This window comes from Lolium rigidum, chromosome 6, assembly GCF_022539505.1.
Source record: "Lolium rigidum isolate FL_2022 chromosome 6, APGP_CSIRO_Lrig_0.1, whole genome shotgun sequence".
Taxonomy (NCBI): Eukaryota; Viridiplantae; Streptophyta; class Magnoliopsida; order Poales; family Poaceae; genus Lolium; species Lolium rigidum.
The window spans coordinates 163,813,519-163,885,607 of NC_061513.1; positions in this window are offsets into that span (position 1 = coordinate 163,813,519).

The window sequence follows — 72,089 nt, forward strand, 5'->3', positions numbered from 1 at the left end:
GCACGGTGACCTCGCTGGACACGTCAAGATCGGAGGAATGAAGCGTAGCTTATAGGTTTTTTTGGTTTTGTGTGTGCATCGCGAGGTGACATGGTTGGAGAGGAAAAGAGGAAAACGCAGTTTTTGCCTGACCGGTACAACCGGTACCAGTAGTGGTAGTACCGCTACCCCTACTGGTACCGCCCAACGGTACCACTCTGGAGCTTTGCACTGAGAAAGTCCCACAGAACAAGTTACGGTACCTTTGCGGTACCTTGAGCGGTAGTACCGCTTGAGAGCGGTAGTACCGCCTCGGTACCGCTTAAGTACCGTAACATAAGTTACGGCACTACCGCTGTGGTACCGCTTCGGTACCGCTTGGGATCCAGTATGTCCCAAAGGCCATTGCGGTACCTCGAGCGGTACCGCAAGCGGTAGTACCGCTATGTGTCCACGTGGATAAGTTCTGTGGGGATTTCGAATCCAGAGCGGTAGTACCGCTTACCAAAGCGGTAGTACCGCTTAGGAGAAAACTGCAGATAACGGGTTGGATTTCGGGGGGCCTATTTAAAGGGCCCTTCTTCCCCAGCTCGTTTTTATCTCTTCTCTCTCTCCTCCATTGTTGCTGAGCTTAATCCTTGAAGATCTCCCCAACCATCCAACCAATCTTGCCCAAATTTTGAGGAGTGGTGAGGAGACCCCGATCTATAGTTCTACCAAGAGAGATTTCACCAATTCGTGCTAGTCCTTAGTGGATCTTGGAGTTAGGGTTCCTATGGTGGGATCTTGGAGGAAGTGCACCTATGGAGGCTAGCTTGGTGTTGTGCTAGCCCCATAGGTTGTTGGGAGCCTCCTTGTGTGTGGAGCTCGCCCCAACCTTGTGAAGGAACCACCGCCTCGACCGGTGCCTTAGTGGAGAAGGGGGAGCCCCTTTGTGGAGCTCTCTCGAGGAAGAAGGTGATGCCTTCCTTCGTGGTGTGGCTGCCTAGCCTCTTGTGTGAGGCTAGCACCTCCTCAACACAGACGTAATCCCTTTTGTGGGAGGAACTGCGGGAAACAAACCTCGCCTCGTCTCCGCGCCATCCGGTTGTCCCGCTCCTTACTCTTACTATCATGCTTGTTTCGTTTACTTGTTGCACTTGCCTAGGATCATACTAGGAACATCTCCACCACTAAAGCTATCACCTTTACCTTCCGCACCGCTAAAACTGAAAAAGACTTAAAATTTGTGTAGCGTCCATTCACCCCCCCCCCTCTTGTCCGCTATGATCCATTCAATTGGTATCAGAGCAAGGTTTTCTTGCTCGGGCTTTACCGCCTAAGAAATGGCCGGACAAGAGAAGGTTGTGAATGGGTCCTCTTCCCTTGAACCACCCGCTCCATCATCTACCATCGATAGCACAACGGCTACGTTGGATGACCTCAAGAAATTGGAGTCATCCATCGTTAGCCAAATGAAGGCAATGATGATGGAGTTGGTTGCTCAAAAGCCAACCCCTACCGAAAATCCTAAGGCAAGTGCCGCGGATCCCCCACCAAAAGCTAGTCAATTTCCTCTTGTTGATTTTGTCGCGCAATCGACAAAAGATCCACAAAAGGAAGGGCTTGGGGAGACCGGCACTTCAACAAAGGGGAAGGATGAGACACCGGTTGCGGAATGTTTAGGGGATAATCATGCGGTGCCACCACCAAGTTATTACACCATAAACGTTCCAATACCTATGCCACATATCTTGTCGCATGGTTCACCACCGTTACTTGAATAAAATAGCTTCGAAAATTGGCAATTATTAATGCGTTCACATGTGTGTAGCGCTTCTACCGAGCTTTGGCGCATCATTGAGGAGGGCTATTCACCACGAGACCCAAAGAACTTGACAAGAAGAGAGGTGGTGGATGACCAACTCAACGCCACCGCCATCAACATGATCCACATGGCCATCACGCCCAAGGACCGCGCTCATATCCGCTCACTCAAGACCGCCAAGGAAGCATGGGATAAACTCGACAAGCTCTTCCTCGGAAATGAGAGCATCCAAAGCTCTCGTTTCAATGAAGTGAACAACATGGCCGACAACTTCATCATGAATGAAGGAGAGTCCCCCGAAGAAATGTATCGGCGCCTCATCGCTCTTGCCGTACAAATGCAAGATATTGGAGCAACGTTTGTGGGTGACCATTGGATCAAGTGAAAGTTCTACAACGCTCTCCTCCCTTATGAGGAAGTGAAGTTGACGGCCATCCGCCAAAACGCCTCCTTCCATGCTATGACATCTAATGAAGTCCTTAGCGAAGTCATCGCTTTGGACATCTCCAAGAAGAATGCGGAGGATCTTGTTGCTCGCGCCCATAACACCCGCAAGCCCAACCTCGCATTGAAGATGAAGGTGCATGAAGCTAGTGAAAGCGATGAGGATCCCATTGAGTGGGGTCCGGATGATCTCAAGACCAACTATAATGAGCACATGGCCCTCGCCGCCAAGAGATTTTGGGAGGGAAACAAGTCCCGAAGCACAAGACCAAGAAGACCACGTGATTCTCCAAGAGTCCAAGGGAGGGGAAAAGGGGGAGAACATGCTACAATTGCGGCGACAAACGTCATTTTTTGCGGATTGTATCTATGAGAGAAGAGAAGATAATGGTGGAAGGCTTGTCCGCAAGGAAAAGTTCAAGTCCCTCTCCAAAGGATTCTCCAAGTTCTCCTCCAAGCCCGATGACGACAAGGTCTCCTTCACCAAGAAGCCAAGAGCCTCCGTGAAGAGTACTCCTCGGATGAGGATGAGGAGCATGAGGACAAGAGTTCCAACAAGGAAGGAGAGGGAGTGTCCGCCATTGCCATTACCACTCCCTCCATCTCCCTCTTCGACTCTCCAAATGAGAACCTCGTCACCAACAATGCCCGTTGCCTCATGGCAAAGACTCATGTTGGGGCTCTCTTGGCCCAACTTGGTGCGGCTCAAGACCTCATTGAAGAGAAGGAGAGGTTTGAGAGAGAGGCGGCAAATGAGATTGCCTCTCTCAATCAAGCGCTTGAGGAGGAACAAAACTTGTGCATGTCTCTTGAAGCTAGTGACATCACCCTCGAAGACTCCAACGATGCCATCATCTCCCAACTCACCAAGGACCGAGATCATGCTCTTGTATTGGTGGGTGAACTCAAGAAGAAGATGCTTTGTCTCGAGGAAGCCAACAAGGAGAAAGATGAGGAAGGCCCCAATTCTTGTCATGACGAGCTTGTTGATCAAGTTGCTTCTTTGAAGAGGCACAATGCTTTACTCTTGGAAGTCAATGCTCTTCAAGAAGAAGCCTTGGATGAGTATTACCGCTTGTGCAAGGAGAAGACCTCATGTTGCAATCATGAAGAAGAAATTGCCACTCTTGAGACCACCAAGGCCAAGCTATTGAGTTTGAGTGGCATGCAAGAAGAGTCCTTGATGGAGTGCCTCCGCATGAGCAAAGAGAAGGTTACTTGTTGTGATCATGAGGAAGAAATAGCTTCCTTGAAGAGAAGGGAAGCTAAGCTTATGGAGGTCAACTCCATGCAAGAAGAAGCCTTAAAGGAGTACTTTCCCTTGAGCAAGGACTGTGCGTGTTGCAACCATGAAGGTGACATTGCCAAGATGGAGAGCGACAAGAGTCTACTCATGAAGATGAACTCTCTCCAAGAAGAAGCTTTGATGGAACATTTCTAGGTGAACAAGACAAAGGAGGTCCAAGTGTTTGATATCACTCACCCTCACCAGGAGCATGAAGATGAAGTCAATCGCTTGAAGGCCAAAATTGATAGACTCCAAATCCAAGCCAAGTACTTGGAAGGAGTCATTGAAGCCAAAGATGGAGCCAATAAGGGCTCGTGCAATGAAGGAGGAGTGGCTACCAAGCCAAAGACGAAGAGAAGTAGGAGGACCAAGAAGAAGAAGAACAAGGAGAACATGGAGATCAAACATGAGGAAGGCGACCCTAACTCAAGAAGAGATGGAGTACCCAACTCCACCATGAAGGGTTTCGCCGGCTCTAACAACCCTTCTCATGTTCTTTTCGTTGATTACTATGGACATATTCGTGCTCGCTTTATTGGTCCTCGAGAGGACAATGTTGATTGGACTATTTGGGTTCCCAAACCCCTTGTTACTAACATGATAGGACCCACTGAAAAATGGGTACCTAAATCCAAGACTTGATTCCTTGTAGGACTATGCTTCCGGTGGCGCTAAATGGGTGGTTGATAGTGGAGCCGCAAGTCATATGACCGGAAGCAAGGAAATTGTAGTCGACCTCGAGCCATCTCACTCCACCGTTTCATATGGCGACAACATGTGCTCAAAGGTATTGGCTCTTGGCAAGGTGGTGGTAACACCCGACATTTCACTTGTGAATGTCCTCCTTGTCGAGGCCCTTGGTTACAATCTACTTTCCGTTCATCAAATTGCTCGTATGGGTCTATGTACTTTTTTCGATGAACATATGGTGGTCCTATTGTGGAGCAAGACACTCCGTGTAGCCTTTGCTGGATATGTAGAGAGCGGGTTGTATGTTGTTGATTTCTCCGGAAAGATAACATCTTCCGCTCTTTGCCTATTCGCTAAAGGTTACAAGGGTTGGTTATGGCATCGCCGACTAGCCCATGTCAACATGAGGACTTTGCAAAGTCTCCACAAGGGTGGCCACATTCTCGGACTAAAAGAAGATGTTTCCTTTTGCAAAGATCATGTTTGTAGGGCTTGCGTACAAGGAAAAATGCATGGAGCTCCTCAGAAGGCCAAGACGATCATCTCTACCACAAGATGCTTGGAGCTCCTACATGTTGATCTCTTCGGTCCACCATCTCATGAAAGTCTTGGAGGGAAGAAGTATTACCTCGTCATTGTTGATGACTATTCACGCTATTGTTGGATATTCTTCTTCAAGTACAAGAGTGAGACTCAACAAACCATGATGGAGTTTGCCAATCAAGTTCAACGCAAGTACAACGCCACGATCCTCGCAATAAGGAGCGACAATGGAACGGAGTTCAAGAACTACACCTTGGATGACTTCCTCGGCGAAGAAGGAATCCAACATCAATACTCCTCGCCATACTCCCCAACAAAATGGGGTCGCCGAAAGGAAGAATCGAACCTTGATCGAAGCCACTCAAACAATGATGATGGAGTACAAGTCCAACTATAAATTTTGGGCGGAAGCTATCTCTGCCGCATGCCATGCTACTAATCGCCTCTACTTTCGCAAGGGTCTAGAGAAGACACCAAATGAGATTCTCACCGGCAACAAGCCCAATGTGTCATACTTCAAGGTCTTCGGATACAAATGCTATGTGCTTGTCAAGGACACACGTCTATCCATGTTTGATTCAAGAGATCAAGAAGGAATCTTTGTTGGCTATGCTACGGATTCTCACGCCTATAGAGTCTTCAACAAGTCAAGTTGGCGAGTTGTAGAATCTTGTGATGTGACATTCGATGAAGATGATAGATCTTTGGAGGAGCGAAGTGCTTCTTTTGAGAAAGGAGATGCAATTCCCCCGGATGCCATAGGAAGGATGGGTGTTGGCATTCGTCGACCTCAAGAGCTACCTTCTATGAGTACCGAGGAAGGACCAAGTTCCACCCAAGTGGAGCCATCTACACCACAAGGCCAAGCTCCTTCCGTTGATCATACAAGTGCAAGCCAACCTCTACAACAACCTCAAGTTCAAAATCAACAACAACAACAACAACAACAACAACAACAACAACAATCAAGTGCAAGCCTACCTCAACAAACTCAAGAACAACATCAACCACTACCGCAAGCTCATCTACCTCAACAACCGACATCAAGTGACCAAGGTCAAGCTTCAAGTTCTTCACCAAATGGCTCGGGGACAATCTTTATGGATACTTCCATTCCCAATACCCCCGTGTCATCCGGCTCTCATGATAATGATGATGATGCCCTACTCAACAACAATGAAGGTCAAGGCGAGGATCTAAACCATGATGAAGGCCAAGAGGACTCACAAGAACCTACTCCTATAGCCGATACTCGCTGTGAAGATACTACTACAAGACATTTGCGCCTCAAGTCTCATTCCTTGCGTAATATCATTGGTGATTTAAAGAGCAAAGTGACCACCCGGAGGAAACTAGCAAACTTTTGTGAGCACCACGCCTTTGTCTCTATGGTGGAACCACTCAAGGTTAATGATGCGCTTGAATATCCCGATTGGTTGATAGCAATGCAAGAGGAACTCAACAACTTCAAGAGGAATGATGTGTGGACTCTCATGAAGCGACACGATCATTGCCGCAATGTTATCGGCACCAAATGGGTTTTCAAGAACAAGCAAGATGAACACGGCATCGTCATCCGCAACAAAGCAAGATTGGTGGCACAAGGATATTTTCAAGTTGAAGGCGTGGACTTTGGCGAAACCTTTGCACCCGTTGCAAGGCTTGAGTCCATCCGTTTGAGATGTCAATGATGGGTGAACTCAAGTACTTCCTCAGGTTCGAGATCAAGCAAATGCGACAAGGCACCTTCATCAATCAAGCAAAGTACCTCCAAGACATGCTCAAGCGCTTCGACATGAAGGACTCCAAGGGCATTGAACCCCGATACATCTCAAATGTCAACTCTCCCTTGATGAGACCGGCAAGGTGGTGGATCCCAAGCTCTACCGTTCGATGATAGGTTCGCTTCTTTACCTTTGTGCTTCTCATCCGGACATAATGTTAAGCGTCGGTATGTGTGCACGGTTTAAGCAAGTCCGAAGGAAAGCCACATCATGGCGGTAAAGAGGATCTTTTGATATTTAGTTGATACCCCACACTTCGGACTATGGTACCCAAGGGACACGGACTTCTCTTTGGTTGGCTTCACTGACTCCGATTGGGCGGGCGACAAGGTGGATAGGAAGTCTACATCCGGAGCTTGTCACTTTCTTGGAAGATCCTTGGTGTGTTGGTCCTCAAAGAAGCAAAATTGTGTCTTCGTCTCTACCGCGGAAGCCGAGTATGTTGCCGCGGCGAGTAGTTGTGCTCAAATCTTATGGATGAGGCAAACCTTGCGGGATTATGGACTCGAGTATAGCAAGGTGCCTCTTTTGTGTGACAATGGGAGCGCAATCAAGATCGCCTACAATCCGGTTCTTCATGGCCAGACGAAGCACATTGAGATAAGGAACCACTTCATTCGGGATCACATTGCTCGCGGAGATATTGTTCTATCCTTCATTGGTACCAAGGAGCAATTGGCGGACATCTTCACGAAGCCCTTGGATGAGAAGCGTTTCATTGAGTTGAGGCATGAGCTAAATATCATTAATCTGTCGAACTTCGCTTGACCGTCGTGCGCACATACCACTCTTTAACTATATGTCTAGATGAAAAGCACCCATGAACATAGGGGGAGTGCGGTTTAAACTTATTGAGCTATCCCTCCCCCCATAATGCATAAAGAAATCCAAAACATATGATATTTGTCAAATAAGTGACTAATGAGCTTCATGTTGAGTTGTAGCCGTGAGTCCTAGATACATCTACGCGACCTCACACTACTATACTCTTACACGGTAGCTTCGGCTACCAACCTCCTCTTTGAGGAGTTTTTTGTTCTTCTTGTTTCTTTGTGACTTTCTTTTGTCCTTCTTATTTTGTTGCCTTTTCTTTTTCTCCATGTTTTTGGGGAGTCTCATCCAAGCTTTGTTTTTCATTGTTGGTTTTTGCAAGCTTGGTTGTGTATTTCCTTACCATTCTTGTTGGTATGCTTATCCTACTTTTTGGTGTTCCGATGCCAAAGGGGGAGAAGTTGCCTATTAGGGTGGGTTTTTCCATGGGACTTTCGCTGTTGTGGCTACACCAACCCTGTGGAGGCACTTGTTGTGAGTTTGGGTATTCTCAAGGCAAAGGTATGATAACTTCACCCAAAACTCCTTGCATGATCTTGTGTTGCCTCCATAGTGTGCATATGTTGTATGAACATGTCAAGTATCCTTGTTGCATATGTGCATGGTTTGTAAAATCTAGGGGGAGTTATGCCTCTAGGATGTGTGCATTTGTATTCAAATGCATATTCTAAGTATGCACATGTCTAGGGTGAGCTCCGTCGAGATTTTGCAAATCTAAAATCTCATCATAGTATCTTATGCCATTGCAAATTATTGTGTTGTCATCAAACACCAAAATGGGGAGATTGAAAGAGCAAAGTCTAAACCCCGTGTTTTGTGTGTTTGATGACAACACTTGAATAATCTCACCGTGTGCAAAGAGTGTCTTTGATAGATTTGCAAGTGCACGGTGACCTCGCTGGACACGTCAAGATCGGAGGACTGAAGCGTAGCTTATAGGTTTTCTGGTTTTGTGTGTGTATCGCGAGGTGACATGGTTGGAGAGGAAAAGAGGAAAAAGCAGTTTTTGCCTGACCGGTACTACCGGTACCAGTAGCGGTAGTACCGCTACCCCTACTGGTACCGCCCAACGGTACCGCTCTGGAGCTTTGCACTGAGAAAGTCCCACAGAACAAGTTACGGTACCTTTGCGGTACCTTGAGCGGTAGTACCGCCTCGGTACCGCTTAAGTACCGTAACATAAGTTACGGCACTACCGCTGTGGTACCGCTTGGGATCCAGTATCTCCCAGAGGCCATTGCGGTACCTCGAGCGGTACCGCAAGCGGTAGTACCGCTATGTGTCCACGTGCATAAGTTCTGTGGGGATTTAGAATCCGGAGCGGTAGTACCGCTTACCAAAGCGGTAGTACCGCTTAGGCAAAAACTGCAGATAACGGTTGGATTTCGGGGGGCCTATTTAAAGGGCCCTTCTTCCCCAGCTCGTTTTTATCTCTTCTCTCTCTCCTCCATTGTTGCTGAGCTTAATCCTTGAGGATCTCCCCAACCATCCAACCAATCTTGCCCAAATTTTGAGGAGTGGTGGAGGAGACCCCGATCTATAGTTCTACCAAGAGAGATTTCACCAATTCGTGCTAGTTCTTAGTGGATCTTGGAGTTAGGGTTCCTATGGTGGGATCTTGGAGGAAGTGCACCTATAGAGGCTAGCTTGGTGTTGTGCTAGCCCCATAGGTTGTTGGGAGCCTCCTTGTGTGTGGAGCTTGCCCCAACCTTGTGAAGGAACCACTGCCTCGATCGGTGCCTTAGTGGAGAAGGGGGAGCCCCTTTGTGGAGCTCTCTCGAGGAAGAAGGTGAGGCTAGCACCTCCTCAACGCAGATGTACTCCCTTTTGTGGGAGGAACTGCGGGAAACAAACCTCGCCTCGTCTTCGCGCCATCCGGTTGTACCGCTCCTTACTCTTACTATCATGCTTGTTTCCTTTACTTGTTGCACTTGCCTAGGATCATACTAGGAACATCTCCACCACTAAAGCTATCACCTTAACCTTCCGCACCGCTAAAACTGAAAAAGACTTAAAATTTGTGTACCGTCCATTCACCCCCCTCTTGTCCGCTACAATCCATTCAACTATCTACAAGAATATAAGCGTGCGTAGACATCAAGCTCTTTTCTGGCGCCGTTGCCGGGAGGTAAGGTAAAAGGTACTCACATCCTCTGGCTCTTAAGTTATCTTCCAGTACTGTTGCTGGTGTGGAGTGCTCGAAGTTATTTTCTTTATATTTTTCAATTATATATTTTTGTTTCTTGTTTTTATTTTCACTAGTTAGGCTTAATGGAAAACAACAACAAAATTAGAGAGCTTTATAGTATTTATCTTGAGTTAGGACATGAGGTGTTTGAAGAGAAAATTAAAAAACCTATGGAACTTTATTTGCATGCTAAGAGCAATGTTATTAGTATGAAATTCTTTGAACACCATTATTGCTAATGCTATCGAAAAGTCTAAGCTTGGGGAAGCTAGTTTTTATGAAATAGATCTTTTTAGTTCCCCGGCTTTAAAGGAGAAAATTTGCTATGATGATACTGTACCTCCAATATATGATGATTACAATGATGAATATGATATTTTCAGTCCACCTACTATTGAGGAGAAAATTAATTATGATTACAATATGCCTCCTATATTTGATGATTATGGTGATGAGAGTAATAATGATAGCTATTTTGTTGAATTCGCTCCCACTACAATTAATAAGAATGACTATGCTTATGTGGGGAGTAATAATTATTTTATGCATGTGGCTCATGATAAGAATGTTTTATGTGATATTTATATTGTTACTTTTATTCATGATGCTACTGAAAGTTATTATGAGAGAGGGAAACATGGTTTTATGTATCTCAACAATATTAAGTTTCACCTCTTTATGTTGAAAGTGAAGCTGCGCTTGTTTTGCTTTCCTATGCTTGTTGCTTTGTGCTTCCATGACTTGTTTCTTTACGAGATTATTTTTCATAGGAAGTGGGTTAGACTTAAATTTGTTTTATATTTACTTGTTGATGCTCTCTTTTACTTCAATGCATATTTCTTATGTGAGCATCGTCTCAAACTACTGCGGCTAGCTGAAAGGCGTTAAATAAAAACACTCTTGGGAGATAACCCATGTTTTATTTCTATAATTTTTCTTTTGTTGAGTCTTGTAAGTTGTTACCTCTGTAATAACCTCTCCTTATCCTTTTTATTTCGTTTTTTTTGTGCCAAGGATAGCCTCTAATAGCAAGAAGGTAAGATTTGGGGAAGTTGTTGTCCCGAAACAAATTATGTCCTACCACCAAAAAAATTATTATTCTCAGCCAGAACGCCAGATTAATCTGAACATTTTTGAGCACTTGCCCGAGTTATTATCTAAATTTCATTAGTTTTGCACTTTTCTATTTGAGAAATAGAGGATTTTCGAAAAAATCGATCTTTACCTGCTGTTCTGTTTTGACAGATTTCTATCACTATTTGCATTTGCCTCTTAATCGTTTTCTTTTTTAGTTCTTTTGAGACAAAGAGCTTTTAAACGAAGTTGCTACAATATCTAATGTTTTAATGGATGTTTGACTTATGTTAGATTTGAACCAAAGTGGATTTGTTATTTTGATTGCACTAATGCTTCTAATGAAAATTGTGTGAAGTTTTGTATGAAGGAAGTTTTCAAGTGTAGGGAGAGAAGAATGATGTGATGAGATGAAGGATGGACAAAAGCTCAATCTTGGAGATTCCCATGTCACCCCAAGAAATATCCAAGAGGTACAAGCGTCAAAGATGGGATGCCCAAGGCATTCCCTTCTTCACCAACAAAAATATCAGGTCATCTTTCAAGACCCTATATTTTTATTGCTTCATATGCTATGTGTTGTTCTTGGAACGTCTTTATTTTTGTTTTTAGTTTTATTTTATTTTGTTTGATGTAGTATATGGTTGGATTCCATAATACTTGTTTTGGAGAATGACACACTCCATTTTCATTGCGTAGAACACTCTTGTTTTCACTCTTATTGTTCTGCGAGTGTTCTCTTTTGCTAGTATTGCGTTTAGCTCTTGTTTTCCACTCGTATTTTTTCCAGAGCTTGTTAGTATTCTTTAGTTATTTATGATTAGCAATCTAGTCTTTATAGATTATTATCTATGAGAGTTGTTTCAAATAAATTGATTGGTGTTGGAGACGAGCAAAATATTTCATGCTTATGGTGGTGCAAAAGGAAGCTTCTTTAGATTGTGGCTTAGACTTTAGCATGTCATGTTAGATGTTATTTTAATTATATGCTTAGTAGTTATTGTTGTAGAATGACTTGTCTCAAATAGGTGAGAGTGCTTAATGTGCCATTGAAAGAATCATGTGTCGTTTCCATCATACAAAAGCATAATATTGTGGTATTCTCCTTTGATGCTTTAATTGGGTTGACTTGGCACTTGCTTACACCATGTTATGACTACAAACCAGTCACCTCAAGCCTCAATGATCATTTAGTTTTTTACTTGTAATATCACTTTATGCTTTGATTAATAATGTTTTGTCGCTATGCATGATTATGACCATTATTGCTCTCTTAGTTGGTCGCTCCCAGTATTTTGCTAGCCTTCACCTGAACTGAGTATGAGCTCTACTCGTGCATCCAACTCCCCAAAACCAAAGTTTGCCAATTGTGTCCACCATACCTTCCTATATGTGGTATTTCACCGCCACACTAAAGTAAATTTCTTCTGTGCGACCTTTAAAACCTTCAAAAATTATTACATGTTTTGTGTTCCTGTTTTAGCTCATGAGAAAGTATTGAATGCTTTATTGTATTTTCATGACTTCACACCTTGACTAGCATGAATAATATGCTAGTCCTTAATATTTCAAAAAGATCAAGGCAACTGGGTGCCCAACCCACAAAAAATATAAAATAAACAAATAAAGCTTCGCACACTATGTACTGGAGAGATCCTAAATAATGGTGTGAAAATGGAGAACTATATGGGAGCCGCTCTTAAAGTCACTATACGAACGGATGATAAACCATTTGATACCAGTCGTTGACATAGACATACATACCTCTCAAAATACATTTTCAACACCTCTGTTTTATTCAAAATAAAAAAGCTATAGCACATGAGTAATCCCTGCGTCCCTCTGCGCAGAGCCTTTCTTTTACTTATATGTTGAGTCTTCATCTTCTAACTTTATGCACCAATTAAGAGAGCATAGTTGTCATTCTGAGTATAGTGTGCATAGTCCCAAAATTTATTATTGATTGATTCATAATTATGTTATTGCTTGTTCTCAAACTATTTATATCTAGTCACCCTTTTGAACTTTAAAGGTGTCCTATGCATTTATGTTTTGCTATTCCATGAAGGACAAGCTGAATACCACTTTGCAATGTTTTCTCTATGCTAAAAAACAAACAGTTGCTTTCAGTGCACTATTATTCATGATCTTTTGTTTGAGTTACTTCTCATGTTGTAACATTGTAGCTAAGTTCTATTGTTAGAATTATATCTATCATACCTATGGTTAGAGTACTTTGATTTCAGCTCACAATGATTTTACAATATATGATCAAGATTGTGTAGGCCGCATGTCATCTCAAAATTTATTTTTGTTATCACTTACCTACTCGAGGACGAGCAGGAGTTAAGCTTGGGGATATTGATACGTTGCAAACGTATCTATAAGTTTTGATGCTCCATGCTTGTTTTACACCAATTTCTATATGTTTTGTTTACACTTCGTGGATTTTTATGCATTTTCTAGAACTAACCTATTAACAAGATGCCATAGTGCCAGTTCCTGTTTTCTCCTATTTTTGTATTTCAGAAAAGTTGTTCTAGAAATATTCTCGGAATTGGACAAAACAAAATCGAAGTTCCTATTTTGCTGTCACGAAGATGGAGTCCAAAGGAAAGACGGAGAAGAGCCGGGAGGCGGCCACACCATGCCTAGGCGCGCCCCTGGCCGCATAGGGGTGGTGTGGGTCACTCGGGCGCCCACCGACATCGCCCTTTCGCCTATAAATTCACATCCTCGGGAAAAACCTAAACACCCAAGCCTCCATCCATGAAAAGTTCCGTAGCCGCCGCCATCGTCGACCCTAGTTCAGGAGGGTTCTGAAGCTCTTCCTGGCACCCTACCGGAGAGGGAGATATCACCGGAGGCCTCTTCATCACCATGCCTGCCTCCGAAGTGATGTGTGACTAGTTCAACTTTGGACTACGAGTCCATAGCAGTATCTACATGGTTGTCTTCTCCTCCATATGCTTCATGTTTAGATCTTGTGAGCTTCCTATCATGATCAAGATCATCTTTATGTAATGCTACTTGTTGTGTTTGTTGGGATCCGATGAATATTGAATTCTATAATTGAGTTGATTATAGACCTGTTTATATGTTATTTGTGATCTTGCATGCTCTTCGTTGCTAGTAGATGCTTTGGCCAAGTATGTGCTTGTGACTCCAAGAGGGAGTATTTATGCTCGATAGTGAGTTCATGCCTCTGGCAATCTAGGAGAGTGACAGTAACTCCTAAGGTTGTAGATGTGTTGTTGCTTCTAGGGAGAAAACAACAATGCTTTATCCAAGGATAATTTTATTGTTTACTTTACACACTTTACTTAATGTAATAATCTGTTGCTTGCAACTTAATACCCAAAGTTGTTCGGATGATATCTTGAGGGTGGATTATTAGTCATAGATGCAGTTGGATTACGATCTATGAATATTGTTGTAATGCCCAAATGAATCTCATAGTAATCATCTTGTTATGTATGGTATTTATTATGTCAATTGCCCAGTTTTAATTTATTTACCCAGCATGTTATTTATCTTTATGGAGAGACACCTCTGTGGACCCCGGTCCTTTCTTTTACACTCATAAAACCTTCTACTGCAAAACATTGTTCTGTTTATTTCACTGCAAACAAACTTCTCTTTCCACACTATACGTCCAATCCTTTGTTTTCAACAAAACCGGTGAGATTGACAGCCTCACTGTAAGTTGGGGCAAAGTATTTTGGTTGTGTTGTGTGCAGGTTCCACGTTGTTGCTGACATCTGTAGTGCGCCCTGCCAAAGTCAGCCAGCAACACATTCAGAAGTGATTTCTTTCTCCTACTGGTCGATTAAATCTTGGTTTCTTACTGAGGGAAACTTGTTGTTGTGCTCATCATACCTTCCTCTTGGGGTTTCCCAACTGCATACTGTGCACAACATCAGTTACTAAGTGGGTGGGAGAAATTCCGACAAAGAGTGCTGGCCATGCTACTTCAATGAAGATGTTAAAGGACATCATCTTTCCCAGGTTTGGAGTACCTAGATTTTTTATTACTGATGGTGGTTCTCACTTTATTCATCAAGGTTTTAGAAAAACCTTGGCTAAATATGGTGTTAATCATAGATTAGAATCTCCATATCACCCACAAACTAGTGGTCAAGTTGAATTGAGTAATAGGAAATTAAATCTTATATTGGGAAAGACGGTTAATAAATCTAGATCTGATTGGCCAACTAAAATTAACGAGGCATTATGGGCTTATAGAACTGATTTTAAAAATCCTATGGGAATGTCTCCTTATAGAATGGTCTATGGAAAAACATGTCATTTACCAGTAGAGTTAGAACACAAAGCTAGGTGGGTTGTTAAGCAGCTTAACTTTAATTTTAAAACTGCGGAAGAAAAGAGAATCCTAGACATAAACTTATTAGATGAATGGAGAAATCAAGCTTATGAAACTGCTAGATTGATTAAATAAAAGGTTAAAATTTGGCATGATAAAAAGATAAAGAGGAAGAAATTCAGAGTAGGAGACCAATTAAGTATTATAGTTCAACTCTCGTTTCAAGTTCTCTTAATGCAAATTAGCATCGAGATGCCAGGGTCCATTAGTTGTGTAGGAGGTGTACCGCTCCGGAGCCATCCGTCTTCACGGAGACTACAAAGGTAAACCTCATGTTGTTAATGGACGACTTCTTAAACATTATACTGCAGGAGAAAAGTTAATAGGGAATGTGGAAGAGTTACATCCCCAGACTCCGAAATCTTTCATCGCCAAGAATTATCCTCTGCTAGACAGCGGAAACTAATAAAAGTCGAGATCAGATACGTAGCGATCTCGAAATCTTTTTATATTTAGGGCAGTTACTTTTTTGCAAAATAAGGAGGTCTTGCGAAAGATTTGTGTGAAACGGAGTCACGAGGGGGGAAAGACCCCATGTGGCGCGCCCTACCTTGCTGGGTGTGCCACTTGAGGTCGTTTGCTTCTCGGACTTCCTTTTCGCCTCGGTTTCAACTCAAACTCTTCGGTTTTTACCTAAAAACCGTCAATATATACCCCCCGCTGCCGATCTAATATCGCATCGAGTCTTTTCGAGTGAAACTTGTTTTTCTTTTCCAGGAGTTATAGCTTTTTTACCATGTCAAGCTCCGGATCCAATCTTGGAGGCGAAGACTCCAAGGGGATGATGGGCATGGTGAAACGTTACCTCAACTCTGTGGTGGCTCCTCTAAAGACCTTGGCCTTCAAGGAAGGGGTGCTTCTCATGGAGGAGGTGAAGGCTCCGAAGACCGAGAGCACCATGGAGGAAAGGCTGGAGATTCTGGAGGACATCGTCTTCAGGTATAGCACTGTGATCAAGTGTAGTCTTGATGCGCATCACCTAATGAACATCGAGATGGAGAAGAAGGTTGAAGCCTATGAGGCAAGGATCAAGGACACGGAGGAGAAGATCTTTCACATCCTCACACAACTGGATAGGTTCCAAGCCCTCACGTGGGATGTGGAAAACCAGAATTGTGAGTATGAAGATCGCTTCAACAAGATCGCCGCATCTGCCTCCACCAAGTTCAACGATCCACCTACATCCTTCTACAATGGGAGGCCATATCCTTGGAATCTCAAGGAGTGGGACGCCCATTATGTGGAGGAGAGCGCCAAGAAGGAAGAAACTACTTCAACAAACTAAGCTTGGGGGGTTATATCGAGTCTTTTGTGCTTTTTAGTTTATCATATCGTTTTTAGTTCATCGTCTTAGTTTGGTTTTTTCTTTCATCTAGTAGTTATCATGTCTCTCATAGTTTGGAAAGCTCTTATAGCATTATCATCTATCTTTGGTCAAGTGTTTTTTAATGAAATTTTAAGTATGGAGTCATCCATGATTCTTTTGTATGGATATTTATGGGTAACACTCATGCAGATATGATCCTCGTATTTAGAAATTTCAGTTACATCTTATCTTGAAGTTAATTAACTTGAGCATGTTGGACAAGCAGAGAATTTTGTAAGTATGGTTTGCAACAAAGGAAAGATCCATGCAAGCAATAGTAAGTATTATGAGAAAAGAAAAATACCTTGAAGTTGTGTTGCAGATGTGGTCTTGGAGAACAAATAGTTAGGAAGAGGAGATGACAAGGAGGTATGAGATACTCTTGTACTACTTGGTAATCAACCGGTAAACTGATTGTCATGGATATTTCAATACATATGCTTAGACAAGCTTGTGAATGAAAAGGTCGGCACCCGAGGATTCGGTTATCCATGAAAAGTCAAAGACAAAGGTGGACGTAGAGCATATGACATGATTGAAAGATCCATGAATAAGGTTTATATTGGTTACTAGGAGGCAAGACTATTAATTGATCCCATCAAGAAAATGGCAAAGTGTTTGGTAAACATCAAACTTCATGCTCATCTTGCCATTTAAGAATTTCTCTTCTTGTAACTAGTTGCTTTATGAGAGTTTATCTTCATTACAAAGACAAAATGAAATAGAAATAAAGCTGGTAAAAAGCTAAGCATACAAGTGATCTATACTTATAGACACACATGGAACATTGTTCAATTGTCCAACATGCAATGGTTAGTCTTGTTCAAATGGTAAGAGGTGATTGCTAGAGTTTATATTATATGATGTTCATGTTTGTATGATTTTTTTTCCAGAGATCTTACATTACAATTGAATATGCACAAGTTGATGATGCAATGCTCATATTTATTTTTATCAACCATAATCTCATTGATGCATGATATGATCTATTCGCTTATTTGCTCGGGGACGAGCAATGGTATAAGCTTGGGGGAGTTGATACGTGCATTTTACATCATCACTGTTGCTACATATATGTTTAGTTTGCATTGTTATACGTCATCATACACCATATATTATTTATGCATTTTTAGTTGATTTCCGGGACTTTCCTACAAAGTCCCCTTCATTGGTATTTAATTCCCGGGTGGTAGAAAACCTCCTTTTTCGTATTTTATTTGTTTCAGGGCTTTTTGGATCGCTAAAAATCGAGACAAAAATACCTGATCAGTTTTTCACCTGGAGAAGGACCGTGAGCGAAAGAAGCACCCGAGGGAAGCCGCGAGGGCCAAACGGCACCAGGTGGCGCGCCCGAACATGTAGGGCGCGCCACCCAGGTCCGTTCGCACCTCGCCCCCCTTTATACCAGAACCTCCATTTCGCCTAAAAAACTAAGCCATATTTTTCCCGAGATTTATTGAGGGGGCAGTTGAGGCGAAAGTCCTCTCCTACTCCGGGAGAGGGCAGATCCTGTTGCACCGGTGCCTCCGGTGAAGGGGAAATCAACGCCATCGAAATCACCACTCCTCCTTGTCTTGGGAGGAGGCATCTCCATCAACATCTTCACTAGCACCATCATCACCACCATCTCCATCTACGAGCTCGACGTTATCCCCCTCATAGTTTGTGTTGAATTGAACCCCGGATATTGTTTTTAGTGTTATTGCATATTTGTGATTGGTACTTCGTCTTTATTTGGTGGGGAGATTATATATTCAGATTGTGTTGTAATCATTATGCCTCTACTCCATATCATATTTGACACTTGTGAGTAGTTCCCCACGTTCCTGAGGGTATAGGATGATCTGGCTATGATTCTATATGATGTGCAATGAGTATTTGGTCAAGTTTTCTATCTTTTATGTTGTTCTATGATGGTTTTATGCGAACATCGACTTCATATTACTTCACCTATATGGGCTCGTAGGACTGACTTTAATGTAATGCATTAGTGTTGGAAGGGACAGACTGACAGAAACTGTTTTCCGATACTATGAGTTGCATTAGATGGGTTTATGTCGAGGACCAATGATCTTACTGCTATGGTGGGACATTTATGTCTTAATGATTCCTATACTTGCACACGAAACTGGCTCTAGGATCCATCATAACGGGTGTGTTTGCACATATCTATGGCTGCACCTAATTTAGGCTCCACCCCTAATTGAATAAAATTTGACAAAATATTTACCATGTTGTGTAAAACTCAGATGCTAGTAAATCCATGCCTCCCTCGGGAACTTTAGTCTCATATAAGCGCACACACACTTGAGCTTGTCCTCTTGCCGCATAGAGGATTGGGCTTTTCTCTCATTGAGAGCTTTTACTTATTTGTTATTTACTTTCTGCATTTTATTTTTATTGTAAACTATACACCCAAAATACCAAAACTGCTACTTTCTTATTATTATTTTCTTTTCGATTCTGCTAACCAATACCTTCAGCTCCTCGTGGGTTCAACAACCTTTCTTATTGAAAAGTACTACAATTGATCTCCTGCACTTGGGAGCCATCACCCATCACTCGTCACTGAATACCAAATACAATTAAGGAGTTCACACATTTAGTACATCAAAAGAGGGTGCTAATAGGCAACAACACCCAAATTAAGAGTTACCCTAATGAGTTATGCACCAAAAGTAAAGCAACCATAGCTCGTGATGCATCACAAGTTCCTCACCAGAGGGGTTAATATATAGCACCTACCATTATATTACAGATTAGGGGTCCATTTTAATTAAGTCTTACCTAACGAAGGTATATATCAGACTACCTCCCAAAATATACATGACCTCATCAACAGATCATGACCACCATCGAAAACAGATGAGCAACAAAGCAGTAGCACTAATCATAGTGCTGCATGCGTAGCCAGGTCCTAAGCCACGCCCTCATGCTAGTTGCTTTCATCTTAGAATAGACGCCACCTTTAGCTTTGTTTTCCGCAAGGTAGTCTATAGCCTTGATTTGTAATCATGGATCGAAGGGTTGATAGGAATGCACATACTTAGGCATGAAAACCGTCCTCAAGTGAACATATTTCACTAAGGATTGTTCGACAAGTCAACCTACTTCGGACAGGCCTACGATTAAGAAGACGATGTGCTAGTGCATATGAACGTGTAGGCTACGAGTAAGTGAAACAAAAAATAGTGTCATGCTATCTTGCCATGAGGTGCTTCCTTAGCTTCTCCTCATCATCGATCATAATGGTCGTGCTATCCGGGCACCATATGATCTCACCTTGCTCTCTAATCTTGCATATCATGTTCCACATTATTCTCTATTTCCCAGGAGGGTTGTACAACTGGAGAGTGGTCACTGTGATCCATGTGAAGTCAAGCACATCGTTGGCAATCTTCTGCCTCTGGCTTTCTTTGAACCCATTGTGACAGCTTGCCCCACTATTCACGAGCGCAACCATCCTATTCAGGAACTTTCCAAATCATTGAAGGATTGCAAACATACATAGCTAGCTAGATCAGTGACAATATTGTGAGACTACATTCATCCTATGACAGGCAACACTACTAAGGGAGGAGACAGATCGGGAGAGCTAGTAGGCATGATGACGTACAATAGGATAACAATGTAAGCATGAAGATGAAATCATACACCACTACCAACTGCAAGAACAATGCTAAGCATCAAACAATGGTAAACACGAAGTACACAAACAATCTCTAGCCAGGAACTAGTAAACAACCACTACGGGAGAGCTCCAGTCTGCCGACGGCTGCCAGCCGTCGGCACAGCAAAGAAGGCCGTCGGCATAGGCTGTGCCGACGGTGACCATCGGCGTAGCGTCGTCGGTACAGTTCTGGTCGGGGACTGCCCGATCACCGTCGGCATAGACTGGCCGTCGGCACAGATTGTTGTGCCGACGGTTATACCGTCGGCATAGTATTTCAAAATTTTCAATTTTTTTTTGAAAAAAGATTCAAATTATGTTTTTTTTAAAAAAAATATATTTTTTTTTCAATTTTCTTCTTATTCTTTTTTACTTGTTAATCTTTCACAATCACACTTGCACTTAGTACACCTAATATTAGATCAAATTGCACTTGTAGTCAAACTTCCCAATTGGTCACCCAACCTCACACTGCTCCCGCCCCAGCACGCTTAACTTCTTGGTTCTCTTCGGATGAGCTTCCATGAAAGAAATGCCGCCCTGGTTGTTAATACTACCATATCAATCATATTAACCCTTTGACCATGCTACCACATCTCTATATTTTTGAATTCTAAACAATTACTTAAGTAAACAACAATGAATATATATAAATAATAATAATATAGAATTTGAAAAACAATTAAATAATTTCATCTTTGTCTTTTTATTTAATATGGAATAATTAATATCAGTAAATACGAATTTGGCAAATAATATGTCTAAATTGATCAGAAAAATGAGAGGAATACAAATATAACATCCATATCATATTTTGAACCTACAATTTAATTTACCCAAAAATCATGAGCAATAGATCAAGTACCTCTAGTTTAAATCTGGTTGACTTTATCGAAAATGAGGTGGGAAACGGCCTCGGCATGACATAGTTTGCCGAAATGAGATCATATTTGGCACGTGTGTGGGCCCTAGGATGGGAAGCAAGACCTCGGATGCGGATTTCTAATCCGGCCCACGGGCAACCATCTTTTCATTTTTAGCGTGCCCAAACAGTTTTTATTTGTGAAGCAGCTACATGGGGCGCATTTTAGTATGACGTGAAACCTCCGTGCGTTGATACTAGACCACCTACGCACCACCTATCACATGGCATGTACACGCGTTAGCTATTTGAGAACCCATGCGGCTTCCGGCGGTGTCCCGCCGAATCCGCTGGAAACTGACCGGATTTGAACTAGGCCTCAACTATCCGTCGCTCCAGAAATTCCGGAAAAAGTGTTTTTAGTTCTACGACGCATCATTATATGTGCTATTTTTTGTTCGTTTAGTTTGTTCGCGAATGGGTGCACCCGCACGCCCGGTATGGCGATACCGCATGTCCCAGGGGCCCTGTTTTGGCCAGATGGCAATTTGAACGAAGTCAAAAAATCCCACGGAGCCGCGTGGCGTTATTTTATATGTCATGGTAACTATTCCGTTTGTCAAAACTGGGATACGACAATTATTTTGAAAAACCCTTCACGAAAAGGGCTATCACGTCCGGAGTTCTATGGATTTCAGGGGAAATGAGGTGGGAAACGGCCTCGGCATGGCATAGTTTCCCGAAACGAGGTCATATTTGGCACGTGTGTGGGCCCTAGGATGGGAAGCAAGACCCCGGGTGCGGATTTCTAATCCGACCCACGGGCGACCATCGTTTCATTTTTAGCTTGCCCAAACGGTTTTTATTTGTGAAGCAGCTACATGAGGCACATTTTAGTATGACGTGAAACCTCCGTGCGATGATAGTAGACCACCTAAGCACCACCTATCACATGGCATGTGCACACATTAGCTTTTTGGGAACCCATGCGGCTTCCGGCGGTGTCCCGCCGAATCCGCTGGAAACTGACCGGATTTGAACTAGGGCTCAACTATCCGTCACTCCAGAAATTCCGGAAAAATGTTTTTAGTTCTACGACACATCATTATATGTGCTAATTTTTGTCCGTTTAGTTTTTTCGCGAATGGGTGCACCCGCACGCCCGGTACGGCGATACCGCATGTCCTGGGGGGGCCTGTTTTGGCTAGATGGCAATTTGAACGAAGTCAAAAAATCCCACGGAGCCGCGTGGTGTCATTTTATATGCCATAGTAACTATTTCGTTTGTCAAAACTGGGATGTGGCAATTATTTTGGAAAACCCTTCACGAAAAGAGCTATCACGTCCGGGGTTCTATGGATTTCAGGGGAAATGAGGTGGGAAACGGCATCGGCATGGCATAATTTGCCGAAACGAGGTCATATTTGGCACGTGTGTGAGCCCTAGGATGGTAAGCAATACCCCAGACGTGGATTTCTAATCCAACCCACGAGCGACCATTTTTCATTTTTGGCGTGTGTGAAAGCCATGAAATTAACCTCGAACATTATAGTTCATTTCTAAGAAAATTTATTTAGGTATTCGAAATATTCCATTTTTATATTTTTCTATGATAGATCTTGTTTTTCTGCAAAATTTGATATATTATACTTATTTTTCTCGATTAGAATGATTTAGTTATGCTTTTTTGAAGACTGCCATGGAGAAATAGAAAAAGCTATGCGCGACGGTTAAACCGTCGGCACGAGTCCGTAGTGGAAAAAAAGGAAAAAAAATGTTGTGCCGACGGCCAGACCGGTGCCGTGCCGACGGCCGGAACCGTGCCGACGGTGACCGTCGGCACATCCAGCATCGTACCGACGGCCAATTTAGCGCCGACGGTCATCCTCGTCGCCGCGCTCCGGAGGCTACTGTGCCGACGGCCCCGACATTTGGCCGTCGGCACATCGCCTGGCCGTCGGCGTACGGAAATTCTCCCGTAGTGAACGGCAAGCATGATAATCAGTTGCAAATCACCGAACTACACACTCACTAACAACAAGCATCATCAAATCCATACAAGTCTACACACATCTAGCACATGATTATAGATATAAGCTACAAGATCAAGGGTTTGAGATTCTTAGACCCACCAGAAGAGCATCCATCACACAAGTTGGGGAAGAGAGAGAAGTTGGTTGGCCGTTGGTTGGTCGCCGATGACCGCCGCCAACGTTCTCGTGAAGCTCCGGCCTTGCCCATGGATTTCGAAGGATGGAGAATCTCGAGTGGTGGGGTGGGGTGGGGTGGGGGTGGATTTGGACGGTTACAACGCCGCACCTAAATAGGGGGAGATTTTACGAGTGCGGTGACCAAATTTTTCTGCCGCAATTTTGCCGTAGCACGCGAGCTTGCACCTGATCATATCATCTCCATAGATGGCCGTGCGTGTACGCCATGTTCTCCATTTTGGCCGTCCCGGGAGTGGCTCCACGGAAACAGCCAATTCAGCCGTTCCTCGCGGGCAAAGAGCTGAGGTGCTTTAATCATCGTGTGTCCACAACGTGAAGGCCTGAAGGGCTGATGATGACTAGGTGATCTAATCATACCAAAATCTTTTCACCTGAGCATGGTTGGACTACATGTAAGCTACCAAACGCGCCCTTATATCACACGTCCTTATTATCGCATCTAGATGACGTGCATGCTCTAGCTGTATGTGTTACCTGAGCCAAAAAAATATTGCCGGACGAGCCTTATCCTTTGTATGGGCCCCATTAACGAGCCTCATTTAGGCTCCAAAGTATGTAGCCAGAAATAGTATAATGCGGCAGTTAGCTCGTATGGATTGCAGGATTGGAGGTTTTCGTTTGTCTCTAACCTGAAACCAACCAAATGTAACAAAGTCACAAGCCGCTACCAGCTAGCACCGCTGCATGCGCACATTTGCCGACCAAAAAGAAGAGCCAGATGAAAGCCCTAGCGAGCTTGATCGTACGGGTATAAGTTGGACCACACAGCGTCGACATGAGACAATTTAATTACGAGATTACAATTTCAGGTCGGCCAACGGTTTATCCCGACGACGGGGTCTGCTGTCGACACAAGCAGACGTCAGAATTTTTTCCCTGACATCCACCTCCGTGCGTGTAGCGATCATGCACTTGGGCGCGCGCGCACAGGAGAGGTGTTAAGCTTTCTTAATCATATCACTTTGCATATGTTCGACATTCAGTGAGGTGACTCAAGTACACAGCGCGATAGCAACAACGATTGATAAATAGCGTGGACCTAGCTCTACTGTGCGACGGCTGCGATAATGATCACCATCGTAGTCCCTGTCCAGTACTTATGTTTATGTACGAGATAGATTGGGCAACTCCTCGGATCATCGGCCGATGCTTTCACATCGATGCCATCACAAACACCACATTTTCTCAAGGCCGCTGATTTTCCTGATGATGAGCTCGAGGCATCCGTTTGCATCGATTACATGCGTACCATTTGTGGCGCATGCCGTATTCGAACGCTCCATAACCCAAGATACTACAGGTCTGTAGAGAATGGTGTATCGGTCCTAAGAGCATCATCACCACCGTCTCAACAGCATCCTCAATATGTTTACTGGAGTGCCGCTTATATTTGAAGTTTGCGCCGGCGTCCTTATAGTCTGTCAGCACATTTTTTAGCGCAGTATATAGAATAGCCGGCGTAACCATGTTGGCCCCGGCCTACAAGAACCGGGACCGGGGCAAATGCACTCCGCGCCACCTAGGATTTGGTGGCGGGACAAGCCTAGTAGCAACACAGACAGAGCGATTAGTTTTTTCTATAACCGGTAGGAGGTTGGTCGTCAAGTTAATGGAAGTGTCGATTTCCTAGGCTATCGGGGTACACTATTGGAGACATCTGTGGGTGCAGCTGGTCCCAATACGTCGGCAACGTGTGCCGATGCCCCCCAGTAACATATTGTCGACGTTGTTACCCACCATGATTTGTCTAACCCATTTCTATTAGTTTGAACTTTTGGTTGAATTAACTAGTGGATCAATTCTATAATTAGAACCTTGCCTAAATATTTAATGGTGAATTTTGGATGGTCCACTTTTACTTCAACGTATGTGCTGACTTCTACAAATCCCAACTGTTTTTTTTCTTCTAAAACAACCGGTATTGCGCTTACATATTTATAAAGTTTAAATAAAGGGGTGTAATATAATTCTCATCCACCGATGACAATTAATTAGCATGTTCCGATTCGCTATCAGCTCCAGTAATACGTACGGTACGGTCGAACACGATTTTTGCAGATGGCTGCTGTAACGGTCAAAAAGGAGGGAGGGTCCACGACGTCGGCGGCTGAAGGAAATCTACGACCCCGCTTGCTTGTGTTTTGTTCCATATGCATGGCCTCCGATGGATACGGCGATAACGACTAAAATGACCTCTCCCTGCACACTTGATTCCGGTTGGCATACGCCGTGCATGCGTTCCATTTTGTATTTTTATTTTCCTGCATGTGTATTCTGTTGACTTTGCAGATACATGAATACATGATGCAGATGCGTACGAAACATGATCAATTGATAAGAACAACAAATTGCTAGTCAAGTTAACCAAATTTATCTCTCGGTAAGTTTACCTTTTTTATGCAACAATGACAAGCAAAACTAGATATCAACGTCGAACAAAACAACTAACAAAAGAAAAACCAAAGGTCTTTTCGTAATATTTTCTTCGCAGTCCTAGCACAAACCATATGACATTTAACTGAACTCGAAAAGCACACTACTCCTAGAAGGAAATAAATCACCTAAGACCATGTATAATTCTTCATCAAGCTAGACCTCACTTATAAACTGCAACCCTATCAAATGTTATGCACCCACTAAGCCCCATAACATCGTCTTATATATTTTGTCAACCATGATCATAGAGGCAACCCGATCGAATTTCAAATAATAATTGCATTACGTCTGCTCCAACTTCCAACTGAGCCATAATACGAACATGATTAAGGATATATGTGAGCGTCTTCCTTTACACAATTTTGTTTTCCAAGAAGATGTTGTGCTTCGTCGAATTCTAGACTCTAATGGTGTACGTGCTAGCGCCCAATGGCTGTGGTGTCAATGCAACCTAATGCCTTCAAACATCCAGGAGATTATCTATAATCCTCAGAAAACTAAAGAATTTTTTTTGGACTTTGCATGTATACTGCTACTGTGTATCTGCACTCAGAAGGCAACACACACACACACACACACACACACACACACACACACACACACACACACACACACACACACACACACACAATGACACAAACAGTGAGCTCATGAAGATGGTTATGATTTCATAGGTAACATCCGCTGAGAGTTTCTTTTTTTTCGATAAAGGGAATATATTAATATCAAGAAGATACCAATTACACTCAGCCTCTGCAACAACGCACCACCCTAATGGCACTACGGATGCACACAGCCAAAAACAAGAAAAGAAAACTAAGAAAGAAAAGTCCATCTCGGGCCTAACAACAGCAATACATCCACCGCCAAGACAACACCTGAATTACAGACTAGTCCCCGCTCTCAAAACAAATTGCCTCCACCAAGGACATTGTCAGGATGTAATGTCCCAGGTTTAGAGACAATCGAGGGGTAGATTTTAGAAAGGGATGTGCATTGCATAGTAAATTCTGGGAAAATTTCGCGCTTTTAAACAAAAACTGCATCGAAGGGGGACAAGTTTCTCTCTTGACACCTTACAGGGTTAGGGTTTCGAGAGTGCGACAAACTTGCAACTCACTTCACTAGTTTAGGGTTTTGAGAAGAGAGGGGAGAGTTTGCATCATAACTTAAGTTGCATGATTGAATTCAAACTTAAGTTGAATTTGAATTTCAAATTCAAACATCAAATGAATATCTCATAAATTCAATTGTGAGGAAATTCATCAAGTAAATTATAAATAATAAACAATTAAAGTAATTAAAGTAAAATAAAGCTCATTAGAGAAAACTTTGAGCTTTATTGATTAACACACAAGATACATTGTCTTTACAATATTCATAATGGAAATAAATGAATTTTACAACACATTTCAAGAATTGGGAAATTGTAAAATAAAAGAAAATAAAAAGAAAAGTACAAGTATGAATCTATCCTAAATACTACAATGTGAATATCATCTAATCTTGAGAATTGAAGATCATCTTGTTCATTTGATCATCATTTTGAACCTGCACATACACACAACAAACACAAGTTATGCCAAGTGGCATAGCCACTTGGCAGGTTAAAAATAAAATGGAAATTGAGCAGATATGATCAGGTTCTGCCGAGCTGATCCACTCCCAGCCTAGAACCAAGCCAGATACCAAGCACTTGCACACACACACAGCAAGACTGCTCACAAGGCAGTATGCATGCTCAACAGCACACACAGGCCAGTGAGTCACCACAAGCTTGCCAGGCCTTGTTGTCGACCAGAGATGGAGAGGGAGATCATATAAAAGCCTCTCCAACAGTGAACCCTAGATCATTCATCGACAGACAACGGGGTAAGTCACCAAGAACACAAGAACACATGAACAGCCACTCGCTGTTCAACCAACTAACTCACCACAAGATCGAATCAAGCTCACCAGGAGGAGCAGGGCAAGTAATCAACCACAAGAACAACACGAGAGCAATCCTCTACACCAACAAACCATCTAGGAGCCGGAGTGAGGTATAAACAAGATCAACTCGAGCAAAACCCTGTTTTGCTCATAAATAAGCATACACTTGCATCACAGAATCAAATAAGGGTGGGAAACCCTGGATCTATCATCATTTGGTTGCAAAACCATTTGGTGCCAGTGAATAAAGCAAAGGCTAGAAGGAAAACAACCAAGGGAACACTGGTTGTGTCAACACAGTGACCCAACCAGAGAAATCCATCATGGATTTAATCCTAATTAGCCATTCAAAGTCACCAAGCACCTAACAGTCTAGCTACACCATCAGAATGGTAGAAATACAAGTTTCTACTAGTATTGTCAACATCAAAAGGCTTCTGGCAGTCAAACATGATCAGCCAGAAAGCATCTATCCATCACAGAAAGCCATCAAATAGGGGAGCTACCCTAGGGCAGCATATGACCACTGCCAGGGTCACCTCAAACCCTAGAACAGCCAAACCAACAAGCCAAATACAATTATCATCACCCTGATTGGGTTCAAAGCAGGGCTAGGGTTCCCAACCACTGTGGGCATCCATCTAGCCTAAGCCAATCAAATGTGATGATCATTACTGTATCACAATTCACATCAATTATCCACTCAATCAATTGAAGCAACACGGATAATTGATATTAACAAGTAAATCATGAAACGAGACACATGCTAATGATCCGGAGGATCACCGCAAGCATCAGTCGATGCTTGAGCAAGCACAAGCACCGATCCGTGCCACACACATACATAGAATAAGTAACGAGCATGGCACATGCAACGAGCTTAAGCACTCCACCGATCAGCTGGTCGAGGAGCACATGCTCATCGTAGCTTGTCATAGCATGCTAGGGCATGCTAGGGCATCACTAAGCAACAGAGCATGAACCGGGTATTTAATTGGCTACGGATACTCCACAAATGTCTCACGAGATAACCAAATGGCTAACCAAATGACCTGTCTCCGAAGCACATCCAAGGCTGGATGAACCACCGGATCCGGATAAATAAGTAAAGCACTTGGTGCTCATCACCGAATCATACGGATAAACCAGCGAGTAATGCTCAATCAAGCATACACATGAAATTGAGCCAAGAGACGACATACCATTACCCCGGTTCTTGCAAAATTGCAAGAAATTGCACAATATAATCAAGCCAGGGACAGGAATACGCACACACAACATGTCCAAGTGACGAGTAAAAATAATAGGAGCAAGCTAATAGGCCATGAACATCACTGGATGCTCATGAGCAATCACAGAAGGGCCACAGCAGGAGATGACCATGAACAAAAGTAGCTAGGAAGCACAGAAGCATGGCAGTAACAGCACAGCAAGCATCATACGCATAGCAGTAGAGCAAGCACATTAGCTAGGAATCATGGCGCATGCAGGCAGCAGCAATAAGCACAGCCACAGAACAGTATCGGCGCAAGGGACAGCAGGCAATGGCCAGAGCTAGCCCAGAAGAATAGGAGAGGAGGATGAACCAGCAGTAGAGAAGGAAGAAAGAAGAGGATGGCGGCGCACGAACCTGGAGCGGAGCACCATAGCGTGCCACGGCGGCACGGCGGCACGGGCCACCACGGAAGCGCCAAGCCGCGCCTGGCCTGACGTCGCCGAGCGCGAGCGCCCCAGCACCACCACAGCACCAGGAGCATCGGCGGCGTGGAGATCACCATGGATCCCCACTGCAGGCGAGCAGAGGCGACGAGGGCGAGCGAACAAGGACGCCTGCGTCAGATCGACGCGGACCACCGTGTCCGCCGTCGAAAGGCGGATCAGATCCACCTGATCTCGCCGGCGGCGACCGCCGGAGTTGGCCGGATTAATTCGGCGACGGCGAGGCGACCACGGCGTCGCGAGAGCCACGGAGAGAGGGGTTAGGGTTTCGCGCGAGGAAGGAAGGGCGAGTGGGCCGACCGAGCCCAAGTGTGGCTCGGGTTAGGGTTAACCCGCCGGGCCGCACCGACAGTGGGCCCAGGGGCAAATCAGTCATTTTATAATTCCCATAAATACGAAACTTTGAAATTATATAAAAATGTTTAATAGCTCTAAAAAAATAATTAAAAATATGAAAATAGATCAGCATAAAATTCTCTATCATAATAAAATACAAAGGAGAATTTTTGAAGACAATTAAGAATAAGTCTTCATTTGATGATTTAAATAATCATTTAAATGACACATATAATTTTCACTAATAACAATAAGTCCATTAATGCATTTGGACTTTAAAAACACCTTGACAACATTTCAAGGTTGTATTTTACTTTAAATCAAGTATCCCTAAATTACTCTTAGTATTAACCTCTTACATAAAATAATAACGACATCGGAAGGGGGGAACAAACCCTAAAAACTGGAATCATGCATAATTGCTTCTTTAACCATTGCCCTTATCGGACAATGATGCTATTTTTCAGAACCAGAGGACAAGGGTCAGTCCACACCTTCCAACTGCAAAACTTTGCGGTGTTCGAGCAAGTTCATCACTTGCTCATGTCATTTGAGTATCTTTATCAAATTACTTGCAAAGTACTATGATTATCACTATTGCATAAAAACCAAAACCACTATTTTCATAACTATGAATATGACTATGTGGTGGGCAATGGAACCATGGATTGTGTTGATATGGTGGAGGTTCCATTGCAAGGGTTTATATCCATCTAGGATTAAACAACAAATGTCGCCGATGATTCTTGTGCCGTAATACCCGTGTTAACCATAAGATCCGGAGTGGGACGGAGTAGTCAAAAGTGTTTCCACCTCTCGTTCATCAACGGATGCGCTTACCGTAGCGAGTTGTGTCTGGCGGAACAACCGGAGGGTGGGGATCCCATTCTAATTCCCCACGGTAAAGCATTGCTTGCCGTAGCAGTTGTGTCTTGCGGAACAACCGGAGGGTGGGGATCCCATTCTAATTCCCCACGGTAATGCGGTCTATGATGGGTTGCAGCCTACCGGCGTAGGAGTGTATGGTTAACGAGCCCAAGACTGCTGTCGTGGTCGGGGTCCACCCTGAAATTACGGAATAATGGGACCGGCGTGGACCCAGGGTCGGGGCATGCAACAAAGGGTGGGTGTTCGAGGTAGCGGAGGAACATGATTGGCTAGACCTTATACCGGGCCTCACACCAAAGGAAGTGTGGACGGGAAAGCTGCCCGGTTGGCACCAAGGTTAAGATCTCTTATGGGTAAAGAAACACACCTCGCAGAGTGTAAAGAATCGTGACCTGTCACTCCCCGTTCCGGGATTGAGGAAGCTGCGAACGCGGCCGGAAAGGAGCTCCATGAAGTTCTAGTAAACCGGTGAAGGCTGACGGACATAGCTCTTTGGAATAAAAGCAATCTCTTGAAGAAATGTTTACCAAAACTTGCATTGGTATTAGACTTTCCGGTCTAATATCGTAGCTAGTGCATTAAACACCTCTTATCTATAATGAACTTGTTGAGTACGCTCGTACTCATACCACTCTTAAATCCCATGCTTAGATTGTCTGAATCTTCCGGAGGAGGACTACGACAACAATGAAGGAGCCGAGATCATCGGCTACGAGGAACCAGTACCTCTCGGGAGGAGTTGAAGGCGTAGACTACCTCATCGTCTACGGATCCGGAGAGGCTTCGGAGGAGAACAAGCCTAGGGATATCCGCTAGTAGTAGTAACCGAGCAGCCCGAACTCTTAGTATTTAGCTGCACGAGGAAATAAATGTTTAGTTTAATGAAACTCGGTATTGTAAGTTAAGTTGGGTTCACCTCGAACCCGGGAGTATTCCTCTTAGGACCCAAGAGGAGCTCCAAGACGACATGTGTATGTTAATTGTAATAATATGTGAATGAGTTATGGACCCTGCTATGTTACGTTGTACTACTTTGAGGGATGTAATATTTGCGGAATGGTACTTCGTGAATGTTATATCAACGATCGGCATACTACAACATGCGAGTGGTATGCGGTGGTCACCACGGTTGGTATCGAGCAAAAGCTTTGACCTTAGGTTGGAACCTAGTAAATGGGACCAAACGTTAGGAGTCAAATAGGATTAGTAAAGAATTCTCTAAAAATATGGTGTATATTCAATTGAGAATACAACAATCATATCTTTTAGTGCGATAATTCTTTATTATCTCTATGATGATGCATTATTACTAATCTCATAATCTTTCTATTTCTACAGCCAACATGGCAAGTTCACGACCGGGAAGAAACGTGAAAGTTATGGATTCCACACTCGAATGAGTACCAAGGAGGACTTGCGGATATCCTACGAGCCATGTTACTGGAATTTGGGTGCGATTCCCAGATTCCAGTAAAGAAATACATGTTCTATGATGGTCCGGTGTTGGCCAAGTGCAGGGTAGGACTGCGACTTCCCGAATCTTTGGGAATGAGCGTAGTCATGTCAGCTGGTGAAGCTAGGACAACCAACACAGCTTACCATATAGCTGTTATGAGATCCATAACCGATATTCGGGAGCATAAGACGAAGGAGCTTATGGGTTCCGAATTTACACACATTCCTCATATGGAGGAGGACAATGATCCCATGTTGAATCATTTCAAATATGCCAAAAGCAAACCAGCCGAAGCAGCCAAATACATGGACAATAGCCGTAACTTCATATCATTACTCTTTCAGTTGAATCATCATCTGATAGGAGCAATTGACACGATGCTTGAGGAATTCACTGAACCCAAGGAGGAGAGTAGGGGGAAAGAACCTATGGAGAATGTGGTGCACACACCGAGTTTATTCAGGCTGGTGACTACATCGGTATTGATCCACTTGCACGTGAACCTACACTGTTACACCCGGGAACTATCCGGGTAGTTCCTATGGGGGATACGAAGGCGGAGAGGAATCCGGAAACAACCAGCGTTCCGAGACTCCTATCGAGAATTCTAGGGGTTGGCGTTGGGGATCGGATACCGGAACTCATAGTACCACGAGCGTATTATGATGGGGAGATGAATGAAGATGCCACGTCCCAGCATCAGAGTTACCCATGGAATGAGGAGGAAGTTGGAGGGTATCCGACACAGGTTGGGTCGGATACGAATGTAGGAAATACCTATGGTGTAGGTACAGGGGAGTACACCCGTTGGGTGGATTACGATGCACTGAATGATCAGTTTGTGAACACTGATTTCGCCCTAGGATCATCATCGGATTCCGACTATCAGCCAACGGGGAGACCTTATGTTCCGGGTTTTGTCAGGAGAACGACACGTTCGACCGGATGGAAGCCTGGAATGTATCGGGAGTGAAGATCGTCTAGAGACTACCAATGGAAGCAAAGCTACAATACACAAGTACCACGTGTATTGTAGAGTGTAATATTTTGTAGAAATTTGTACATATACTTTAATAAGTGAGTTTGCATACTCACATCGACTTGAGTATTGTAATAAGACCACTTATGTATGTATATACAAGGTATATGTTTTGTATGATTTGGATTTGCTTCTTGATTTCCATTGCGTGACTAGTTATGTGCACAATGTTGAGCTCAGAAAACTTGCGCATGGAGTAACTATGAGTATCATCTTGTGTTGCAGAACTAGGGGGTCATGTCGGGAACGTTAGGAGAGGAGACCGAAGCGCGGCGCATGGAGCGCGAAGCAAAACTAAAGGAAGGAGGCTGATGAAGCAGCCAGGAATCAGTTTCCACCACCACCACCACCCATGACGCAACAAAATTTTATCCAGGTACATGCGGATGGTGGAAGAGAGACAACGTGTAACATTGGAGCAGCGAGAACAAATTCTTCCATGATTTGCTGCAGCAAAATAGGGTGGAGAGACCTGAGAACCCGGGAGTCACCTTAGCAGACTTCCAGAACACCAAGCCCATATCTTTTGCATACGCGCTCGGAGCCAATGGACGCGGAAGACTGGCTCATGGACACAGAGCGAAAGCTCAACACTGTTGGATGCAATGACCAGGAGAAGGTCCGTTATGCTACACACTTGTTGTGTGGACCCGCCGCATCATGGTGGGATAACATTGTAGCCGTATATCCGGCGGGAAAGGTATTCACATGGGAGGAGTTCGCAAGGAAGTTCAGGGAATCCAATGTCCCTGAAAGTATTGTGGAACTGAAGCGTCGAGAGTTTGAAAGCCTCGAGCAGAAGGACAAGGCAATCCCGACTTATGTCAGGGAATTCTCAAAACTGTCCCGGTATGCTGTTGAAGAAGTCAACACCGAGGACAAGAAAAAGAAGAGGTTTACGAGGGGGTTAAGTCCCCGAGTTCAAGGTACGACTCCGAATGATGAGAGCAAGCGAGTTCCAAGAGTTGGTGGATGCAGCCATCACTCTTGAAGATGATTTCAAGCAATTGCAGGAGGAGAAGCGGAAGAAGGCCAAGTTTGAGCCTAAGAGGTTTGTTAGTAACAAGCCCAATACCAGCTTGAGTTTCAAGCCACGGTACAATAACAACAACAACAACAACCACAAGAGGAGGAACCAAGGATATCAGTCTGCAAATCAGATTATATGCCATTCCTGTGGATTCAAAGGACATGTCGCGAAAGATTGTAAGAAGCCAAAGATTATATGCTTTGGTTGTCGCCAGGAGGGGCACATGCTCGAAGGACTGCCCCAATAGAAACACCTGGAGGAGGTCAATGCGGAGGAGGAGGAAATCGAGGAAACACCGGAGGGAAGCTGGAAGAATAAGAAGCCCTTCGGCAAGCTGAACTGCACTAGTCTGGAGGAGGTGGTCAACTCTGACCAGGCGGTGATAGGTACGCTCCAGATACTCACTCATCCTGGCAAAGTACTTTTTGATACTGGTGCAACTACATCATTCATTTCTCAACAATTCATCATCAAACATGGGATTAGTTGCACTAAGTTAGATACACCCATAACCATACTTTCACGGGGGAACGATAGTAGTAACCCATACCAAACAAAAACAAGTCATCATGATCAATAAGTGCGCGTTTGACGCGGACTTGTTCATTCTTACCGATGAAGGACATTGATGTCATTCTTGGTATGAGCTGGTTAGAAGCTAATGGAGCATTGATCGGTCGTGTGAGCAAGACGGTGTCTTTGAAAAGCCCCGATGGAAGTAGAATGATCTACCAAGGAGACAAACATACCCGGATCGAAGTTGAGCTACAGGTGAACAAGTATGAAAGAGGTGAAGTTAGAGGATATACCTGTAGTAAATGAATTCCGGGATGTGTTTCCTGCGGAATTACACGGTATGCCACCAGATAGGGAGATAGAATTCACTATCGACCTAATCCCGGAACAGCTCCAATTGCTAAGGCACCATATAAGATGGGGCCCAAGGAGTTGAAAGAACTTAAGGAGCAAGTTGGATGACTTAGAACAAAAGGGATTCATTCAAGAGAGTGTTTCACCATGGGGATCACCCGTGATCTTCGTAGATAAAAGGGATGGAGGAAGAAGGATGTGCGGAGACTACGGGAATCGAACAACGTCACAATCAAGAACAAGTATCCACTTCCAAGAATACAAGATCTATTTGATCACGTTAGAGGCGCGGGAGTCTTTTCCAAGATTGATCTAAGATCCGGTTATCACCAGATAAAGATCAAGAAGGAAGACGTTCCGAAAACAGCCTTTGTCTCGAGGTACGGACATCATGAGTATCTCGTAGTACCTTTTGGATTAACCAATGCCCTGGCAATATTCATGAATCTCATGAATAAGATCTTCATGCCATATCTAGACAAGTTTGTCATCGTATTTATCGATGATATCATGATATATTCCAAGAACAAAGCTGAACATGCTGAACATTTGAGGTTAGTGTTGCAAACACTAAGGGAACATCAACTCTATGCCAAACTTAGTAAGTGTGAATTTTGGCTAGATCAAGTGGAATTTCTTGGTCATGTCATTATCAAAGATGGAATCGCTGTCAACCCGAGTAAGGTAGCAGCAGTTCTAGAATGGGAAGCACCCAAGACTGTCAAAGAGATCCGAGGATTCCTTGGGATGGCAGGATATTACCGGAGGTTCATTGAAGGATTCTCCAAAATAGCAGGACCAATGACGAAGCTGTTACGGAAGAATACACCATTCGTGTGGTCAGAGGAGTGTGAGAAGAGTTTTCAAACTCTAAAAGAGAAACTCAACACAGCACCGGTGTTAGCCGTTCCGGAAGTTGGCAAGGATTACACCGTGTACTGTGACGCATCCAAACATGGATTGGGTTGCGTACTCATGCAAGATCGAAAAGTGATATCTTATGGATCGAGGCAACTCAGACCTCATGAAGTGAATTATCCAACACATGACTTGGAATTAGCAGCTGTCGTATTTGCACTCAAAACATGGAGACATTTTCTCTATGGAGCTAAGTGTGAGCTCTATACAGATCACAAGAGGTCTCAAATATTTCTTCACTCAGAAGGAACTCAACATGAGACAGAAAAGATGGCTAGAATTGATCAAAGATTATGACCTGACAATCAATTACACACCAGGGAAGGCTAATGTTGTAGCAGATGCCCTGAGTAGGAAGAGTACCGGAGGAGTGGAACAAGAAATATCACCGGAGTTGAGGAAAGAAATAAGTCAAGCCCAAATACAACTTTGGGAGAAGGAAGCCCATGAAGGATTATCGGCGTTGCAAGTAGCCGATGAGTTGAATGTCAACTCGAAGAATGAGATAATGATGGGTCAAATGGACGATCCATTCATCGTGGAGGAGATGAGAAGAATAGATGAGGGAAGACCATCGGAATTTCATCGCGGAGAATCTGGATCATTATGGTTCCGGAAAAGGATTTGCGTTCCGGATATTGCTGAAATTAAGGAAGTAATACTCCGGAAGCTCATCAAACACCATATTCCATACATCCGGGAAGTACAAAGATGTACATGGACTTAAAGGAACTATTCTGGTGGAATAACATGAAGAGGGAGATAGCACAATATGTGGCAGAATGCCATACACTGCCGCAGAGTGAAGGCTGAACACCGAGTCCGAGCAGGGAAGTTACAACCTTTACCTATTCCAGAGTGGAAATGGGAAGAAATAGGGATGGATTTCATCACCGGACTACCCATGACTAATAAAAAGAAGGACATGATATGGGTAATCGTGGACCGGTTGACGAAAAGCGCACATTTTTTAGCGGTAAATCAGCAAGATAAAGGAGAGAAACTTATCGATCTTTACATTAAAGAGATCGTGAGTAAGCATGGTGTGCCTAAGAAGATCGTGTCGGATCGAGGATCCGTGTTCACATCAGCATTCTGGAAGCAACTTCACGAAGCTTTAGGATCCAAGTTGGACTATAGTACCGCTTACCATCCCCAGACCGGTGGACAAACCGAGAGAACCAACCAGATCTTAGAGGATATGCTTAGGGCTTGTGCCCTAGACTTCGGAGGATCGTGGGAAGAACACTTACCACTAGCAGAGTTTTCATACAATAATAGCTATCAAAGCAGCATCAAGATGGCACCATTTGAAGCTCGTATGGAAGGAAATGTAGATCACCGATATGTTGGTATGAAGCCGGAGCAAGCAAAGAGTTCAACCCCGATTATGTCAAGGAAAAGCAACAAATCATTGACATTATCGAGAGATAGGCTCGAAGATAGCCCAAAGTCGGCAAAATAGTTACGCCGATCGAAGAGGAGAACATGGGAGCCACGAGTTGGAGACATGGTATATCTTAAGGTAAGCCCGATGAAAGGACTCCAGAGGTTTGGAGTAAAAGGAAAACTCAGCCCTAGATACATAGGACCTTTCAAGATACTGAGCCAGAACCGAGGTTTAGCCTTTGAATTGGATCTACCGGGAAGGCTAGCACAAGTTCACAATGTATTCCATGTGTCACAACTTCGGAGATGTTTGAAGACCCCAGATGAACCAATATCACATGATGAGCTCGAGTTACAACCAGACTTGACATACATCGAGAAGCCGACCAAGATTCTCGAGGAAAGCTGGAAACAACTCAGAAATAAAGCGATCAAGTATTGCAAGATACAATGGAAGTATCACCTCGAGAGGGAAGCCACACTGGGAAAAGGAAGAAGACTCGAGGAAAACATACCCCGAACTGTTCAGGTATTACAACCACAACTTCGGGACGAAGTTTTCTTTAAGGGGGAAAGGCTGTAATGTCCCAGGTTTAGAGACAATCGAGGGGTAGATTTTAGAAAGGGATGTGCATTGCATAGTAAATTCTGGGAAAATTTCGCGCTTTTAAACAAAAACTGCATCGAAGGGGGACAAGTTTCTCTCTTGACACCTTACGAGGGTTAGGGTTTCGAGAGTGCGACAAACTTGCAACTCACTTCACTAGTTTAGGGTTTTGAGAAGAGAGGAGAGAGTTTGCATCATAACTTAAGTTGCATGATTGAATTCAAACTTAAGTTGAATTTGAATTTCAAAATTCAAACATCAAATGAATATCTCATAAATTCAATTGTGAGGAAATTCATCAAGTAAATATATAAATAATAAACAATATAAGTAATTAAAGTAAAATAAAGCTCATTAGAGAAAACTTTGAGCTTTATTGATTAATCACACAAGATACATTGTCTATTACAATATTCATAATGGAAATAAATGAATTCTTACAACACATTTCAAGAATTGGGAAATTGTAAAATAAAAGAAAATAAAAAGAAAAGTACAAGTATGAATCTATCCTAAATACTACAATGTGAATATCATCTAATCTTGAGAATTGAAGATCATCTTGTTCATTTGATCATCATTTTGAACCTGCACATACACACAACAAACACAAGTTATGCCAAGTGGCATAGCCACTTGGCAGGTTAAAAATAAAATGGAAATTGAGCAGATATGATCAGGTTCTGCCGAGCTGATCCACTCCTAGCCTAGAACCAAGCCAGATACCAAGCACTTGCACACACACACAGCAAGACTGCTCACAAGGCAGTATGCATGCTCAACAGCACACACAGGCCAGTGAGTCACCACAAGCTTGCCAGGCCTTGTTGTCGACCAGAGATGGAGAGGGAGATCATATAAAAGCCTCTCCAACAGTGAACCCTAGATCATTCATCGACAGCAACAGGGTAAGTCACCAAGAACACAAGAACACATGAACAGCCACTGTCGTTCAACCAGCTAACTCACCACAAGATGCGAATCAAGCTCACCAGGAGGAGCAGGGCAAGTAATCAACCACAAGAACAACACAGGAGCAATCCTCTACACCAACAAACCATCTAGGAGCCGGAGTGAGGTATAAACAAGATCAACCTGAGCAAAACCCTGTTTTGCTCATAAATAAGCATACACTTGCATCACAGAATCAAATAAGGGTGGGAAACCCTGGATCTATCATCATTTGGTTGCAAAACCATTTGGTGCCAGTGAATAAAGCAAAGGCTAGAAGGAAAACAACCAAGGGAACACTGGTTGTGTCAACACGATGACTCAACCGAGAGAAATCCATCATGGATTTAATCCTAATTAGCCATTCAAAGTCACCAAGCACCTAACGGTCTAGCTACACCATCGGAATGGTAGAAATACAAGTTTCTACTAGTATTGTCAACATCAAAAGGCTTCCGGCAGTCAAACATGATCAGCCGGAAAGCATCTATCCATCACGAGAAAGCCATCAAATAGGGGAGCTACCCTAGGGCAGCATATGACCACCGCCGGGGTCACCTCAAACCCTAGAACAGACCAAACCAACAAGCCAAATACAATTATCATCACCCTGATTGGGTTCAAAGCAGGGCTAGGGTTCCCAACCACTGTGGGCATCCATCTAGCCTAAGCCAATCAAATGTGATGATCATTATTGTATCACAGTTCACATCAATTATCCACTCAATCAATTGAAGCAACACAGATAATTGATATTAACAAGTAAATCATGAAACGAGACACATGCTAATGATCCGAGAGGATCACTCGCAAGCATCGAGCCGATGCTTGAGCAAGCACAAGCACTGATCTGTGCCACACACATACACAGAATAAGTAACAGCATGGCACAGGCAACAGTTAAGCACTCCACTGATCAGCTGCTGAGGAGCACATGCTCATCAGAGCTTGTCATAGCATGCTAGGGCATCACTAAGCAACAGAGCATGAACCAGGTATTTAATTGGCTACAGATACTCCACAAATGTCTCACAGATAACCAAATGGCTAACCAAATGACTGTCTCCAGAAGCACATCCAAGGCTGGATGAACCATTGGATCCAGATAAATAAGTAAAGCACTTGGTGCTCATCACCGAATCATACGGATAAACCAGCAGGTAATGCTCAATCAAGCATACACATGAAATTGAGCCAAGAGACAAGCATACCATTACCCTGGTTCTTGCAAAATTGCAAGAAATTGCACAATATAATCAAGCCGGGGACAGGAATACGCACACACAACATGTCCAAGTGACAAGTAAAAATAATAGGAGCAAGCTAATAGGCCATGAACATCACCGGATGCTCATGAGCAATCACGAGAGGGCCACAGCAGGAGATGACCATGAACAAAAGTAGCTAGGAAGCACAGAAGCATGGCAGTAACAGCACAGCAAGCATCATACGCATAGCAGTAGAGCAAGCACATTAGCTAGGAATCATGGCGCATGCAGGCAGCAGCAATAAGCACAACCACAGAACAGTATCGGCGCAAGGGACAGCAGGCAATGGCCAGAGCTAGCCCAGAAGAATAGGAGAGGAGGATGAACCAGCAGTAGAGAAGGAAGAAAGAAGAGGATGGCGGCGCACGAACCTGGAGCGGAGCACCATAGCGTGCCACGGCGGCACGGCGGCACGGGCCACCACGGCAGCGCCAAGCCGCGCCTGGCCTGACGTCGCCGAGCGCGAGCGCCCCAGCACCACCACAGCACCAGGAGCATCGGCGGCGTGGAGATCACCATGGATCCCCACTGCAGGCGAGCAGAGGCGACGAGGGCGAGCGAACAAGGACGCCTGCGTCAGATCGACGCGGACCACCGTGTCCGCCGTCGAAAGGCGGATCAGATCCACCTGATCTCGCCGGCGGCGACCGCCGGAGTTGGCCGGATCAATTCGGCGACGGCGAGGCGACCACGGCGTCGCGAGAGCCACAGAGAGAGGGGTTAGGGTTTCGCGCGAGGAAGGAAGGGGCGAGTGGGCCGACCGAGCCCAAGTGTGGCTCGGGTTAGGGTTAACCCGCCGGGCCGCACCGACAGGTGGGCCCGGGGGCAAATCAGTCATTTTATAATTCCCATAAATACATAAACTTTGAAATTATATAAAAATGTTTAATAGCTCTAAAAAAATAATTAAAAATATGAAAATAGATCAGCATAAAATTCTCTATCATAATAAAATACAAAGGAGAATTTTTGAAGACAATTAAGAATAAGTCTTCATTTGATGATTTAAATAATCATTTAAATCACACATATAATTTTCACTAATAACAATAAGTCCATTAATGCATTTGGACTTTAAAAACACCTTGACAACATTTCAAGGTTGTATTTTACTTTAAATCAAGTATCCCTAAATTACTCTTAGTATTAACCTCTTACATAAAATAATAACGACATCGGAAGGGGGGAACAAACCCTAAAAGCTCGGAATCATGCATAATTGCTTCTTTAACCATTGCCCTTATCGGACAATGATGCTATTTTTCGGAACCGGAGGACAAGGGTCAGTCCACACCTTCCAACCGCAAAACTTTGCAGGTGTTCGAGCAAGTTCATCACTTGCTCATGTCATTTGAGTATCTTTATCAAATTACTTGCAAAGTACTATGATTATCACTATTGCATAAAAACCAAAACCACTATTTTCATAACTATGAATATGACTATGTGGTGGGCAATGGAACCATGGATTGTGTTGATATGGTGGAGGTTCCATTGCAAGGGTTTATATCCATCTAGGATTAAACAACAAATGTCGCCAGTGATTCTTGTGCCGTAATACCCGTGTTAACCATAAGATCCGGAGTGGGACGGAGTAGTCAAAAGTGTTTCCACCTCTCGTTCATCAACGGATGCGCTTACCGTAGCAGTTGTGTCTGGCGGAACAACCGGAGGGTGGGGATCCCATTCTAATTCCCCACGGTAAAGCATTGCTTGCCGTAGCAGCTGTGTCTTGCGGAACAACCGGAGGGTGGGGATCCCATTCTAATTCCCCACGGTAATGCGGTCTATGATGGGTTGCAGCTACCGGCGTAGGAGTGTATGGTAGAGCCCAAGATCGTTGTCGTGGTCGGGGTCCACCCTGAAATTACGGGAATAATGGGACCGGCGTGGACCCAGGGTCGGGGCATGCAACAAAGGGTGGGTGTTCGAGGTAGCGGAGGAACATGATTGGCTAGACCTTATACCGGGCCTCACACCAAAGGAAGTGTGGACGGGAAAGCTGCCCGGTTGGCACCAAGGTTAAGATCTCTTATGGGTAAAGCAACACACCTCTCGCGAGTGTAAAGAACTGTGACCTGTCACTCCCTGTTCCGGGATTGAGGAACTGCGAACGCGGCCGGAAAGGAGCTCCATGAAGTTCTAGTAAACCGGTGAAGGCTGACGGACATAGCTCTTTGGAATAAAAGCAATCTCTTGAAGAAATGTTTACCAAAACTTGCATTGGTATTAGACTTTCTGGTCTAATATCGTAGCTAGTGCATTAAACACCCCTTATCTATAATGAACTTGTTGAGTACGCTCGTACTCATACCACTCTTAAATCCCATGCTTAGATTGTCTGAATTGTCTGGAGGAGGACTACGACAACAATGAAGGAGCCGAGATCATCGGCTACGAGGAACCAGACCTCTCAGGAGGAGTTGAAGGCGTAGACTACCTCATCGTCTACGGATCCGGAGAGGCTTCCGGAGGAGAACAAGCCTAGGGATATCCGCTAGTAGTAGTAACCGAGCAGCCTGAACTCTTAGTATTTAGCTGCACGAGGAAATAAATGTTTAGTTTAATGAAACTCTGGTATTGTAAGTTAAGTTGGGTTCACCTCGAACCCAGGAGTATTCCTCTTAGGACCCAAGAGGAGCTCCAAGACGACATGTGTATGTTAATTGTAATAATATGTGAATGAGTTATGGACCCTGCTATGTTCTGTTGTACTACTCTGAGGGATGTAATATTTGCGGAATGGTACTTCGTGAATGTTATATCAACGACTGGCATACTACAACATGCAGTGGTATGCAGGGTCACCACACAGGCACAACCAATTAAGGCCAGACCTTGGGTTTTCACCCTGAAAGGTAGGACTCTGCACTTCACCTGTGTTGTCGCCCCCACTTTCATACCGCTGCTGTGAAGCCCGGAACACCAAGCAAGTCCCTCAACATCGCAAAGACTTGAACCTCCCTTAGCTAGTCCTCCCCTCCGGCCTTCATGAAATTCTCTTCTTCCGACTTTCATCATGGATCCATAGTCACTTGATGTCAATCAAAGAAAAAGAGCTTTGCGCCGCTCCCTCCAGAACCAATCGGTCTGAATAAAAACATGGGTGCGCACGACTGAATACCTCCGATCCAACAAACTCCAGGCAAAAGCACTGTTACATTCATCGGCGGAGCCTTCCGGAACTCAACACTCCGGCCGGATCACGAGTCCAGGCCTCCGGTAGGTCCTCCTCTTCACGCAAGAGAGGCCCTAGGACCGCCGCCTTTATTCAGGTCGGACCCCCACGTCGGCGACCATCCTGGGCTGGCCACTCCAACCCTCCACCGGCGACACCATCGTCGGCTTCCAAGCTCCTCCATCTCGCCGCCGGAACGAGTAGGTTAGCGATAGTTGCTTGACGATGCCTTCAACAAGATAACGGCGCAGACGCCGCCGCCGCCATCGCCCGCCATGACCGGAGTCGGCACGGTTTTCACCGGCTACTATGCCTCCCCGTCTCGTTGCCGGCGCTGAAAGTGGGATGAAAAATCCAACACAGCCAGCCTGGCCGACTGCCTTCGGTGGATGAAGTCAGCCACCACCACCATGCCCGGGCCGAAGACCCGGACGTCCTCAAGCCGCGAAGAAGACCCAGCCGAAGCCTCCTCGTGCCATTGACGAGACGTAGCCGCGATGGATCGCGATCTGAACCTCCGGCCCAGATCCAACCACACCGCAGCCAACATCCGCCGCCGGCCGCCGGAGATCCGCCGGCCACCGCCATCCCGCTGCGTTCAGTCGACGGATGAGGAGGGTGTAGGCCGCCGCCCCCACACGCTCCCGCAGCCCGCGCTGCGCTCTGCCGACGGAGGACCGAGCCGCCACCGCCGCCTCACCACAGGGGCTTTGCCCCGCGGCGTCCTCGGCGACGGCGGCGGAGGAGGGGGGCCTGTAGGGGAGGGGAGGGGGCGGAGTGGAGGGGGACTCCCCGGGGACGGCGGGCGGCGCCGCCGCCTCGGGGGAGAGGTTAGGTCGGGGGGAAAGGTTAGGTCCCCTCCCGCTGAGAGTTTCTATCAACTAGTATCTTGAGTTCGGCAGACCCAATTTGGCCCAACAACCAGTGAGCCAGGAAAAGGTCTTATTGCACCAGAGGTTGATTAGTCTAAACAATGATTGTTTTGTAAGGCTTTCTAGACCAACCATTGTTTGTCAAGAGACGGCCCGAAAAAATTGAAGTTATGTCTTTAATTAGATATGCCATTTAACAAGGTGTCTCCCGGAATTTGGCTTCCAAACCATCGCCCGCCATAACGACTACTGACGAAGTATTTTGTGTTGTAATTACAAGACATACACAGTACATATCACACATTCTGTAGTAAATTTGAGAGTACCAAAAGTTCACAGTCATGTGCATCGTGCGTGCGTGTGCACATGTGTGTATGTGTGCGATTTGTGGTGGTAAAACTTGGTCACGGTGTCCACACACACACACACACACAATGAATAACTAACTCGTAATGGGTTTGATTTTTTACATTGTGCAAGAAAAACGTATGATGACATAATGCATGAGAAAAAAAAACAGCCAAGGATTAGACATACCATGATGCCTATAAATACCCATGTGGGAAAAGGTGTACCTCCTCCGTTCCAAAAAAAAATAAAAGCTTCTCAACCTTTTCTACATACGGATGTATCTATAGCTAAAATATGTCTATATACATCCGTATCAAGATAAAATTGAGAAGCTTTTTTAGAATCAGAGGGAGTATATGTCATGTCCCAACTAGCATGGAAGTGGAATGGAAGTCTGTTAGTGTTGTACGCAGTTACAGGGGCAAGATTTAAAAACTGCATGAATAGGGAGAGGGCACGACAAGAATGACATGTACTTGAATAGTATATAATTGAATAACTACGACACTAAAAAAGTGTTCAAGCCATTTTTCCCGAGAAAACACTAAGCTTGACTCAGAGGGGTTACACCCAGGTAAAACGCGACTGTCTACAGCTAGGCAGGCGACTCCCGCAAAACCTGACACACCCGCAGCCACCCACGACATAGTGTTGGCCTTTATCGTGTCCGAGCATGCCACCAAGATCAGACTGTACACGGAGTGTGTTGCAAAGTTTCCACGTCTGTTAGTATGAGCATAACCATCAAAGAAGCACCCTTTTGGGTTGTTGTTGGGATCGCTTGGACGATCAACTACCACCCATGTGCAAATTTGTCCACCTCAGAAGGAATACTACCAGTAGAGTGTATCCAGAAGAGGGCCTTATACATTAATGTAGAGAGAATCCCTGAAATGTAAGGGCATGTACAATGGGGTGACGTCAGATTTTCCTTACGGAAGCCACGTCAGATTTTTTGCTCAGTTGGAGGAGAAAGACTGAAGAAAAAGAAAATTGTCTTCCCTTAGCTAAGGGATGATCCTTTGTGAAATAACTAAATAAGATATTGCTATTTTCTCCATTGTGCCATTTGTCTTTCCTTAGCAACCCAATTTTCTTCTAAAATTTATTGATTCTTAATTATTGTTAGAGATTACAATAAGAGAAATACAGTGTACCACTTATATTTAGTGTCTTCTCTAAATGACGTGGACTGCTAAGAGAAGGTGTCGTCGTGGTGAACAGACAGATGCCATAGGATGGCTTAAGTTGGGGCCGAATGGACGCTAGAGGATTTCGGGGGAGGGTTTGTGATTAGATGGGATGAACTTCCGGATGGTTTCCTCAAGAACTTAGCCAAGGCTAGAGGTTGAAGAAGAAAGACATAAGGAAGAACTCGCTCTAGATCATCTTCTTTATTGATCTCCACAGGTTACAAGTTTCTCAATACATGTGTTCGTCTAAGCATACCTCTCTTGGTCCGTGCCCGTGAAGAGGGCTGCCCACTCTCCTTATATAGGGGAGAGGGTGGCTTACAGGGCAAGAAACCCTAATGGCATCTTTGACTAGACAAACTACTTTACAAAGCTATTTTAATCATAGATGACACCTGGGTCTTATTTAATCAGGGATGCTGACGTCCTCCGGCTTCTTTCATCGTCGTCCTCTTCTTTATCGTCAGCCCTTCGTTTAAAGCTACTTTGCTTAGCTCATCTTTGTCTTCTAGCTCTGGAGAGAATCTTTGACCAGTCCTGCCGGCTTGCTCTTCTTTCCGGTAACCCGGTATCTTCTTTATCCGGTTCCGGCATACCCCTCTTGGGGATACCGGCTTAGCCTCATTTAGCCAACTTCTTATATGTGTGCTCCGGTATAAATATTAAACCGGTATCTCGATGGCCTAAACCATCCGGTTTTGGCATGCCTTTGGCATACCGGGGGTCATCCCTCCAACATTAGTCCCCGAAGCTGGTATAGTCTGGCGGATTCTATCCAACAGACCATGCCAGGTTCTCATGTCTTTGAATACCGGTTTAATCCATCCGGCGCTGAACTTAGATCCGGCATCTTTGCCCGGACTTACGTTGTCTCTCTTTGCAAGACATTTTCCGGTATCTTATCCTCCGGCATCTTAATCATTAAACACTTCCTCGGCGAAGTCGAGAATATCTCGGGCCCCGCGCCCGTCAGTGACATGCGCACTGTGACTGACGCGTCAGTGTCAGGGGTCACTTCCTTTCGGCTTCCGCACGCGTATTAACTGCCTCACAGCAAATCCTGGCCACCGTTCTGGATCCGTGTGTACCTCCCTGTGGCCTTCTGTTTTTACGCGTGTATCGCTATGCCACGCGGCGGCCCGTGGAGCGAACCGTTGCGGCCCACGGTCTGAACCACCGCGGCCCAGCGGTTTTCGGCCCACTTCTCTCTCTTCCTTTATAAGGCGAAACCGCCCCTTCTTCTTCCTCTTCTCGCATTCCCCACTTCTTCGCGCACAGTGCCCTTGCTCTCCGCGCCTCCGCCGCTCCGTTGGTCGCTCGAGCTCCGCCGCCCGGTGAACCTCCGCTACTGCTCCGCCGGACGCCGCCGGACTTCTCCGCGTGAAGAACCTCTGCGGCGCTCCTCTCGCGGCCGCGGCATTGGTGCTTTCTCAAGCTCTTCCTCACCTCGCCGCCGACGGACCTCCCTGCCAACCGCGAGCTCGCCATTCCACCGGCGAGCCGCTTCCTCTGCAACTCCGCCGCCTCAGATCAGGCTCAATCTACGTGTAACCCTCTCTTGCTTGCTTTCCAGATCTTGAGTTGGTAGTATATTTACTTCTCCTTTTCTTTTGCTTTTCTCTTACTCGTAGATCTTTGCGAGGGGGTAAATCTTGGGATTTGTGTTTCTCTTCGTCAAATCTCATGTCGAACGAGGAGTCTTCCTCTACCTCTTCTTCTGCCTCTTCCTCTAGTAGCCGGCATAGCCAATCTTCCGACGGGTTGAGCGCCGATCTTGTCCAGATGGACATTGATTCCGGAAGCCATCAAGAAACCGGTAGCTCTAGCCAAGCTTCCGGCGTAAATCCCGTCGGTATCAAACGCGGGGCCTGGATGGGCTCCAACGTTAGCCAGTACGAGATCGACTGGCTTTACGGGTCCAGGAGGATTCCGGAGTCAGTTATCTGCCGGCTTCCCGGTGACGAAATTGAACCGGTGCTTAATCCCGGTGAACATGTTGTTTTTCTCGCTCACTTCGAGCGCGGCTTCGGCCTTCCCGCCTCTGATTTTTTCCGTCAATTCCTTGACTTTTACCGACTCCAGCCTCACCATCTTCCCGGCAACGCCGTTTTCTACCTCTCTTGCTACGCCACCTTCATGGAGGCTTATATCGGCATTCGTCCCACTCGCGAGACGTTTGCCCGTTTCTTTGCTCTTCGGATCAATTCCGTTCAGGGCAAGGACATCCCTAAACCAAAACCCCCCGTACAATGCGGGTCTTGCATCATTGGCTCCCGCCAAGGGAGCCCTTTTTTCAAGTTTACCGGTCTCGAGTCATGCCGGTTATGGCAAGGGACCTTCTTCTACGTGAGGAACGACGGCGCCGCAGATCTCATCAATCTGCCGCCTTTTGATCCGGCGCCGCCCAGAAAAATCAACTGGAGCTACAACCCGAAGACAGATCATATCGAAACAAACCGGGTGGTACGCTTCATGAAGGAGCTGATGAAGGATACCAGCATCTACCCTGATGACATCATCCGTGCCTTCATCTCACGCCGGGTGCTTCCTCTTAAGCGCCGCGTTCATAAGATGAGCGAGATGTACGGTCCCGGTGATCCTACCAAGATCACCGGACTTCCTCTCAGCAAAAAGGACGTTGTCCTTAAGGTAAGGCAGATCCGCCGGATCGCCATGCCAGATGATTGGGAATGGGGCCTCCGGCCCCTCAGTTCTACTAACCCTCCGACCCAAGAAGTAAGAAATTACGCAACTCGGGTCGGTTCACCGGTAACTTTTTTACTGTGACTAACCCTTTTTTCTTTTGTCTTTAGGCCAAGATCCGCTTCCCCCGCATTGACTCAGACCGGCGAGGCCCTTGCCGGAAGCGCGCTCTTGACAAGTTCGACCCGGACCCCTTCATCCGTTGGCAGGATCTGAAGATGGGCCGGACTCCCGCCTCGCGCCTCGGCAAATCTCCACCGGAACCGGCCGGTTCGTCTGACGACCTGACCTTGCTTGAGGTAGCTCTTCTTTTTGATCTCTCATATTCTTCTGTTATTGTTCCTCTGTAGATGTTCCCTCAGCCAACATCAACCCACAGGTCCACGAGCACGTTGCTCCCCTGGGGGCCGAGGCAGGCCACGAGTTTGTGGAGAAACTCATGGCCCAAGGCCAGAAGAACAAGGCTCCGGCCTCTGATGCCGGTTCGAGCCAGGCCCTGCCTCCAAACGCTTCCGGACTGAACCTGTAGCGGGGAAGGTCACAGGCATGAGGCGCTACAAGAGCAGGCAGATGCCGACCTCTTCTGGGTAAGGCCCCGTTTCTCTGCTTGTTTTGTTTTTACCAAGTTCCTTTCCGGTTGCTTTTTTCCAACCCTTTCTTTTTCTCTCTTTCAGCCCCGCGCTCAAGCTCGGCTCTGCCGGATCCGCCAGGACCTCAACTCCTCCTCCTCACTCAAGCCCGGCACCATCTGGTGCCGGCAACACCTCTGCCTCCCCTCTGGGAGGCACCACAAGTTCGGGGCGCGCGGCCCCTACACCGCCAGATCACCGCGCAGAGGAGGACCTTGTCTCCCTCTCGAGAACCAAGTAACCGGCGCCAGCAACATCGGCGCCGGAGAAGAAGCTGCCGGGCGGGCGGAACCTCTGGTTCCTCCCGTCCTAGAGAAGAAAAAGAAGAAGAAGACCAAGAAGTCCTCCCCCTCCAAAGCCGCGCCGGAAGCTTCCGCGCCGGCAAGCTCCAACCCGGGCGACGCGCCTGACGCTCCCCCTTCTCCCAGAACTACGCCAACGCCACCGCCGGAAGCTGCTCACACCGAGCCAGCCGGCGCCACTTCCACGACGCCGCCGCCCAATACCTTGGCGCTCACCAAGGGGAAGGCAACGGCCTCCAGCGCCCCCTCTGTCGGCCAGCAGCCCTTGGTGCTGCACGTCGGCCGCGCTGCTAGTGCTGCCGGCGAGAAGGCCACCGGCCTGCTTGGCCGGATCACCGTGTTCCAGCGCAAAGGCCAGGAGCTGGGGCACTTGCTGCCCTACGCGGAGAAGTGGAACGCCGCGGACGTGTCCAAGGCGACCCGCGGCCTGGGCAAGGACCGGCTACCGGCGCCTGACCCTGTTGGTGAGCGGTCCTCTGAAGAGCACTTCATGCGGCTGCGTCGGGCCGTCAAAGAGCTGGACAGCGCGTGGTTCGATGCCACGAACAACATGATGGTAAGTCTCACAAAGCCTGTTCCATTTCTTGATTTATCTTGGTTTCTCTTCTTCTGGCTCTTTTCTATCTTTCCTTGAACCTTCAACTTTATGCCGGTTTCTCTTTTTTGCTGAATCTTGTCTATCCTCCCAGTCCCCGAGTTTCGTGTTGAGAGCGTAGCTCTTAGCGCGAAACTTAACTGGAAACGCGCGAAACCGGCATAGCCAGTCCCCGAGTTTCGGGTTAAGATCTTTGCTCTTAGCGCGAAACTCAACTAGAAACGCGCGAAACCGGCATAGCCAGTCCCCGAGTTTCGGGTTAGGATCTTTGCTCTTAGCGCGAAACTCAACTAGAAACGCGCGAAACCGGCATAGCCAGTCCCCGAGTTTCGGGTTAAGATCTTTGCTCTTAGCTAACACCATTTCCTTGAACAGACCACGGCTGATGCTCGGAAGATCCTCTTTGAGGAGCTCCTTTGGGAGCACCGGGACCTCGCTGAGGCACACAGCAAGTGCCAAGGTAAATTTCTGCGCCTCCGGCATCTTTTCACCGGAAAGCTTTCTTTCTCTCAATAGTTAACACTTATGATTGTTTGTTTCAACAGCTATCCCGGAAGCTTCTATCGAGGCCCTCAAGACGCAGCTTGCCGCCGCCGAAGGTACAGCTTCCTGTTTTCCAGTTAACTTGCTTTTTCTACGTTATATCAATACAACTTTGCTAACACTTTCTTTCCAGAGAAAAAGGACCAGCTTATCCGGCAGCACCAGGAGGATCTGAGCGCCCATGAGACCAGCTACAAGGAGCTCAAGCGTCAGTATATCCAGCTTGGTCTTGACCATGCCAAAGCGCTGAAGGCTGCTGAGTCCGCTGCGGAGGCCAAGCTGCATGAGGCGCTGGAGGACGCCGGCAATGCCAATGTGGTGTTGCAGGCTGAGCTGGAGGAGGCCGCCAAGGCGCGGAAGGCAGCCGAGGAGAAGGCCGCGCGGCTGGAGGCGGAACAGAAGGAGTATGACCTTCTGGTTACCCAGACTGACGCGCTTGCCCTCCGTAAGTTTCTCTTTTTTATTTTCCGGTTTCCGCTTATAAGCTTATCTCTTCCAGTAGCACTTGCTTAACTTCTTTCCTTCACCTTATAGGGCTCTTCCCGGACTCCCAGGCGTTTGCCGTGAAAAGACTTGGAGAGCGCCGGGTTGCCCAGGCATATGAGAATCTGGGTGCGCCTTGGGATCCCTATGACCATTTGGTTGCGCTGAACGCGCGGGTTTCCCGTATGCGCGCCATAGACCGGAACCTCTCCGACATTCCTGACGTGGCCACCCAGCTCTTCCGGACTCTCTGGCCTGGAGAAGTGGTACCAGACACCTTCTCCCTCATCAGCGACCGCCTGAAGGGTGACGGTAGAAGGATCCGGGAGTGGCAGTGCTCTGCTGCCCGTGCCGGAGCTGACTCAGCGCTTCGCGTTGCCTCGCTCCCGGTACCCGGAGCTGGACCTGGACGTCTTCACCGGCGTGCGCGAAGGGGCTGAAACCGACCTGGACCCGGTCCTCACCGCTAAGCGGCAGGATCGAGCGTACCACATCGCGGAGTACGCCGACATGCGCACCTTCATCCCCCCTCCTCCAGACGTCAAGGACTATCTGAGCGACGAGGAGGAAGGTGAAGACGCTGATGAGGCCGGAGCCGGTGACGCGCCTCCAGATTGTTCTGATGCCAACGACGTTCCTTCCGAAGCCCCTGTTGCTTGAAAGTTGCCTGTGATATGCTTACCCTGCTTAACTTGGAAACACTGCCCGTTAAATTCTACCCCGGTATGCCGGGGTCTATGATGTAAGATAATACTTAAGCTCTATTTTGGTTGTGGTACAACTGTTTATGCCGGTACGCTATACCGGTGGTTAATTGACTTATGTTTGCCTTAGCATACTTGCTTGTTGATTTGCTTTTTCTTGCACTGCAATGATTCCGAAATTGTTTCCGCATCCAATTCGATGCATACTTGGCTCTTTTACTTTGGCTCTGCCTACCTTCTCTGGGCGTTTTTGGCGTATGAGCACAAAGTTCTTTTACCAAGCAAGCACTTTCTTGAACTTAGAAATAACTCGAAATTTTTGCAAAAAACCGGTATAACCGGGGTTAGTTAAATTCTCCGGATTGTTCTTTCCCGCTCTCCCTCTTCGCAATTCATGTGCTTATCCCCTACCGGTTTATCTTGCTTGCCATGAAGCCGGGTTGCGGACAGCAGCAGAGTCGAAGACTCCGGTAGGGTTTAGCACACTACTAAACCGGAAAGAAAAAACGTTCAATAAGCAACCGGTAAAATGAAAAAATAAACATGTTACATGCAACTTTAGTGGGGTAGTCCCCGAGACTCATTCGAGGTTCCGACATCTTTTATTCATAGCAAATAAGGTACAAAAAGGAACTTCTTACACCACAACTTCAAGAGTAGAAAGGACGCAACAAAGCTACATTCCACGGACGCTTGGTTTCCTCTCCGGACCTGTCCGCCTTTCCTTTCTTCCATTCATGTGCATCAATCAGGTAGTAGGCATCATTGTGGAGAGCCTTGCTCACAATGAAAGGCCCTTCCCACGGAGGGGGAAGCTTGTGCTGGCCTTCAGTGCGCTGCACTAAGCGTAGCACTAGGTCTCCTTCCCGGAACACCCTCGGGTTAACCTTCCGGCTGTGATAGCGTCTGAGGTTTTGCTGGTAAATGGCTGTTCTTGCCAAAGCTAATTCTCTTGCTTCTTCTAGCAAGTCCACATCGTTTTCTCGGGCCTCCTTTACCTCTTCTTCGGTATAGAGTTGCACCCTTGGTGAATCATGGAGAATGTCGGTTGGTATGACCGCTTCTGCTCCATAAACCATAAAGAATGGAGTGTATCCGGTAGACCGGTTTGGAGTTATTCTTATACTCCACAACACTGATGGTAGCTCATCGAGCCAACACCCCGGCGATTTTTCCACTGCATCAATAAGTCTTGGTTTGATACCGGAAAGTACCAAAGCGTTTGTTCTTTCAACTTGGCCATTGCCTTGTGGGTGTGCGACTGAGCACAAATCCAACCGGATGTTGTTGTCCTCACAAAATCTTTTGAACTCACCTTGAGCAAAGTTTGTGCCATTGTCAGTGATAATGCTATGTGGGTAGCCATACCGTAAAATAACACCCTTTAAGAACTTCACCGCTGTGCGCCCATCACACTTTGCAATGGGCTTCACCTCTAGCCACTTGGTGAATTTATCCACCATAACCAAGATGTGTGTCATGTTTCCCCTTGCGGTTTTGAACGGGCCAACCATGTCTAGGCACCAAACGGCAAACGGCCAAGTTAGCGGTATTGTCTTTAAACCGGAGGCTGGGGTATGATTTTGCTTGGCGTACCTCTGGCACCCATTGCATTTTATTACCAGATCCTCCGCGTTCTCCAAAGCCGTGGGCCAATAGAACCCATGCCGGAATACTTTTGCCACCAGCGCCCTTGACGAAGCGTGATGCCCACACTCCCCTCGGTGGATTTCCTCGAGCATTTCTTTTCCTTCTTCCGGTTCCACACATCTTTGGAGGACACCGGTAACACTTCTCTTGTACACCTCGCCATTGATGATGGTGTAAGCTTTGGACCTTCTCTGGATCCTTCTCGATTCATTTTCATCAACCGGCAAAGTGCCGTTGATCAGGAATTCCTTAATAGGTTCAACCCATGATGGTGCCTCCCGAACCAGGAATACCGGTACGTCTATGTCCATGCTGTCCACCAGCATTGTTCCTTCCGGTACAGGCGCAGCAGTTCCCGAGCTTACCGGTACAGTCCCCGAGTTTGCCGGAACAGTCCCCGGGTTTCCTTCGTCGATATCCATTGGTACAACATGTGATTCCGGTACAAAAATTGACTCCGACTCCGGACTTGGCTTGATTGATGGTACTCTTAAGTGTGCCAAGGCTATTCCGGGAGGAATTTCTTGCCTGGACGAGCCCAGCTTGGACAAAGCATCCGCGGCTTCATTTTCCGCACGCGGCACGTGGTGAAACTCACACCCTTCGAAGAAGCCGGCAATCTTTTGCACATGAAACCGGTATGAGGCCATGTTGGCATCTTTTGCGTCCCAATCTCCGGAACATTGTTGTACCACGAGATCTGAATCTCCATAGCAAATGATCCGGTGTGCACCGATTTCTTTTGCGACCTTAAGCCCATGGATCAATGCCTCGTATTCAGCGAGATTGTTTGATGCCCTGAAATGTACTTGTAAAACATACCGGAGATGATCTCCTTTTGGTGAGGTTAGCACCACACCGGCACCTAGACCCTCTTTGAGTTTGGATCCGTCAAACTGCATCTTCCAGTATTCTATTCTTTGATCTGGGGGCTTGTACTGCATTTCCGCCCAATCGACCAAGAAATCAGCTAAAGCTTGTGATTTGATGGCATCTCTTCTTTCATACACCGGTACGTATGGTGATATTTGGATCGCCCACTTTGCAATCCTGCCGCTAGCATCTTTGTTGCACATGATATCGGAGATGGGTGCTTCACTCACCACCTTCATAGGATGTTCCTCAAAGTAGTGCTTGAGCTTTGTGGCGGCCATGAACACGCCATAAGTCATTTTCCGGAAGTGTGGGTAGTTTTGCTTTGAGAGGGAGAGCACCTCGCTCAGGTAGTATACCGGCCTCTGGACGGTTTTTCCTTCCTCTTCTCTTTCTACCACCACAACAACACTCACAACCCGGTTGGTTGCTGCTATGTATAGCAACATGGGCTCTCTTTCCAACGGCGAAGCCAATATTGGCGCAGTGGCTAACATTGTTTTTAGCTCTTTAAACGCCGCGTCTGCCTGAGGGGTCCAGACGAACGTATCGGACTTTTTCATCAAAGCATAGAGTGGCAGGGCCTTTTCTCCTAACCTGCTTATGAACCGGCTCAGCGATGCTAAGCTTCCGGTAAACTTTTGTACGTCCTTAAGATCTCGCGGTATCGTCATTCTCTCGGTTGCCCGGATCTTTACCGGATTGACCTCAATGCCCCGGCTCGATACGAGAAAGCCAAGCAGTTTGCCGGCAGGGACACCGAAAGTACATTTTGCCGGATTAAGTTTCATCCGGTATCTTCTTAAGTTATCGAATGTTTGCCGGAGATCGTCGATTAAGGTTTCTTTCGCCTTAGTTTTTACCACGACATCGTCCACATAAACTTGCACATTCTTTCCGATTTGATCAAACAAACATTTTTGCATACAGCGTTGGTATGTTGCACCAGCGTTGCGCAAACCAAAAGGCATAGTGACATAGCAGTAAGCCCCGTGCGGGGTAATGAACGCAGTTTTTATTTGATCTTCCTTTTTCAAGGGGATTTGGTGGAAACCGGAATAAGCATCCAGGAAAGACAACAACTCACACCCAGCTGTGGAATCAATCACTTGATCGATCCGCGGTAAAGGAAAAGGGTCTTTCGGGCAAGCCTTGTTCAGATTGGTGTAGTCGATGCACATGCGCCACACCTTTGGAGCTTTTGCCTCGAGGTTCTCATATTTCTTCTTTTCAACCAGCACCGGGTTAGCTAACCACTCAGTGTGCAGCACCTCCACGATAAAACGGGCAACCAAAAACTTTGTTACTTCTTCTCCAATGATTTTCCTCCTATCCTCAGCAAACCGGCGTAAGGGTTGTCGCACCGGCTTCGCATCCTTCCGGACGTTCAAAGAGTGCTCAGCCAGCTCCCTCGAAACACCTACCAAGTCCTCTGTTGACCAGGCAAAGATATTCCGATTCTCACGGAGGAAGCTGACGAGCGCGCTTTCCTATGCCTCACTGAGACCGGCACCGATACGAACGGTACGCTCAGGGAAAGCCGGGTCCAGCACGATGTCCTTTGTTTCCTTTGTCGGCTTAAATGCTGGAGCGCTCAAGCTTGCTGATGCGGGGTGGCCTTCGGACACCTCCACCTCAAGACCGTCAAGTGCAGCCCCGCCTATCGTTGACGCTACACCATGGCCAAGGAGTCCCCCAAGTGGACCAACAACACAAACCCCCGCCATATATGTCAAGGTGAACCCTTTCCTCTCTATGGTCGACCTCAACACCAACGTGAATGGTATGCTACCTCATTCCTATCATCATTGTGTCTATAGGTGCCGACATCGGCAAGGACCAAGAGAGAAGGAACTCCCATGGTGCAAGGAAGAGGAGAAGAAGAAGGAAAGAAGAGAAGAAGGAAGAGGAAGAAGAGGCGGGAGGAAGAGGCCCAGCCCGGCCGGTCCGAGGACCCGGTCGGACCGGACCCACAACCGGGCCGTCCGGTCCCGGGCCCGGGCAACCGGGCGCCCAACCGGGCGCAGCTCCCTCGTACCGGGCGAAGACCGGAAGCTCCGCGAGATTCCGGTTTGCGCCGGTCGACCGGACCCATGACCGGACCGCACGGTCACGAGCCCGGTCAAGCCGGACCCATGACCGGACAGCCCGGTCCACGAGCCCGGTCAGACCGGACACAAACCGGATCTGACGGGAATGCCCCACCAAACCGCCTTAACTTATCCATTCGCGTACATGTTCGCCCTTGCTGGCCATGTGTGCCTATATAAGTAGCTGGAACCCCTCCTTTACTCTTTAGACTTGTTTTGAACTCAAACCTACCTTTGAGCTTAGTCTCCCTTGGGTATCATCCCTCTGTAATCAAGGCACCTTGGTTGTTGACTTAGATCTTGTTGAAGGAGATTCTAGTACTTGTTACTCTCTCTCCTTCCCCAAGCTCTTCCTCTCCAATCCCAATCTCTCTCCGGGAATTCTACCGCGTGTCTCTTCCTCGGAGATTCTATTGGCGTGGTCCATCGAGCCACGGAGGTAAGCATCGGGTGTATTGGGTTGGTGTGCGTGCGTGAGTCTCGGAGTTCCTCGTGCCCGTCGTGTTCTTCGTGTTCCTCGCGTTTTCCCATCTCCCCCTTTGGTTTCGACGTCAATCCGCAAGATCGGGCCACACACGGGGTCTTAGACCTCATCATATGGTATCAGCAGCCTTTGGTTTCCGCGGATTTGACCCTCCACCCACCCGATTTCGTCCCTAGAAAATTTTCCAAAAAATCCCCAAAAATAGCCCCAAATTGCCTCTTGACCGATCTGTGATTTGGTTGCGTTTTGAGTGGTGTTGGTCCGTGGATTTGGTGTTGTTGTGCTTGATCTACTATTCCCCCAACTTTGAGCCTCCAATTCCATCGTTTCCCTTCGTTTTGGTCGATTTGGTTTTGGTTTGGGGAAGAACAGGAGAGAGAAAACTCAAAATCGTGAAACCCGGTTTCGAGCCCGGTCAACCGGCCCACAGACCGGACGACCCGGCGCAGAACCCGGTCCGACCGGCCGGCCAACCGGACACGCCGGTCCAGGAGCCGGTCCAACCGGGCCCCAGACCGGGCGCATCCTCGCGCCCCCCTCCTTCGACCTCGACGTCCGGCGATCTCCACCACCACCACCACCACCACCACCATCATCGCAGGTATAACTTGCAACTGTCCCGTTGTAACCCCTCTTCCTTTTGCGATCTATCCCATCGAGCATTGCTTGTCTAGTGTTGCGAGACATTGCACGTGGCCCCGCATTGTGAGGTGTGTGTGTAGCGTTGAGTAAGGCACCCAAGCAAACACTCGTGTGGCAAGATAGCAAAAGCGAGGCTAACGCTAACATAGTGCGTGAAAAAGCCCCAAAACACAAAAAGAGTGCGAGTAGCACCATACATCCATACATCCATACGCCCATACATACAAAAGTGTCCAAGTGCCACCAAAGATACAAACGAGTGCAAGTGCCACCATATACAAAAGAGAAAAAGCTTTTAAGCAAGAGAGAGAAGAGAAGAGAGGTCACGTGTGAATCGAGTTGTCTCTCCTTTTGCAACCAAAGCTTTGCCTCTCCTTGTGTTAGTGTGACACCGAGCATCCGTACATACAATTTTCCGCTCACTTTTGGTTGCACTAACCCCGCTTATCTCGTGTGTGTGTTCCACAACTTTTTCCGAGTTTATAGTGATCTTCACATCGACATTTGGATTTTTGGACCTTACTCACTCTTAACAACATACTCGATCTTGGATTTGTCTTTTGGCTTTCCACAACACTCGCCTAACACCATATTTGCTAGCTTTTGCGTGTGGTTTTGCGTGTGTTCCCGATACACTTGATCTTGCTTTCGGCTTGGTGGATTGCCTCAATACTATCTTACCTTGGTAAGAGTGCGAGGTAGTCTCCTTCCACTAACATACACCATATAGATCTTGTCATGCTAACATGTATAGTGACGAAGAAGATACGGAGGAGTACACGGAGCACTTCGAGGAGGATACCTCCTCAAGCACCGCGGATGTGGAGGAACATGTGGAGCTCGACACCGACTATGACTCCCCAAGCATCATCGACATGGTGGAGCACCACCTTGAGGACGACATCGACGAGCTCTACATCGACAATGGCTCGTCAAGCATCGACGACATGGTGGAGCAACGCCACGCCTACGACATCGACACCATGGCGGAACCTCACCTAGTTTCCACAAGGAGCAACGACGATGCTCCCACGTCCTCCTACTTGGCCCATGGAGCTACATATGAAGATAGAGGACCTCCACGATGGCACCATCTTATGGATCATAAAGAGCGTCCCCATCATGAGCGTCATCGACACACTTCTCCGAGCTCCACAAGGCGCCACCATGAGAGTGCTTATGCACATGATCATCTACGGCGAGTTCATCATATGGAGCATCAAGAGCGTCCCCAACATGATCGTCATCGACAATCTTCTCCAAGCTCCACAAGGCGCCGCAAGCAACATGCCAAGTCGCATGAGCCATCATCTCGGCATGGCAAGGACCGTCATCGACATACGTCAACACATGAGCTTCGCCACCACAAGCCACTTCATCATCGCCATCGACCAACATCTTCCACGAGTCTTCGACGACACCACTCAAGCCATGGTGATGATGCACGAAGACGAGAGCCTCGACATGAAGGCGACAAACACCATGATAGGGTGCCTACCACTCCAAGGATGGCAAGTGCACATCGAGCATACCTTCCTCATAAGGCGACTTCCACCTCTTGTGCCACCACCACAATGGCCTCTACCTCGTCACGTGCCTATGGACTCCGATGCTACAAGTGCAAGCAACAAGGCCACCCTCCACGGGAATGTCCCAATCTCCTATGTGAGGTGTGCAAGGCCAAGGGTCACGTGGCATGGCAATGCACAACGCCAAGTGCCAAGACGCTCTACTTCGACAAGCTCCAAGCACAAGTCCCCAAGATGCCTATTGCGCCCACACTTCAAGATGGAGATCTACAAGGTCAACTCAAGGATGATGTGGATCGGCGCCTCGCTCTCTACGACACTATGGCGCCACCGCTTGAGGATGACTTGGGAGGCGATGGAGTTGAGCATGGTGATCATGGGATTCTCCCTTCACCTATGGAGGCGGATGGAGTTGAGATGGTTGAGCATGGGAATTTCCCTTCAACCAAGGAGGCGCATGGAGATGAGAAAGTCGAGCCTACTCCGATATGCTTGATTGATGAGTTGGTACCAATCCCATGTGAGCATGAGAGCCACTTAGCCCACTTGAGTGAGAGTGATAGTGAGTTGAGTGACTCCCACCCCATATGTGAGTTTGAGTGCTTCAAATTGGAGGACATGAGTGATACACAAAGTGAGTTGAGAGAGGTAGATGATAGGTCCTTGCGGACATCGCATTTGCTAACACATTAACCTCTCCCTCGTTTGTGTCTTCTTATGTTGCACTAGGTTCCACGGAGGACGAGTTCCCGCTCATGAAGACGATGTACAAATGGTGCATGAAGATGATGATATCTCACCATGCTTGCTCCAAGACGGACATGTCGACCACATGGATCCTCCTACTTCCACAACACCTACCTCAAATGAGTCGGCCAACAAAGGTAACAACATAGGTGTTGATGATGCCATGATCCCACTAGTGGACATGATGACTTATGAGTGCATGCATGATCTTGATGATACATTTGCTACGTCACATGCTACTTTCATTTTCCCATGCGATACTTTGCTTGATAACATTGTAGATCATGTGGAAGTGAATGCTTGTGATACCATGACCATGCCATGCTATGAGAGCTTCAATTTTTCCACCCTTGCTTGCAATATGACGACCACTTGCTCTTTACAATGTATTGCTTGCAATGATAATGACAAGGATGACATTAGCTTCCGCATGCTTTGTCCAAAATGCTTACACCATTCCATGATCCTTGCATCCAAGATTGTGAACAATTGCTCTTTCTTATGCTTGGTATGCAAGAATGCTTATTTCATTGTTCACGAGATGGCCCCCATAGCCTTCTCTATTTTTGATGATCATGAGTTTCCACATGCCATGAATACACCTTCTTGCCATATGCACCATCGCCATGCATTTCATACTATCTTGATTGACACTAATGGTGATGTGCACAAGACATGGAACATCATGATGGATGATGTGTTCCTCTACCATGCACACACACTTTTTGTTTTGCTTCTTCCATGTGTAGGTACACGGACGACCGTTTCCACCGCCACGGAACATGAGTTGACGAAACGCGCAATTGAGAGCTACCCCAACAAGGGCCTTACCCATGGGATTCACACCAAAGGGTATGTTCCCAAAAGCCTTCGCCCTCGTGTGTTGTCGGCTTGTCTTGTCGAGCTTTCGGTTTGGCCCAATTCCTCGTCACCTCTTTTGCTTCTTAGGCAACATATCTTGACACATCTTGTTGGCACAATGGTTGTTGTATGTCTTGATGATATCATCATACACTCCGAGATTCTCAAGGACCATGTCATACATGTGAGAGACACCTTATGCATCTTGTGCCACATGTCACACAAAAAGTTGCTCTTCTTTGGATTTCTCATTTCATCTTTGGCAATTGAAATGGATGCTTTGACACTTGAGGATACCCATACTTGGTTCACGCCAACCATACTTTCCCAAGATAGAAGTTTCCATCTCTTTGCCATTGCACATAACAATTTTGCACAAAATTTTGCCGCCAATACTTGCCTTTTGATTGTTCCATTTGTGTGGGACAATGCTACACATCACATTTTTGACACTTTACAAACCAAACTTTTACATGCACAAACTTTTGCCCCAACAAATTTTGGATACATCGACACTCTTTTGGTTCCCATTTTTGCCACATGCCTCTTGGAGAAACGACTTGATGCTTCGTATTTGATTGAGAGCCTCTTGTTCGCCGATCACCAATTTGGCATGCACAAGCTTTCCTTTCGCAAGTTGTTTTTCCCCAAGCTCTTCTTCGACCGCGACTTTATCCCTCTACCACAACATGGGACAAGCGTCATGGACTACACCGTCGGTGAGGAGGAACAAGAGTCGAGGACGACTCTTCCCCAAGGGGGAGATGATGCGGGGTGGCCTTCGGACACCTCCACCTCAAGACCGTCAAGTGCAGCCCCGCCTATCGTTGACGCTACACCATGGCCAAGGAGTCCCCCAAGTGGACCAACAACACAAACCCCCGCCATATATGTCAAGGTGAACCCTTTCCTCTCTATGGTCGACCTCAACACCAACGTGAATGGTATGCTACCTCATGCCTATCATCATTGTGTCTATAGGTGCCGACATCGGCAAGGACCAAGAGAGAAGGAACTCCCATGGTGCAAGGAAGAGGAGAAGAAGAAGGAAAGAAGAGAAGAAGGAAGAGGAAGAAGAGGCGGGAGGAAGAGGCCCGGCCTCGGCCGGTCCGGGACCCGGTCGGACCGGACCCACAACCGGGCCGTCCGGTCCCAGGCCCGGTCAACCGGGCGCCCAACCGGGCGCAGCTCCCTCGTACCGGGCGAAGACCGGAAACTTCGCAGATTCCCGGTTTGCACCCGGTCGACCGGACCCATGACCGGACTGCACGGTCACAGGCCCGGTCAAACCGGACCCATGACCGGACAGCCCGGTCACAGGCCCGGTCAGACCGGACACAAACCGGATCTGACGGGAATGCCCCACCAAACTGCCTTAACTTATCCATTCGCGTACTTGTTCGCCCTTGCTGGCCATGTGTGCCTATATAAGTAGCTGGAACCCCTCCTTTACTCTTTAGACTTGTTTTGAACTCAAACCTACCTTTGAGCTTAGTCTCCCTTGGGTATCATCCCTCTGTAATCAAGGCACCTTGGTTGTTGACTTAGATCTTGTTGAAGGAGATTCTAGTACTTGTTACTCTCTCTCCTTCCCCAAGCTCTTCCTCTCCAATCCCAATCTCTCTCCGGGAATTCTACCGCGTGTCTCTTCCTCGGAGATTCTATTGGCGTGGTCCATCGAGCCACGGAGGTAAGCATCGGGTGTATCGGGTTGGTGTGCGTGCGTGAGTCTCCGAGTTCCTCGTGCCCGTCGTGTTCTTCGTGTTCCTCGCGTTTTCCCATCTCCCCCTTTGGTTTCGACGTCAATCCGCAAGATCGGGCCACACACGGGGTCTTAGACCTCATCACTTGCACTCATTGCCGCTAAGCTCAATTGTGAAGACTGAGCCAGCGCAACCGCAGTTTGCATCCTCTTCTTTTCCTCTGCGATCACCAGCGATTCTGCCAGGTTTGATCCGGCGGAAGCAGTTTCTAGCGAGATCCTGTAATTTCCCACCACAGTTAAGGGTCCACGAGGTGCCGGCATCTTCATCTTGAGATACGCCGTGTGAGTCGAGGCCATGAAGGCCGCCAGTGCCGGTCTCCCCAGCAGTGCATGATACGGACTATCTAAGTCCACCACCTCGAACTCAATGTTTTCAACCCGGCAATTGTCACGCCCTCCAAACGACACATCCACCCGGACTTTTCCTACCGGTGCGCAGGACAAACCCGGAACGATTCCGTGGAACGTTGTGCGAGTTGGCTGAAGCATGTTTTCTGTTATGCCCAGCGTATGCATGGTGTGCCGGTACATTATGTTTATGCTGCTCCCATTGTCTATCTGTTATCACCAGAATTTTACCGGATCAGAGGTGGGCCGCGATTAAGATGGGCTTGAAGAATATACATGGAAGATATACATGAATCGGCCTTGTATACAAAGTTTGGGCTAGTTTTCCCGTGTATCTGTAAATATAGTAGGATATGTGTCGGTTAGATAGAATTTGGCTCGTGCACGGTTGGGATTACTCCCACGTTAGAAAGTCTACGGACTATAAATATGTATCTAGGGTTTCTGAAATAAACAACAATCACGTTCACCACAAACCAATCTAGGCGCATCGCCAACTCCCTTGTCTCGAGGGTTTCTTCCGGGTAAGCATCATGCTGCCTAGATCGCATCTTGCGATCTAGGCGATACACGTTTATTCGCTGTTCATGCGTTGCTCGTGCTGAAGCCTTGTTGATGGCGAGCAACGTAGTTATCATAGACGTGTTAGGGTTAGCATTGTTTCATCGTATCATATGCTTTCGTCCGTGCAACCCTTGGACGTCTAGCCGCCCTTACACCTATCTTAGGTGTAAGGGCGGCACCTCGCTTGATCATTATTTAGTAGATCCGATCCGTTATGATTGCTCCTTGTTCTTCAAGGATTAGTTTAATATCTGCATAGTTAGGCCTTACAAACGGGTTGAAGGATCCAGTGGCGCGTAGGGTGTAGTTTGCTAGCCCTAGACAAGATGTTCCGGGGATCAACTTCATGTTGGTTTTTAGGCCTTGTCTAGGGTCGGTTTATGATCACCGTGCGTGGCCGCCAGGCTCAATCACGCGTAGGATGTTCCGATTATGTGGTGAAAACCCTAAATCGTCGTAGGTCGTTTTAGCTTTATATTGATCAAGCAGGACCACCATGTGATCGTACACCTCGTACGAATCATGGGTGAATCGGCTCCTTGAGCCGATTCACAGGACAACTCGAGAGCCGATCGAGGCTCGTATTTAATGTTTACGTGTATGCCATGCAGGAAACTAAGCGAGGCAAATTCATCACCTTCCTGACAAGGTATAGGTCAGGTGGCACGCCCTTGCACCAGCATCGGACGTGCGTGCCGAGTCTTTGCGGGCCGTCGCTCGAGGGACCAAGGCCAGCCGCAGTCCTGGGAGCCTCCCGGCTCTACTGTGTTGCCCGTCGCTGCTCGCCGGTGGGTTTCTGACGGCAACACATTCTGGCACGCCCGGTGGGACGGTCTTCGACATCAACTGCATCGCCATCTACATCTGAGATGGCGGAAGGTACTCCAGTCACGTACGAAGATCTGACTGAGGAGCTCAAGAAGAAGAATGACGAGGTCAAAGCTATCCTCGAAGCCGACCTCATCGGCTCTTTCCAGAGAACCCGTTCACACGGCATCAGGTGGAAAGGCTTCTCGCCTGAAGGTGCGCTCGATGGAGTGGATCTGTCCGCCCCGTCAAAAGAACGCACCAGGTCTCTGCGTCAGGAGATTAATTTCATGGTAGCTCATTCGCTGCACCGCCATTCTGAGAGCCTGGTGAACACTTTGGAGCGTGTCGCTCTTCGGGTGATCCAGGAAATCATGAGGCATCGATACTCTCCGTCGGGACCAGCTCTAGGGACTCACCAGGGAGAGATGCCACTCCGAGTTCCGACCACCGCTGCCATTTGCGTTGGCAGCACCGAAGTGCCGAGTTCACCGGCATACGTCGTCTACAAGATCGGTGGTGACCCTAGTGATTACCGGTTCTTGTATGAGGCGCCTAAGGAGATCCCTCACGGATACACGTGCACATACGTGCCGGACCGCGATGGATCGGGCACTCACGAACCAGACTCGCAACAACGGGGACTCTCGGAACAGCGGGGAGGAACTTCGGGAACGGATCTTGAGAAGCGAGACGTGGCTAGCTAAGTATGCCACTCCGACAAACCTCCAGAGCTCAACTCCTGCAGTTGGCTCAGAGCTTGAAAAGCAAGCATGGTTGGCTAAGTATGCCACTCCGGCGAATCTTCAGAGTTCGACTCCTGCAGCCAGCACCTTGAGCCGATTCACAAGGTGCTAAACCTCCAGAGCTCAACTCCTGCAGTTGGCTCAGAGCTTGAAAAGCAAGCATGGCTGGCTAAGTATGCCACTCCGGCGAATCTTCAGAGTTCGACTCCTGCAGCCAGCACCGCAGATCAGATCAGTACAATCTTGAGAGACCAGTTCGGCATGGTGCCGAAAAGGAGGGCAATCGGCTATTCCAAGCCGTACCCCAACGAGTACGAGTTGATCCCGCTACCACCCAAATATCGGCTCCCGAATTCTCCAAGTTTAGTGGATCAGATGGTTCCAGCTCAATCGAGCATGTGAGCCGATATTTGGCACAGCTGGGCACGATCTCAGCATCGAGATGAGCTGCGTGTGAGGTTCTTCGCACGGTCCCTCACGGGATCGGCTTTCGGGTGGTACACATCGCTGCCACCGGACTCAATCCGGACTTGGAAGCAGTTGGAAGAGCAGTTCCACATGCGGTATCACTCGGAGGCTTCCGAGGCTGGCATTGCCGATCTAGCACAAGTACGACGAAGCGCGGAGAAACAATGTCGGGAATATATCCGGCGCTTCGGGACCGTTAGGAACCGATGCTATTCGGCTCGTGTGGCCGAAAAAGAAGCGATCGAGTTGGCGGTGGTGGGTCTCGCATCACCGATCAAGGATGTGGCCTCCCAAGCGAGACTACCCTTCACCGGCGCATATGGTGCGGACGCTGTCATTATATGAGCAGCGCCACCCGAGGTATACCGGGATAAATTCAAGCGTGCGGTGGTCCTGGTTGAGGCGGATGAAGATGAAGGCTCGCGGGAGATCAAGAGGTAGCGGTGGGCTGAATGGACTCGGGGGGCAAGCCCCGTGTCCCGCAAGTGGGTTAAGCCACAAGGTCCTCCAAGAGGGTTTGACTTCGATGTGACCAAGGCTAAGCAAATTTTCGACCTCTTACTTAAGGAGAAGCGACTAAAGGTACCCGAAGGCCACAAGATCCCCACGGCTCGGGAGCTGAACGGAAAGCCATACCGCAAGTGGCATAACACGTTCACCCATGCCACCAACGACCGCGGGGTGTGGCGTCAGCAGATCCAAATGGCGATAGAACAAGGGCGTCAAATTTTCAGCCAGTACGCCATGAAAGTCGACACACACCCCTTCCCCGCCGTTAACATGGTGGAGTGCACTTACCCTGGGAGGTGCCAGCCAAGATTCTCGTTCAACATCAACATGGTAGGACCTGGGCACCACCCTGGTAAGGACAGAGACGAGGGCAGCTGCTCTCGTAAAGAGGACAAGGAGGAAGCCGTTTCACGCGATCGGCTCCGGCTCGATGGCAAGCGCTACATCACGGAGGGAGAAGTGAAGAATATGAGATATCAGCGACCTCTCTCGGATCACCTCCTCAACAAATACGTGAGTCAATACGACCAACGCCGACGATACAACAACGATGACGAAAGAGATCGTCTGGCTAGCAGGGACGCCAGGAGACATCGTCGGCATGATCGCGACGAGGAGAGATATGAGCGCCACGCCAAGGAAAATTCAAAAGAGCAAGCCGACGTGGATAGGCACTGGGACTGTCCCTTCTTCAGACACGGCTGGGATTCAGGAATGAGCCGATTGCCTACAATCGGCAACTGCCCAGAATGTAGACAGAAGAAGAAGGATGCAGCTAACGTGTCCGTGTTCAAACGTCTAGGGCCTCTCCCGCCTCGGAACAAGTACGCTGAGTCCTCTCGGGTGGAAGATCTCGAGGAACTAGAGGACGATAATGAAGAAAAAGAAGATAAGTACCACCGGTCAAGGTGGTGCCCTGATGGACTCAGCCGTTCCCAAAAGCGTAGGGTTCAGCGACTACGTGGTTTGGAGGAAGCCGAAAGGTTATACCTTCACACGTTAAGGAAGGCACGGCCTGATCTGGCCGCGAAAATTCAGCGAACTCTGGACGAAGAAGGACGGCCACAAAAGAAAGAGTGGCGCCCGGACAAAAGAAAGCCGAGGATGAGACATCGGCTGGCACAAACATGGTGTTCATCCTTCCGACGGAGTTTAGTGCTCCAGGATTAGACGAAGCACCTGTGGCACAACTTGACTGCGGCCCACGGCTAGTTATCTTTGAGAAGCCACGAGAAAGAAGCTACAGACACCTGAAGGCCCTGTACTTGCAAGGTTATATCAATGGGCAGCCTGTCAACAAGATGCTGGTGGACACCGGAGCGGCAGTCAACATTATGTCATACTCCATGCTACGTCGGTTGGGACGCTCTAGCTCGGACCTGATCAAGACCAACGTTACACCGAGCGATTTCAACGGCCAAGCATCCGACGCACAAGGTGTTACGAACGTGGATCCGACCGTAGGAAGGAAAACCATCCCTACGACGTTCTTTATTGTCGATAGCAAGAGCACCTATGCTGTCCTGCTAGGGAGAGATTGGATCCACGCCAAGCTGTTGCATTCCATCCATGATGCACCAATGCTTAATACAGTGGGATGGAGATGAAGTAGAGGTCGTCCACGCAGATGACTCAGCCGAGATTTCAACGGCTGGCATGAACGTTTGGGAGACGACGGGCCAAGAGCCACTCTCAGGCATCAATTTGGACGACTGCGAGCGCATCGACGTGACGAAGGACGGGGTTAGGCTGGTCTTATCCACCGGCCTGACCGTATAGCAAGAACAAATCTATGGACGAACGTGGCGAGGCCGATCCTTGTGATCGGCCCCAAAGATCTATGGACGAACATTGCAAAACCTTCATTGAGCGATTCAATCAACATGGAGGCCGATTCCAGCAATCGGCCAATTATCCTCACCATACGTTCTGCCTGTAGTCAACGTCGATCTAACGGGCAACGGGTTTACGTCGGCTGATGAGCTGGAAGAAGTCAACATTGGTCCTAACGGAGCCGACGTTCAGATACAATGCCTTGGCTAACTACAGAGTCGATATCCGCAGTTACCTGGCAGATTCGGCTCGGGGGGCACCTAATCAGATGAACATGTGCGATACATGCGCAGTGAAATATTGGGGGCCGATAGAAAAAATCGGCCAGTAAGGCCGATAGAAAAAATCGGCCAGTAAAAAAAAATTCCTCATGATGTATAGCCGATGCACAGACATCGACTTTAGAGCTAAGAAACAAAGCCGATGCACAGCCATCGACTCTAGTACAAATTACACAGGATCTACCAGCTGCGTGTTCAAGACGCGGATTTCGACCAAGTCGGTCTTCAGTTCAGCTTCGAGGCCTTCTGCTTCCTCGAGGGAGTGAACGGTGAGAGCTTCCTCAGCTTCAATGAGCTGTTTTTGTTGCCCGAACCTTCTCTTCGAGGATCTCCAACCCTTTGCGCAAGGTCGCCAGTTCAGCAGTGTTGTTAGAGGTGTCAGTTTGGGTGTACAAGGCAGCCTTTTGCTCATCAAGCCGTTGGCATTTTGTCTGCAATATCAGCTTTCAACGGAAGAAGAGGTGATCGGCTCGGGTGTTTCTGCTGTCGGTTTGGCCAAGTTGGCCACCTCCTCAACTGCACTCGTATAAGTTGCTAAGGCCAGAGTGGCGGATGGCATGGGTACCTCCTCGACATCCCCACTGGAGGTGTCATCAGGTTGCAGAGGAAGAGTTTAGCCGATAAGAACGACAAGGGGTCAGCAGGCAACATGAGCCGAGGAGAGGATGGAGCTGCCCTGCCCTTTTTTGGTGGGACTTTGGGAAACGGCAGGTTCAGGGGCTGTCTCAGAATTGCCTGAGTTCGAGGCCCTTCGACTGAACTGTGTGTTCTCGCCGCTATTCTCGCCTTGACTGAGGCTCGGGGGGCAGCTGATCTGGTAGACACTCTGTTTTTGGAAGCCGATTGGAGTGTCATCGGCTGGCCCTGCATCATAACCTTCTTCAAAAGTGGTGAGGCCACCAGGGCTGCTGGGAGGAATCTGAAAGGGAAGCCGTCATCATTTACAGGGTCAGGGCCGTTTCTGTTGCTGCAAAAAGATAGAGCAAGGCGCTATATTCGGACAGCAAGGAGCGGTTAAGGATCACCTTCAGGATGGAGACCATAGCGTGGGCATTGGATGATGCTGCCATTGGGTCCGTTGCAGTTGCGAACTTGCGCGATTGACATCTGAGGTTCATATGGCCGTGGGTTGGATCTGTTCAAGCGGTGATTTGGGGATCTGAGTTTTGCTCTTTCGGATAAGTCGCAGGTTACCATTTGAGCAGACAATAGAGCTGGCCTTGCTCGCGTTTTATGGCAAGGGCCGATGCGCCGCCATCGGCTCTTAGTGTGTTGGCTTACTTTAACAATCGGCAAAATTGGAAAAGGGACAGAATCAGCTGAGAGATGTTTTCTTCATTAATAAGAGGGGTTTTTTACAATGAAGAGCCGATTGCTCAAGAAAGGAAGAACAAAAGAAGAGCCGATTGCTCAGGAACTACTAATCCTACATTACTAATCCTCGCTGGCCTCGTCGTCGGCATCGTAGCTGCCGCCGGCGCTGCTTCCGGAGAGTTCCTCGTCGCTTCGCCGGCGGATACCCAACGGAGGAGGAGGAATCATCCTCCTCCTCTTCCTCCTTTTCCTCCGCTTCTTCTTCTTCCTCCTCCTCGTCGGAGGAGGTGGAGTTCGCCCAGGAGTAGAGGTCGTCTTCGCTCTCGCTCTTCAACTCCCCTTCGATGAGGAACTGGAGGTCGTCCTCCCCATCGGTCAGAGGTAAGTCACCATCTGACCCGACGAGTGCCTCGGGTGGCCCATCTGGCACGTGGGCAAAGTTCCACTCCTGCTCGCTCGAGGAAGAAGATTGGAAAGAGAGGCCTGATGAGATGGAGGAAGAGGAAGACATTGAAAGAGGGTTTTTTAGGTGCCAATGGCCAGAACAGAGCAAGGGGATGAAGTGGCGAACCGTTCAGCACAGTTAAATAAAGGGGGTATAGTGGAGATTTAATGCCATTACTGTTTCCGAGGAAGTGATGTTAAAGCTATCAAATCTTGCAAAGAAGTTGTGAAGGCAAGGCATCATGATGAAGGATACTGCAACGGTTCTGCTCTGGCACGACATGACCCGACGAAGAAAAAGCAGAGTGATTTTGGAATTGTCATTTCCAAAACCAGGGGGGCATGTGTTATCACCAGAATTTGACCGGATCGAGAGGTGGGCCGCGATTAAGATGGGCTTGAAGAATATACATGGAAGATATACATGAATCGGCCTTGTATACAAAGTTTGGGCTAGTTTGCCCGTGTATCTGTAAATATAGTAGGATATGTGTCGGTTAGATAGAATTTGGCTCGTGCACGGTTGGGATTACTCCCACGTTAGAAAGTCTACGGACTATAAATATGTATCTAGGGTTTCTGAAATAAACAACAATCACGTTCACCACAAACCAATCTAGGCGCATCGCCAACTCCCTTGTCTCGAGGGTTTCTTCCGGGTAAGCATCATGCTGCCTAGATTGTATCTTGCGATCTAGGCAGTACACGTTTATTCGCTGTTCATGCGTTGCTCGTGTTGAAGCCTTGTTGATGGCGAGCAACGTAGTTATCATAGACGTGTTAGGGTTAGCATTGTTTCATCGTATCATATGCTTTCGTCCGTGCAACCCTTAGACGTCTAGCCGCCCTTACACCTATCTTAGGTGTAAGGGCGGCACCTCGCTTGATCATTATTTAGTAGATCCGATCCGTTATGATTGCTCCTTGTTCTTCAAGGATTAGTTTAATATCTGCATAGTTAGGCCTTACAAACGGGCCGGGTTGAAGGATCCAGTGGCGCGTAGGGTGTAGTTTGCTAGCCCTAGACAAGATGTTCCGGGGATCAACTTCACGTTGGTTTTTAGGCCTTGTCTAGGGTCGGTTTATGATCACTGTGCGTGGCCGCCAGGCTCAATCACGCGTAGGATGTTCCGATTATGTGGTGAAAACCCTAAATCGTCGTAGGTCGTTTTAGCTTTATATTGATCAAGCAGGACCACCATGTGATCGTACACCTCGTACGAATCATGGGTGAATCGGCTCCTTGAGCCGATTCACAAGACAACCTGAGAGCCGATCGAGGCTCGTATTTAATGTTTACGTGTATGCCATGCAGGAAACTAAGCGAGGCAAATTCATCACCTTCCTGACCAGGTATAGGTCAGGTGGCACGCCCTTGCACCAGCATCGGATGTGCGTGCCGAGTCTTTGCGGGCTGTCGCTCGAGGGACCAGGGCCAGCCGCCGTCCTGGGAGCCTCCCGGCTCTACTGTGTTGCCCGTCGCTGCTCGCCGGTGGGTTTCTGACCGCAACACTATCAGCACCTTGCTGAACTTGACGCGAGTCGTTGGCCCTTTCATGATTGGGTCCACCACGAGAGCGTAACCACCCGGGTTAGGCATAACCTTGGGGTGATCCCTGATCGACCATGAGATTTCCTGATCTGACCACTGCATGTATTTTGGTACTGCCGGCATCACCGCGTTTACTTCCATGGAACGGCGATGTAGGCTCGCTGCCGTCTGTCGGCTCGGTGACGAACACGACACGGCACACGTACGGGTCCTCATAAACATTCCGGCCCAAAGGTGCCGGTGGAGGTGGTTGGCCGTGGCCCTCTCCCACCCGATTGACTTGCTCGATACTGTCGTCTGTTTGGCTGAGGCTGTACCGGTAAGCATTTGCTCCGGTAAGCGGCGGTGGTGGTGGTAGTTGTTGCTGGCGCAGCATATCTTGTGGTGGTGGCATCATTGTGTTGCACCCTTGTGCTTGCGCATCTTTCACTGCTCCCTTTTGCATCAAATACTTGGTCCAGGTACAATCCTTTGTCAAGTGGTTTGACGGATGAGCCGGATTTGGCGTGTGCCACCGGCAAGGTTGATCCATGGCGGCTTCCATGGTGTATTTCGCGGGTTCTTGCCAATTCTTTTTCTGGTCCCAGGGTTTCTTTTCGACCCATTGTTTCTTAGGACCTGCCCACGGCTGCGATCCGGTTCTCTGCCTCTGGCTACCGCTGGCATAAGAGTTTTCTTGCACAGCAGCAACTTGCTGCGGACCGTACCTTCGATCCGGGAAATCTTCCCTCCTTTTGTTGTTCCGGTTGTCCCGGTATTGTTCCTGGCGCTGCTGAGGCGGATTTGATTGTTCCAGCTCAGCTTGCACCGCCGGTTGCATTGGGTCTCCCAACGCATAGTTATCCGCCACACGTAAGCTTTTGCCACAAAGGCGAACCTCGTCGGCATCCCTGGCTAAACCACGCAATGGCTTGTGCTTCTATCACTCCCTCACAAGAGTTTCTAGTGGAGTTCCACCGGGTCAGGTAATCCCAGTCTGTTTCCTGCGGGCGCTGCACGCACAATGCGAGCTGCTGAGGCCTGTTTGGCCTTCGGTAGGTGCTGCTGA